The following is a 72,089-nucleotide window of genomic DNA, read 5'->3' as shown; positions in this document are numbered from 1 at the left end:
ATCTTAGCTATTGTAAATTGCACTGCTATGAACATAGATGTGCATATATCCTTTCTGATTGGTGTTATTGTTTTCTTGGGGTATATTCTTAGAAGTGATAATACTGGGTCAAATGGGAGTTCCATTTTTAATTTTTTTAGGAGATGCCATACTGTTTTCCACAGTGGCTGCACCAGTCTGCATTACCACCAGCAGTGAAGAAGAGTTCCTTTTTCTCCACATCTTCTCAGCACTTGTCATTTCTTGATTTGTTGATGATAGCCATTCTGATACATGTGAGATGGCACCCTTCCTGGAGAATCAGGGTCCTGGTCAGCTTGGGGGACTGGGTTGCACAGTATCACTTTGTCACTCCTGCACTACAAAAAACAGACTTCCATGTGCACTTGCCCAGAAATGAATTCAGGTGACACTGCTGCCCTGCATGGGCATGGGGTTTGGTCACCCCATGGCACTGCGGGGAACAGATTCCTAGTATCTGCATGCGTGGCCCCTGCAAGTGGTGGGTCTAGCATGGCACTGCCGGGAGACTGTAGGGATGGGAATGGGCTCTGTGGCTCATAGAAATCTGCAGCCTGGAAGTCTGGATTCTTGTTGTCTGTGGGTCTGCAGCTGTGGTCCCAAGTCTCTGTCCCCAGTAGCTGCAGGGTTCTGGTTTGCATTTGAGACCAGACTGGGTGGTGCTGAGGCCAAGATCCTAGTTTCAAGCAGCTTTGTTTTTCAAGATGGCATGGTCTCTATGCTCACTATGGCCACTCCTGGAATGTTTGTAAGGCAGCCTGGTTTGGCATCCCCTTGAAGACCTGCAGCATCTAGCCATCCCTAGCTCATACACATACACACCACACATGTCCACATACTCCTCTATCACTCCCCCACTCTCTCACATTCTCCCCCTCCCTACTTTTCTGCTGGTCCCCATTTTCAGAATTTCCTATACCTATTATTTTAACCACCACTGCCCAACTCAGTGACTTTCCTTACTCTCTTCTTTCCCCTATCCATAAGCTTTGAATGGAAACTGGAAGCAGTACCTCACTATAAGAGTTAATGATAATGACACTTTCTTGAGAGAAGTAGTTCTCAACTGGCAGATATTTAATCCAATACCTTCCCCTCATCCTGAGGCACATTTGCCAGTGTCTGGAGACATTTTTGTTACAACTTCGAGTGGGAGTGCTTCTGGCATCTACTAGGTAAAAGCCAGGGATGCTGCTGAACATCCTATGATGCAACAAACTTTCTCCCCACAAAAGAGAATCACCTGGCTCAAAATGTCAGTAGTGTTGAGGTTGAAAAACTCAACTTGGGGATAATCATAAATTGCCTTACAGGGCTTGTTGTATGAGCTTATATAGCACAATACCAGTTCTGTAACTAGGATGCTACCTTATAAATTCCTTTAATGTACTCAGGTTGGCTCCTGTGAACAAAACAAATTGTCTCAAATATTGTTTCCAAAGGTTTATAGGATTCTCACACAAGGGGATAATAATTTATTCCAAGTAACAGGAAATAAAAAACTGAAAAGTAAGCCATTCCTTTTAAAAGAAGAGAGAGAGAGAGAGATGATCTGAAAAAAGTTGATTTACACATTGGATTATTTCTGACCTCATATTTTGTAACATATACCTTGACAAAGATAGTCAAACACTGTCCCTAGATATTTGTGTGGAACTCTTTAATGTCAGCCAGAGATACAATGAGGGTGTCTGAGGATTAATATTCTCCCCCAATATTGTAACTAAGAAAATGCACATACCTTCAGGTAGACTAATAGATAACATTAAAATTGGAGTCATTGGATGTAAGCCACTCTGTCTTAAACACCTTTAATGTCCTATACTTTATATAGGTATGTTGTTTTAAGTGGCTGCGTTTAGACTTCTAAGTGCTGTGCAATCAGTTACTGATTCATCTTCAGACTATTCCTGATGTAGTAATAGTGCATTGTAGAAGGTTTTGGCTAGAAATAGACTCATAGTATGAGATATTAGGAAGCTGATGAAAATATTGATTACTAGAGGCCCGGTACAAAAAAATTTGTGAATGGCATGTGTGTCTCTCAGCCCAGCCTGCACCCTTTCCAATCTTGGACCCCTCGAGGGATGTCCAACTGCCCATTTAGGCCTGATCCCTCTAACAATCCAGGACTACTGGCTCCCAACCACTCCCCTGCCAGCCTGATCAATGCCCAATTGCTTCCCTTCCAGCCTGATTGCCCCTAACTGCCCTCCCCTGCCAGCCTTGTCCCCACCTAACTGCCCACCCCTGCAGGCCCGGTCATCCCCAACTGCTCTCTTCTGCTGGTCTAGTCCTTCCCAACTGCCCTCCCTTCAGGCCTTGTCTCCTCAACTGCCCTCCCCTATAGTCCTCATTGCCCCCAACTGCTATCCCCTGCATGCCTGCCCCCACCCTACTGCCCTCCCCTGTAGGCCTGGTACCCCCCAACTACCCTTCCCTATAGGCCTGGGTCCCCCAACTGTCCTCCCCTGCAGGCTTACCCACCCTCAACTGCCCTCCTCTGCTGGCCCAGTCACCCCTAACTACCCTCCCCTGCTGGCCATCTTGTGGTGGCCACCTTTGACCACAAGGGGTTGCCATCTTGTGTGTTGCATTGATGGTCAATTTGCATATTACCTCTTTATTACATAGGATAGACGGTGGTATCTCTTGTTTTGATTTAAATTTTCAGAATTCAATGAAGTGAAGTGTAAAGGGCTCTTTTTAAAAATATTTTTTTCCAGTTTTTATTTTTTAATTACAGTTGGCATATAATATTATATTAGTTTCAGGTGTACACTCCAGTAATTAGACATTGTATAACTTACTAAGTGATCGTCCTAGTAAATCCCATACACATCTGACACCATACATAGTTATTAGAATACTAGAGGCTTGATGCAGGAAATTCCTGCACGGGTGCAGTCCCTAGGCCTGGCTGGCGACCAATGTGTGAGCATCTGGCGTGGGAAGGAAGGTCCTAGCTGACCTCTGGGCCCTGGGCAGCATCTAAGATGCCAGGCCCCCTAATGCCTCCCCCCCGTTGCCCGAGTCACAGGGCCCAATTTCCCATGCAGAGATGCAGTGGGTGCAGCCAGATGCTGTGGGCTGGGCACAGTGTGGGTCTCTGGGACATCCAGTGGTGCCTCACAGAAACCGGGCAGTGCGCTCTCTCCTGGCTGGCCTCACAGACCAGCTCCTGAATCCTATGGGGAGCCCGACGGGTCCTTGCAGTTCTGGAAGCTGCAGCCTGGCTCACCTGGAAGATGTCATACGGGTGCCGGGCAGGCTCCTTGCAGGTGGGTGCCTGGCACCTGAGTGTGGGGACTTTCCTGAAGCACAAGCCCTGGTGTCCCGGAGGAGGGTAGCAAGGGGAATGAGAGCACACTTGGCAGAACACCCCACATTCTCATGCATTGGTGAGAGGTCACAGTGCATTGCCAATGCCTGGTGGCCAGCACACATCATAGTGAGCAGTCGAACTCCTGGTCAAACGGCCACCCAAGGGTCAATTTGCATATTATGCTTTTATTATATAGGATTATTGACTATATGCCCTATGCTGTATTTCACTTCCCAGTGACTATACTGTAACAACCAATTTAAACTTCTTGATATCTTCATCTTTTTCACCCATTTCCCCAAGCTCCATTCCCCTGTCCATGTGGCAACCATCAAAATGTTCTCTGTATCTATGAGTCTGTTTCTGTTCTTATACACTTATTTTTTTTTCTTAAATTCAATTGTTGATTGGTAGGTAATTATTGCCATTTTATTGTTCATATTTTAAATTTTTCTCTTCTTCTTAAAGAAGACCCTTTAATATTTCTTATAATACTGGTTTGGTGATAATGAACTTTAGCTTTTTCTTGTCTGGGAAGTTAAAGCTTATATGTCCTTTGCTTCTAAATGATAGCTTTGCTGGATAGAGTAATCTTGATTGTAGCTCCTTTCTTTTCATCACTGAATATTTCATACCAATCCCTCCTGGCCTGCAAAGTTTCTCTTGAGAAATTAGCTGACAGTAACATGGGAGCTCCTTTTTAGGTAACAGACTGCTTTTTTCTTATTGCTTTAAGGCTCTGTCTTTGTATTTAACCTTTTGCATTTTAGTTATGATGTGTCTTGGTATAGGCCTCATTGGGTTAATTTTGTTTGGGTCTCTCTGCACTTCCTGCACTTTTAGATCTATTTTATTTACTATTTAAGGGAAGTTTTCCATAATTATTTTTTTTTTTCTAATAGGTTTTTAATTTCTTGTTCTCTCTCTTCTCCTTTTGGCAGCCCCATGGTGAAAATGTTGTTATTTTTGAAGTTGTCCTAGAGGAACCTTACACTATCTTCAGATTTTTTGATTCTTTTTGCTTTTTGCTATTCTGATTGGGTGTTTTTTTGCTTCTTTATATTCCAAATAGCTGATTTGAATATTGGCTTCAACTAATCTAATATTGATTACCTGTACATTATTCTTTGTTAGTGTAGACTTCATTTCTCACTGATTCCTTTTTATGGTTTCTATGTTCTTTTTTTTCATGCTGTTGAAGTCCTCACTAAGTTCCTTGAACATCCTTAAAACTATTATTTTTGAACTCTATATTTGGTAGGTTTCTTGCCCCCATTTCATTTAGTGCTTGTTTTCCTGGAGATTTCTCCAATTCTTTTATTTAGCATCTGTTTTTTTGTCTCTTCATTTTGTTGCTTCCCTATGTGTGTTTGTATGTATTAGGTAGAGTTGCTACATTTCCCAGACTTGGTAGAGTGGCCTTGTGTAATAGGTGTCCTGTAGGATCCAGTGGCACAGCCTCGTTAACTCCTGGCACAGCTAGGTGTTCTAAGTGGGCCACCTTGTCTGGGAAGTGTGCACTGTTCAGCTGTAGTTGAGCCTTGGTTGCTTTTGTAGTCACTGGGAGAGATTTACCCTCAGGCCAGTCAGCCGCAAGGACTGGCTTCAACTATAATGGAGGAGCTGCTCTGCAGGAATCAACCCTACAGAGCAGAATTTGCTTTAGTGAGGCTTTGGTGCTCCCTGAGTCCATCCCTTGAGTGTGTCACTCATGAAGAAAGTAGGGTTATAATTTAGCATTGCCTAAAGCTGTTTATGGATGCACTGGTTCTGGGGTCTCCTGGGAAGTGCAAGGCCAGCTACTGCTTTTGCCCTGCCTGGGACCACTCAGCAGAAGCTACAAAGTAATCTTCAGATGGCTGCTGTTTGTGCTGGGCTTGAAGGGGCCAAGAGAGTCCAAGCTGTAAACAAAGACTGGCTAACACTGGGTGGTCTTGGGGCCAGAAAGAAGAAACCAGATACTTCTTGTTTGATAGATTTTATGAAAGTCTGAAGCATGAGGCAAGAGAGGTCATTTATATAGAAAGCCACTAGAAACAGTTTGGGTTGGCCCACCAATTGGGTGGGGCAGGGTCTTAGGGAATTCTCAGGGTGGGGCAAACAGTGTCAGCCAGGTTGATGGAGACTCAGATATGGTACTCACCTGCCAGCTCTGTATGGTACTGGGTTTCTCAGAAAAGGAACAATAACTCCTGTCAGTACTTTGTCTGGCAGAAAGCTGCCTCCTCACCTCTTTTCCTGATGCCAGATAATTCAATTCCTCCCTATAAGTCCCTGGTGCCTTGTGAGCTTCTGCCCAGCACTGGAGCTCAGATGGTATGAGTCCAAGTAAATTAGTGTGTGGGACCTTTAGAGGAATGCCTGGGACTACAGCAACCCTACATCTCACTCAGCCACAATCTCTGCTTGTTTTTACAGCCATAAGTTATGGTGATTTCTTTTCCTGGCTTTGGGACCCTGGGTGAGGAGGCCTGGTGTGGGGCTGGGACCCCTCACTGCTCATGGGGATTTATGCAGCCAAAATCTCTCTCGTGACTTTAAACCCCCACATGTGGGTAAGAGTGTAGTCAATTCCTCTTCTCCTCCCTGCTTACCAGTCTTGGGGTGGCTTCTTTTTAAAAATCCCTAGTCGTAGGACTTCCATTCAATTATATTTCAGGTGGTTATGAATGATGGCTGTTCTGTAGTTTACTTGTAATTTTGATGTGGTAGTGGGAGGATTTGAGTGCCACATTCACTTACACTGCCATCTTGACTAGAAGTCTTAGAAAGATAGATCTGGATCTCAGTTGTGGCTCTGCTATTTTCTTGTGGATTGAGTAGAGTTACAGTACTTAGTTTCTATGCCTCAGTTTCCCCACCAGTAAAACAGCATGCTGAGAATTTTACCTAAGAAACTTGAGAGATGAGATTATACATGTAAAATGACAAGCATACACTGTCTTGCACACGTTAGGTGTTTTAGTCTTCTCCCATATAACTTTCACAAAATTAATAAATGAAGATAATGAAACTTAATATACAAAACAGTATGGAATTATTTTTTATATTTATTTGGTGATGTTTTTGGCCATCTGAAATCACACTAACTGCTAGTAAAGATTTTTTATTATATTCTGGTGATATTCAGGGTTAAGTAGAATTTACAGAAAAATGTAAGCAGGAGATTGATCAGATAACAAAATCACTCATTTGACTTCATCTATAATAATAAAAGCACAATATGCTAAATAGACTGGACATCCTTCTGAACGTCCTCTTGGATGACTTTCTAGATGAAGCCAGGGCTGTGAGGACCCAGGCAGCCACCATAGTTGCAAGGGTTGAGGCAAGCTGCTGCAGTTGTGAGGGCTGAGCTACTTGCACAAATTTCATGCATCAGGTCTCTAGTGCTATCTAATAAAGAGGGAATATGCTAATTGACCCTCATGCTGTCACAAAGTTGACAGTGTCCACAGACAACAAGGAAGGAATATACTAATTGACAGCCCCACCCTCAAAGATGGTGGCACCCACAGCCAATAATGAGGGAATATGTTAATTGACTGCCATGCCTTCAAAGACGTCAGTGCCCACAACGCCTGCTTCTGGAGTCCCCCAGTTCCCTCAGCCCCACCAGTTGCCCAGGGCCAACCTGAGGTTCAGGCAAACCTCAGATGGTGGCTGCCCAGCTACCCAGGGCCGCCTGAGGCTCAGGTAACCAGGACTGGCCAAGACTTGCACTGCCCGCAGTAGCAGCAGCAGAGGTGTGATGGGGAATCGTCTTTCCCTGATTAGTGGGTCACCTCTCGCCTCTGAGGGCTCCTAGACTGTGAGAGGGGGCAGGCCAGGCTAAGGGACCCCCCTCCAGTGGATGAATTTTCATTCACCAGTCCTCTAGTCTTATATTACCTAAAGAGGTAATATGCAAATTGACCATCACTCCAATACACAAGATGGCCACCCTCATGTGGTCAAAGATGGCTGCCCCCATGTGGACACAAGATAGCCATCACAAGATGGCAAGGGGGGGAGGGCAATTGTGAGTGATCAGGTCAGCAGGGAAGGGCAGTTGGGGGTGACTAGGCCTGCAGGGGAGGGCAGCTGGGGGTGACCAGATCAGAAGAGGAGGTGAGTTAGGAGCAACCGGGCCTGCAGGGGAGGGCAGTTGCGGGCAACCAAGCATGCAGGGGAGGGCAGTTAGGGGTGGCTAGGCCTTTAGGGAGGGCAGTTTGGGGTGACCAAGCCTGCAGGGGAGGATGGTTAAGGGCAACCAGGCCAGTAAGGAAAACAGTTAGGGGTGACCAAACTGTCGGGGGAAGGCAATTAGGGGCAATCAGGCTGTCAGGGAAGCAGTTAGTCATCAATCAGGCTGGCAGGGGAGTGGTTAGGCAGTGATCAGGCTGGCAGGCAGAAGAGGTTAGGGGCAATCAGACAGGCAGGCAGGCGAACAGTTGGGAGCCAGCAGTCCTGGATTGTAAGAGGAATGTCCAACTTCCCATTTAGGGCCTATCTCACTAGGATTGAGCTTAAATGGGCAGTCAAACATCCCTCTAGGAGTCCCATATTGGAGAGGGTGAAGGCTGGGTTGAGGGACACTCCCCCTACTGCATGAATTTTGTGCACTGGTCTCTATTTGTTATATAAAAAGTAATTTTTTTCATAAAGATCTATACAGCATCTTTCTGATTATAACTAGTAGATTACAGTAAATGTGTGCTGCAAACATATAGTAAATCTTTTTTTTTCTTCTTTTTTTTTCTGGGACTGGGTCAGGGTTTTTAAACCATACTGTGAAAATACTGGTCCATAGTTATTAGGTACCAAGGATTGCCAATATTCTCTGATATACTTCTGGGGGTAATGCAAGTTGGTACAAATTTGGATAGTGGCAGGATTATTATGATCTCTGACTGCATAATAATCTGGCCACTCAGTGTATATTCTCTATAATAAAAGGTTAATTTGCAAATTGTCCCCTCAATCAGGTGTTCGACCAGCAGGCAGGCTGGCCAACCGCCTATGTCCCCTTCCCCCTGGCCAGGATGTCTGGACCCCACCCATGCACGAAATTCATGCATGGTGGTGTGTGTCCCTCAGCCATGCCTGTATCCTCTCCAATCTAGGACCCCTTTCACAATCCAGGACTGCTGGCTCCCAAATGCTCGCCTGCCTGCCTTCCTGATTGCCCCTAACCTCTTTTGCCTGCCAGCCTGATCACTGCCTAACCACTCCCCTGACAACCTGATTGATGACTAACTGCTCCCCTGCCAATCTGTTTGTTTCTAATTGTCCTCCTCTGCAGGCCTGGTCACCCATAATTGCCCTCCCCTGCAGGACTGGTCCCCCCAACTCCTCTCCCTTGCAGGCCTGGGTCCCCCCTGACTGTCTTTCCCTACAGGCCCAGTCACTTACAACTTCCCTCCTCTGCAGGACTGGTCACCCCTAACTGCCCTCCCCTGCAGGCTTGATTGCCCACAGCTGCCCTTCCTTACAGGCCTGATCCCTCCCAATTGCCCTCCCCTGCTGGCCATCTTTGGGGGAAGCCATCTTTGGGGGAAAGCCATCTTTGACCACATGGGGGCAGCCATCTTTGACCACATGGGGGCAGCCATCTTGTGTGTTGGAGTGATGGTCAATTTGCATATTACTCTTTTATTAGATAGGACAGGGGCCTGGTGCATGGGTGGGGCCAGCTGGTTTGCCCTGAAGGGTGTCCCAGATTAGGGTAGGGGTTCCCTTGGGGTGTGTATCAGACTAAGTGAGGGGCCTTTGGTGGTTTGCAGGCCAGCTATGCCCCCTCAGCAACTCAAGTGGAGGCCCTGGTATCTGGGATTTATTTATCTCCTATAATTGAAACTTTGTAGCCTTGAGTGGAGGCCAAGGCAGGCCAGGGCTGCAGGGAGCTTGGCTTCCTCCATAGCTGGGGGAAACTCAAGCCTCCTGCTCTTTCCAACTTTGTGGCTGCCACCATTTTTGTTGGGATTTTTTTATCTTCTATAATTGAAACTTTGTAGCCTTGAGTGGAGGCCTGGGTTGGCCAGGGTTTGGGGAAAACTTGGCTTTCTCCATTGCCGGGAAACCCAAGCCTCTTGCTCTCTCTGTGGCCGCAACCATCTTGGTTGGGTTAATTTGCATACTGACTCCTGATTGGCTGGTGAGCATGGCTTGTGGGTGTAGCAGAGTGATGGTTAATTTGCATATTGCTCTTTTATTAGATAGGCTACTGAGTGGCCAGATTACTATGCTTTCAGAGAGCATAATAATCTGGCAACCCAGTTTATATATATACTGATAGACACATTTACATATATAAAGTGAATGTCCCAACAACAGTGGTTGCATTTGGGTGGAGGTATTATGAAAGACTTTTATTTTTACTTTATAATTTCATTTTGTGATTTTTAAAAAACAAAATAAATTACTTTTATAATCAGTATGTAAAATAAATACTATATGCTATACAGTTGGAGGATTTACAGAATGTGCAATTTTACTTCAGCTCTGAGGGATGAGCCTGCTGGTCTTTCAGGAAAGAAGAGAGCCAAATTTTTCTTCACAGCCTTGGAGAAAAATCTAGAGCAACAGCCTCTGTAAGAGTCTAATTAACAAGTAAGCTGTGTCTAACTAATTTAAATAATAGGCGTGTGTACCTGCAATTTACCTAATCAGTGTATGGTTTATACATTGAGATTGCCAAGCTGTAAGTATTTTTTTTCTCTCCAATTGGCTGACGGAGCACGTGTGAGCAGTAGACATGATGCAGAGGGGTGTGGCAAGAGAGAAGGGAAGAAGAAATTCTGAAAGCCATAGGGCAAGAGTTCAGACAATATCCTATCTATTTGTGTGTGTGCTTACATTTTTTCTTATTATTCTACAACTAAAATTTTGTTGGTTGATTACTACTATATGTAATACTTTAAACAATAAAAAAATAATAAATAAATAAAATAAAATAAATTTACTTAAACAGTCACAAAAATGTTCATTCAGTGTGTTATCAGTTTTTCTCAACTATGCTAAAATTTTGTTTACATATTTGCTTCCTTGGGCTATATTCCATAAGGAAAACTAGGTCAAAGGGTATGAAAATTCTTTAACTTTTTGATACATGTTGCCAAATTGCCCTCCAGAAATTTATACCGATTTGCAGCTCTATTAACTATGCAATTGATTCACCTTATCTACTTTGAGATATTCTTAAGTAGAATAGGATACAAAATAAAACTTGAAGTGATTTTTAGACTGTTGTACCTCAAAGGAAGGGTGGGGATAAAAGGGAGCGATCAGTCAAAGGACTTATGTGCATACATATGAGCCTAACCAGTGGTCAAGGACAATAGGAGGAGTGGGGGCATGAGTGAGGGGGGTGGGGGATTGGAATGAGGATTGAAGACAAATTGTGATACCTTAATCAATAAAGAAATTTAAAAAATTTGAAGTAATTTTAAAGGCACTTTGGAAAATTCTCAAGTAATTCTGTTCTTGATGATAACTCTGAAAGCTCCCTCTTTCCTATAGTGTGGAATCTAGATTCAAGCATATCTATTCTTCAGTTCAGCAAGCAACAGATATTTATTGAGCCTGCTATGCTCCAGGCCTCCTTCATGACACTGAGCATACACTGGCATACAAGACAAGGTCCCTTGTCCATGAATCTTGTAGACTGGTAACCCCATTGCAATGAGCCAACCATTTCTTCTACACCCTGTTTCCAACACAAAATATTTTGCTCTAATAAGAACTGTATCATTATTTTCTGCTCATTCTTGCCTGATCACAGTTATCTTGTCCCATAAGTCCTAATTGTTTCAGACTTATCCTATGTCCTCTGTGACACTTTCTCTAGTTATTCTAATTATCTGAGCACTTAAATCTATATTCACAATTTAGCACTTGATTATTCATTTTCTTACACAACTTTCTAATACCCTCCTTGGAAAGTTTCCTATAGCACTTAGTGTGTTTATGTGCCAAGTAGCCCTCCCCCCACTTTTTTTTTTTTTTTACAAGAACCTTGCTTTAATACAGTAGAATGAGATTCTAAATAAGGCTTCTTTGTCTTGGACCAACCCTGCCCAAGATCTTATTACAGAGGTCCCAAAGGTTTTCATGTCAGTCTAGTTGCAAGTATAAGGCAGAACCTGAAGTCAATGTTTGAGTGGGGCTACATCAAAGAGCATAGGCTTGGGAATCAGTTTCCTCAAAATGATATAATTGTCACCTATTTCATAGTGTTGTTAAGAGGATCAAATGAGAAGTTATATGTGTGAAGTATAAAATGTTATATGTACAAGTGTTATAGTTTGCTATTTTTTTTTCTTAAAGGGGAAGAGGAGAAGTGCTCCAACACCAATTTTTTGAGGAACCTCTATACTTTCCCCCCACAAATAGTGGACAAATGTTCCCTGTTTCTCCACATGCTTTTCAACACCTGTTAGAATGTCTATTATCCTTTTGATAATAGACATTCTAACAGATGTGAGGTGGTGTTTCATTGTGGTGTATAGAAATACAACATATTTTTGTATATTGATTTTGTATTCTGCAACTTAATGAACTTGTTCATTAGTTCTAACAATTTTGGGGTGAGGAGTGCTTAGGGTTTTGTATATATAATGTGATGTTATGCAAATAGTGTCAGTTTTACTCCTGAGGTATTTTTAACACATTAAGTGCCATCTCAGTCACCGGTGAAATTGGATATCATGGCTAAAGGGAAAGAAACACAAAGCAGGCTTGGTTCTTAACGTGTTAATATTCAGAAAATGGGGATGCACACCATGGTTAAAGGCAGTAATTAGAAAGAAATCAATGTGTATCCACTGTAGTTCAGTAAACTGGACATCTTAGAATAGGTAATAGGACTTAATACCTATATCAGAAAATGTTGCTATTTTCTAGCTCCACAGATTTTTTTTTTCATGACAAAGTTATGAAACAGCAGTGTGAGTGTTTTTCTCTTAGGTACTTAGGAAAATGGGACTAACATGCATTGCCCCTATCTCACAGGGTACACCTCATTGGAATGAGCAATTTAAATTGGTATCTATGATTTAATGGAAAAGTATTATGTAAGAGGTTGTTTTAATTTTCCCTTCATTTAAAAATAATATTTCCCAGTAAGTCTTAATTACATAGCTCTCATTATTTCTAGACACAAAAGATCTAAACAAATGAATCAGTCCATAAATGCACACTGAGGCATTAGCTAGTGTTATGTAATTACAAGAAGGGTGTATCACCACCACTCTTAAACCTGAAAACAATAGTATCCTCAAAACACAGGGTAATGGGAAACATAAAATCTTAAATACCAGTTACTGGTTGCAGCACTCCACCGATGTTAGAAACTGTAAGAATACTGATAATAGAGCTGGACTTAGTTTTATTTATAAGCCCTCCTGACCATGGGTGTTGGTAGAGATCTTGGTACTGGTTTCTGATCTCTGGTTCTAGGAAATCCATATAACTTATCCCAATTGATTTGTACACTGAATCAGCCCTTCTCTTTGCAGTAGTATCTCAAAGTGATTTCTGCATTGGAGAAGCGAGATATCTGGCAGATGTTAAGGTGTTATTTCAGGCTGGTGATGAGTACTAATTATCCTTGGTTTATATTTCAAGAGGAGACTGGCTGAGAGGGAGGGATAGATGGAGGGGGGGATTGTCAAGAAAGGGAAAACAGTTTGATAAGAAAGACTGGGTTATGCATGATATGGGTGAAAGGAAGGAGAAATAGAAGTAAACAACAAAAAGGAGGAATGCTGAAAAGAGGGAATGAACTTATAGAGTAATTAACAAAGGCAAAGGTGAGAAGGAGAAGCTCCATAATATGACTACCAGGAAAAGCTCAGGTTCTTATTGAATTGTGTTTGAGTAACAACCCCTGCATTTTCTAGCCTGATGACCTTGGACAAATCATTTCACTTCTCTGTGTCTATTCATCTGTAAAAAATGGAGATAATAATAGTATACCTATTGGGGGGAGTTGTTGTGAGGATTGAAAATAACATTTATAAAGTACATGTCATATGGCAGCTACTCAAACAAAGGGTAGCTGATATTATTACTTTTATGGTGGTTATTGTTATTGTTAGAGGAAGTAACAGTATTGCTGTTAGTGACCGTATTGTTTGACAGTAATGAAACACAAACATATCAGATAGCCCTCCTTCTAGAAGTCAGTTTTAGCAACAGAAGCTAAAATATCGTTGTACATGGTGAAGAACGAAAGAAATCATTATTTTATTCACATATTAGACATTCTACTGCACAACATCTGTACATTAAAACATGTCAGCCAAACAAACAAAAAAAATAAATAAATGCTATACTACATACCAGCGATTTTCAACTTGCTTGCCACAAGAATATTCAAAACATGTGATGCATGACTATTTAGTCAGCGGCACTGACCTCTTTCCCCTTAGATTGAAAAAGAAAAGAAAAAGAAAACAGCCAACAAAACAATAGTTTTCTGGTGCAAGTGAATTAAAATTATTAAGTTATACCTATTTTTTTCTGTCAGACTGGTAAAAAAATATATTTATTGGTGTGCTGCAGAATTTTAGTTTATGTGCACCATGAGTTGAAAAAGGTTGAAAATTGCTGCTTTATACACATGATTGTTTTTTTCATAGCAATTCTTTTTCCAGTTCTCTAGAATATGTAGTAATGGCAACTCCCAGTTTGATCTTAATTAATTAGAATAATATATTGAAAATTTCTACACATGAACATAGACAATATTAACATAGTCTTTAATTTATTTTATCTTCTCAAAGGACTATAGTAGTTGGATTTCAGTTAGGTCCCATAATGAAAAGATTTTTTAATGCTTGTTTTTATTTAAAAAGATAACAAGAACAATTATTCAATTGATCATATGAAGTAAATAATTTCCTTAGGTGAGAAAGCAAAAAATTAGGCACTGAATTACTGAAGAGATAGAGCACATAGTTCTGATACAAAATGCAAACTGGCAGTAAGCATGCCTTACAACAATGATTTTGAAAGGAGAAATACAAATGGATGAAGGGTGAAGACTAAATATTTCTCTCCTTTAATGCACCATTACAATAGTATCAGACAACTTCACATTAAAATTAAATGTTTATTCAAATTAAAATGTTTATTCACTGTTGCTAACAATTTAAAGAGTACCCATATTGGCTCCATAATCAAAGTTTCAAGGTAATAGAATTAGTATTGATGTACTAAAGAAAGCCCTTAATCTGTCCTGGGAGAGAAAATTTTTAATAGTAATTTGTTTATTTTTAAAAAAATCCACATTAGCTTCATTACCTAGAGTGGTTCTGATATCTTTTATATAAAAGATTGGTTTGGTTAAAAATACTCCAAAAAAAAAAGGAGGGGGAAGCTGCATTACATGGTGGTTAGTTAGTAAAGTATATGTGTTAAGTGGGCTCTAACTCCCATGTGTTTGTTACATACCAGAGAAAAATATGTGTCTATCTTTATTTCTTATCTAGTAATAATTAATGTCGTTTTAAACATTCGTTTAAAATCTTGCTTGGCGTTGACTTGTATTGACATAACCTTCAAACACGTGGTATCTACAGAACGTGTGAAGTGCAATTAACAAGTTTTGCTTGAAAAAGTTTGTGTTTGGTTTGGTTTTTGTTGCAAAACTAGGGCTAAGAAGATGGCGGATGAAGAGCATATTCGGCACTGCATGCTTTACGAGTTCCAATTAGGAAGAAAAGCAAGTGAGGCTGCAAAAAACATCTGTAGTGCTCTTGGTCAAGATGCAGTTAGCGCCAGAAAATGCCAGCGTTGGTTTGAGAAATTTTGCGAGGGAAATTTTTCATTAGATGACAAGAGTGGTCGAGGCCATGTGTCCAATTTTGATCAAGAAGCTCTTCAAGCTCTTTTGGTGCAAAATCCTCAAATTACCCAACAAGAGCTTGCGACAACTTTAAATTGTTCACAAAAAACAATTTCCAATCAATTGCGTGCACTTGGCAAAGTCCAAAAGTTTGGAAAATGGGTTCCTCATGAGTTAACCGACAACAACCTTAATCAAAGAGTCACAATTTGCAGTTCGCTCCTCTCTCGTCAAAACCGTTTGCCGTTTTTAGAGCAAATTGTTACCGGAGATGAACAATGGGTGCTGTATGTTAATTTGAAAAGGCGGCCTCAATGGTTGGACAAAAATGAAGCTCCGCAGCCCACACCAAAACCTGACTTGCATGCGAAAAAAGTGATGTGTGTTTGGTGGAATTTTAAAGGAATTCTTCATTATGAACTTTTATCATCTAACCAAACCATTACAAGTGCAGTGTATAGTGCCCAATTGGAAAGGTTAGCTCAAGCTTTAAGAGAAAAAGAACCCGCGCTGATTAATCGGAAGGGCGTAATTCTTCACCACGATAATGCACGACCGCATACTGCAAGAATCACTGCTGAAAAACTGCGCCAGTTGGAATGGGAAGTTCTCCCTCAACCTGCATATTCTCCTGATATTGCCCCTTCCGATTACCATTTGTTTCGTTCTTTGCAAAACTTTCTTCTTGGAAAAAAATTTAATAATGAAGAATGCCTCAAAAATGCATTGACCGAATTTTTTGCATCAAAATCACAAGAATTTTACAACAGAGGGATTAAAATGCTTCCTGAGCGTTGGGCACAAGTAGTAGAAAACAATGGCAACTATATTGTTGATTAAATTTTGTTGTATTGTTTAAATAAATTCGATTTAAAAAAGTATTAGAAAACGACATTAATTAGTACTAGACCAATATAAGTACTACAATTCAGCCCTCTGAACACCCAATACTGAATGTCTTCAGTATGAATCAGTTGAGTCTAAATCTCTCAGTGGTGAATGACTCTTGCAAATTAACTATGTGAGACACAGCTAGGAAGGAAGCATAAATGCTTTCTGACATGTGACTTCTTCAAGGAGGAAATACAGATTAGCTTAGTCAATATTACTGAAGAAGAGATTAAACAGAGTTTCATCTATGTGTACTGTTCTTTTGGATGGGAGGGTTGAATGATGCTAATTATTTTATGTCATCATTAATGCTGATGGACATACCAAGACCCATGCAGCAAAAATGCTGCAAACAAAGCATTTGTAAACATCTTGTTTTCATGTTTGTATAGTAAAGTGATTTGAGAACATAAACTTTAGTTAGATTATCTGGGTTCAAATATCAGATCTGTCACTTATTAGTGGTATAACTTTGAGCAAGTAACTTCTCAGAACCTTTCTCTTCATTTGTAAAATGAGGATTATAAAAGATCCTACCTCAAATGGGGTTCTATGAGAATAAAATGAAATTATAAATGTATAGCACTTAACACAGTGCCTAACTTGATAAACAACTATATCTTTTCTTTTCCCATGAAGTATTTCCTTCCCTTTCATTTTCCTTCTTTTTGTTTTCCCCCACAGCACATTCCATTCAACATGGTCTTTAAAAATCTATGTAGGAATGTAGCAAGTAGGAATGTAAATTGGAATCACTTTGGAAACCTGTTTGGCAACATCTACCATGATCCAGAAAGTCCACTCTAGATCTACGCCTAAAAGAAATATATACATAAACTTTGCTGTAACACATCCATATATATATGGAGAGAGAGAGAGAGAGAGAGAGAGAGAGAGAGAGAGAGAGAGAGAGAGAGAGAGAGAGATGCTAATTACCGGGATGCCATAATGGGTCTACCGAACAGGAGGAGGTTGCTCATGCAGCATTGGGGGTGGGGCTTCAGGGGACTGTATGCCTGCATTGAAGAGAGCCTGGTCAGCAGCCACTGAGGCTGCTTCTAGGGCCAGAGAGGGAGGCAGGACCAGACCCACAGCTGTGGGGCCCAGGGAGCCAGGCAGGGCCAGACCAGCGATTCCAGGGTGGGCGGCACAGCTGGACTTGCCCCCAGGTGGGTCCAGCCATGCAGCTTGATAGCAGACAGCAGGGCCCGCTTGCCCATCACCACAGTGTAGAGCAGGCAGGCCCCACAGAGAGCAGAGATTCATGGGGAGCAGGCCTAAGCCATCAGTAGTACATCCCCTGAGGGCTCCCGTACACTCACCATGCACGAATTTTGTGCATCAGGCCTCTAGTATAACATAAAAATAGATGAACTACAGATCTATGTTATAATATGAGTTGATCTCCAAAACAGCTCAGACATAAAGTGTACATGCCATAATATTTCATATAAAAAAGTTAAGAAAAGGTACAAATAAATTATTATGTTAAAATTAAAGATAGTGGCTAGCCTTCGGGAGGATAAGGAGGGATCGTCTGAAGTCCTGATACTGTTGTTCCTTAAACTTGGTGGTAGATGCATGTGAGTATCATATTTATGAAACATTTTTAAGTGGTACATCTATGATTTGTATACTCAATACTTTAAAAAAGCTATATGGTATGCTACACTAAAAAATAATCATGGAATTTAACAGATTCACTTTTCCTATTTAGAAAGTATCAGTATGAAGTTATACATCAGTAGCTATAGTTTTCTTTCAAGGTTTTCTGGAGTATATTCTCCTTTAGTATTTTCTAGGAAAATAGTGCATGTTTCCTCAGCCCATCCACTAGCCAATGTAGCTAGAAAATCATTTCTTCCTTGGCTGCCAGAAAGGAAATCATCATATTGTCTTTCCTAAGTAAGTCTTGTTGCCTAGAATTAAAGACAAATTTAAAGAAATAATGTATCAGTGTTTTGACTATGGGTTGAGTCTGATATTTTAATAAAGTGGTTAATGTCTGAAATTATAAACTTTAAAGGGCTATTTAGTATACACATGTTTACTATGATAGGATTTTAAAAAATACATACATACATTTCTTTGTAGATAGACTAATGGGGTTCTTTATTTTAGACTCTCAGTGTTAAAGTTTAATAGGTTTCTTTCAGGATAGGACTAGAAAAAAAATTTGTGCAAAATTTTCACATCCAAATAGCTAGAAAAAAATCTTTAGGTAATGAGCCTGTTTTAATTTTAGTGACTAAAATAAAAATAGAAGGAAATTTTATGGACAATGACATAAATTTAATCTCAGAAAATAAGAGTGTGGACTATAACTATTGGATCCATTTTTATTTTAACATTTTTTTTCCTGAACAAAATCAGAATTATGAATAAACATTTAAATTGCTGTCATTTTTTATACTGAGCAGATTCATGGCTGTGGTAAGTGTGTTCTGGAAGGAAGAGATGGCCCATAGTTAAAAGTCCAGCATTGCACAACTGAGTGCATTTAGGTCATTAATTACAATTTTGAAGTGTTTTTTTTCCCACAACTAGAGTATACTTTGTGACATCCACAAGTTAACAATTACTTGCTATTGCCTATCAGGTCATGACTTAGGTCTGGATTTCAAAGTACACGAATGGCCACATTTTCTCTCTGCAAATATTTCTTAGTATGCCAATAATTAACAGAGTCTCCCCATGTTCTTCTATACCATGCTCATCCATGCCCTTGTGACTGAGTTTACATAGTTTCCTCTGTCCTGTGCCCAATCACTTTTCATACTTTCCAAGTCCCAAATAAATTTAAAAAACAGCAAACACAATTGTTTCTCAGTTAATGAGCCACATTTACCCAAACAAGAGAAAAACATACTTTGGTGTGTTATGATCTCTTGGAGATGCATTCTAGATCAGTTGCCCTTTCTCTATTTGAGCACAAATTAATCCAATGGCTCTTCTGAGTAAAAATTTTTAATAAGTATTTACTGAGTGCATGCTCTGTGTCAGGTTTTGTGCCAGGTGTTGGGAATACAGGAATGATAAAGAACAGTTGTGCAGCCCTGAGAGAACTTGAAGTCCAGAGGACTATAAGCAAATAGTCTTACATAATGTACAATATGTGTTGGGTAGCATAGGATTATAGAGGAGAGGCATCTAAACCCAGTCTGCAGTAATAGAGGTACAACCACTATGGAAAGACCTGAAGGAGGTGACACCTAAGCGGAGTCTTAAAGGATGAGTAGTTGTTAGCCAAATGAGGAGGGCAGGAATTTCCAGAAGAAGAAATAGCATGAGCAAAGGCACAGAAATAAACATGTATGTGCATGCATAGGAAAGGACACAGGAGCTCAAGAGTTTGAGGCAAAGAATGACACAAGATGACACTAAAAAGTTATAAAAGAGTCATGTCATGAAAAGCCATGCCTGGCAATGGGAATAATATCCCCTAAAACAAATAAGTAGACAACAGCACATTCTCTAAAATAACATCGACCTTAAATGTTGTGCCTTTGATGCTCTAAATTCTCATAGTTGCTAGAAATTTTTCTACTGTCTAATAGGCAGGGAAAATAGTTGGTGGTTTCCTGTGCATGCCAAAACCATTGCCTTGATAACCCCATACTTTATATACCCTTAAGATTCCTATTCTCTTCCTATTCCCATGCAAACAGATTTTGATATAGGACTTTGATAGTTTGGTAAATGCTACTAGATTTGCTTTTCAGGTTACCCTTTTATAAAGAGGTTTATAAGTCTCTTCCTCTCCTCTTTTCTATGTTCAAGATAGGCTATAATTCCCTCATCTTAGCCTTTAGGTCATATCAGTAGTATTTCATACTAATAGTCATACATACATACACACACACACACACACACACACACACACACACACACACACAACAACAACAACAACCTGTCTATGTTCAAGATAAATTTAGGTGAAATATCTTGATTCTTTCTCCTTCCCACCTTCCCACTTCCCTCGTAGACTTTCCTCTGCCTTACCTGCCCAGATTCCCCAGGGCATATTTCTATTGCAGACAGTAGAGAACAAAGGCGTTCCACATAGGAAGTCTGGCTCTCTGCTAGTATCTCTGTGTGGCCGATTTGTACTGTTTCAGAGAACTGACATGATCTTTTCCCTGTGCAGATGTCATTTAAATTTTATGAGTTTTCTTATTAAAAGGTGTACACTGGTAAACAGCATAAAATAATTATTTCCTCCCCAACCAAATTATGATGCTTCCTCACAGTTTACTTTCTAGGCCTTACTTTTCTTACAAAGTGGAGTCCTTTGTTAGGGTTAGAATTTCCCATAAACCTGCTCAATAATTTGTTTTTGTTTGACGTCTTTGAAGTACTATACAAAGCAATCCCTGTAAAGGGCAGTGCCTCTTGAAGGCTGAGAAAGGTGCCTGAGACATAGGCTCAAATTTGCTCTTTTCAGGCAGAGCCAGCTGAGTAATAGTATCTAAATTGGCTGCTTTTCAAGGGTCCTAACTCAGGAACTTTTCTTCTGGAAGCAGCGTTTGCCTCAGGGGATCAAGTGCTTTCTAGTGAGGGCAAAACTTTGGGAAATCTCAGGGCCCTGAACAGTATGATCTATTCATAAAAATATTGGGGAACAGAATGGGCCCCAAAGACTAGAGGAGATCAGCACTTGGTCCCAGGACAGAGACTAGAGTAAACCAGGAAGCAAGGGGGAAGCTGGAAACCTGGGAAAGCAGGTGAGATTGTGAAGGCACCTGCTGGGCTCTGAGTCAAAAGCTGTCAGTCTTCTCTCAGTCTGCTCTGCTCTCTCACAGCCCAGCCCTTTTCCTGGGGCTGGGCAGGGGATTGCTACATGCCAGCTTACCTGGGGAAATCCCACGTTGGTCCCTTCCAGTAACTGACACGACAGATTGCTCTGGATGGGGGAGGAGAGAGCTTCCCTTCATAAATGGTCCCACCCCTGGACAAGGTAGCTCACTCTGACAGGTAACAACGGGGGAGTGTTCACCTGCCACCAGTCCAGCTCAGCAGGACTGTGAGACGAGACGGAGCTCAAGCAGAGGGAGTGAGTGAACAATGGACAACTTGAAGTGCCCCAGTTTCTTCAAGTGCAGAGGGAAAGAGGTAGGACTCTGGGAGCTGCAGAGTTGTGGAGGGCCTGGGAAAGAAAATTTTAAAGGGAGGCAAGTCTCAATTTTTGCTTTTCTGTGCTTATTACTTCTCCACATTTTTGTTCAACTGCCATCCAGTGTGCCTGAGATGTCTTCAGAGAGTAGAGGGAAAATAAAACAGATCTTACTCCAGTAGACAGAAGACAGGGGCACCTCATCCTGTGCCTTGAATGTGTCCAGAACACCCTGTTTTCTGTTTCTCTCCAGACTGTGTCCATATGCTGGAGAAAAATGAGGAAACACACTGTTCTTATCTGAGTTGAGGAACCCTCCATAGCCCAGAGCAGCTAACAGGTTGGGAAATAACTCCTCTCCTGTGAAGTGGAGAGAGAGCTGCTCCACCTGGTGGGACAGGAGAAATTGTCTCTGAATATTATCCTGTGGCTTTCAGAAAAGCGCTGATTTTACTCTCCAAGACAGGGGTTAAGTTAAACTTCCCCTAGCCCTGTGGTCTGCAAACTGTGGTTTGGTGGCTCTTTGGCCCCTTAAGTGTGGCTCTTCCACAAAATACCATGGCCTGGGCGAGTCTATTTTGAAGAAGTGGTGTTAGAATAACTTTAAGTTTAAAAAATTAGGCTCTCAAAAGAAATTTCAATTGTTGTACTGTTAATATTTGGCTCTGTTGACTAATGAGTTTGCCGACCACTGCGCCTAGCCAAACATCCAAAACTATCAGCCTATGGGAAAAGGTGTTCCTCTCTCTCTCTCTCTCTCTCTCTCTCTCTCTCTCTCTCTCTCTCTCTCTCTCTCTCTCCTCTCTATCTTTTTCTTTTTCTTTTTCTTTTTCTTTTTTTAGTGGAAGCTATAGCTTATCTTTCTCAAAAATCTTCTACAATCTCAAGAATGTTGATTTTACCTAGCTCATCTTTAAGACTTTTCCATTTGCAAACTCATTTGTCCACCTTTATTTACCCTTCATACTGGGTGCCATATGTAACCTTTCCACCAAAATTTGGATGATCTCACCTGAAGCAGTAGTACAAATATCTGCCTACAGAGCTTTTTCACTTCAAGAGGTAAATGTAAAGTAAAAGCAGTCATTAGCAGAAATTTCTCTAATCTTGGATAGCATTCCCCTTAGCTCAGGCTCTACAGTTTTCAGTCTCTCTCTCTCTCTCTCTCTCTCCCTCTCTCTCTCTCTCTCTCTCTCTCTCTCTCTCTCTCTCTCTCTAGCTCTCTCTCTCTCTCCTCGATTATACTTCTGTGGAATTTTTAATAGTATAAAGACAAACTGTTGATATTTTCCCTTGCCAGAAAGTGACAGCATCATCTGAGAATTTCCATATTGATGAAAATGATGAGAATCAGGAACGTGGCAACTGGTCCAAAAAATCAGATTATCTTCTATCCATGGTTGGATATGCAGTTGGATTGGGAAATGTGTGGAGATTCCCATATTTGACCTACAACAATGGCGGAGGTATTTCCCCTTGCCCCACTTCATTCGCATCCAGCTTTAACTGGGGGTGCTGTAAGGCCCCTAAGGATATTTTAAAAACTGAGGAAAGGTATATGATGTGTTGGGTTAGTGGAAGAATAGGAAATAATCATACTGCATTTATTACTAGACTATAAATTGCTGGCTTATTAGAAAGGTAGCTACACAAAATCCTCACATATAAACATGATAAAAGTTGTATATTTACAACTTCTGTGTTTTGGATTTGAGATTTTGTGTAATCTCCAACTGTGAATTACTATTCTTAATTTATAAATTCCTGTGATAATCTGTTCAGACGTTAGTATTAGCAAAATACAGTGATTTCTAGTTCTAATAAGAAGTTTAAGGAAATTGTGTGCATTCTGGAAAATTAGATGTGGGAACAGTTGATTAAAAAATAATTAAAGATTTAGTATTTTAAGCTACAATATTCAGTTACAGGTATCCCTAATTGAATTGATTATATAGAAGATCCCTTTAAATTGGAATAGAATTCAGTTCAAGAATAAGTGTTTAATTTCTGCAAAATAATGCTGTTTATACCTCAGAAATCATTAAGAGGACTCAATTAGAACAAGAAAGAAATATTTCTCAGATAACACATAAAGGGATACAAAATGAGTTGCATAATTCTCTAATAATGTTGAAATAACTTGTCACTTATGACATATTTTATTCACTAGTAATTACAGGTTCTTTTAGAAGTATAGAGGTGACATGCCCTTATATTTCATAACTGAATACCAGTGAAACTATGCCACTGTAATTATTTTTCTTGGTACAATAGGATATCATGTGGTGCTATTTCAATCTTATATTCTTTGTTAATTGGTTATATTAAAAGATTCACACTGACCTTCAGAGACTTAAGAAAGTTCTGTATATTAAAAACTTTAAGTGTGGTGTGGCAAAAAATTCCCCTAGATAGAGCCTATGTCATTTAGTCATGGGTTTTGTATATGTTTGAGATGGAAAATGGATCAGAAATCACAATCTTTTTGGTGTCTGTGTCCTAAGGCCCAGTGTAGTGAAGAGAAACATTCAAGCTCCTTTCTAGCCTCTTGTATTCAGTTTTAGAATATGAATTTCCCTGTGATTTGACATCATATATAGACCAAATAGTTGCAATTAATTTTTAGGAACTATATGAAAGTAGGTTTAATAGAGTATTTTTAAATGTAACCAAAATAAAATAGTATCATTTAATGTATACCATTATCTCATCATTTCCTCTGAGAATTAATACATTATATGGGCTCTCAGTTTTTAAAGATCACATCATTGGGATAATAGATGATCTAGACTCTCTGAATTGCTCTGTTCTCTTTTTGCCCAGGGGTAGAAGATGAACATAAAATTCAAATTTTTCAAATGTTAATAAAACCAATTTAAAAAATATGGTCAGTTGAATTAAAAATATGCTAAAATCTGGAATCATTTTTATCTATAAATTGTTTTGAACAGTTTATGAAAGAGAAGTATTATACTACCTTAGGGTCTAGGCCAGCAGTGTTACCAATGTGTCATTACTGTACTGTATTAATTTACCTATATGGATATTAATAATGAAAAATATAATGGGTGAAAAGCCATATATAACACTGAGGAAAATAATCCCTTTTCTCCTTCTAAAAAAACTATTTACACTGGGCTAGTAAGGCTTTGATTACTGCTGTATTTAAACAGGGACACTTTTGTTTTACGTTTTCTTCATAAATATCATTGGCAGGATTTAAACTAATAGTCATAATAATGCCGGTATGTTTATTGCAACATATGTAAAAACATATTTGTCCATATGTTCTAGTGACTAGTGACTTATAAATAACAAGTAGTTTATTGACTCATTATTTTTAGTAAAATATATTTTGAAGGTTGCAAAAATGTAATTCCCAGATATGATGTTACAGTATCATAATATAATATATGCGAAAAAATGTAACATGGTAAATAAAATGTACATGATCCAAAAGCCTATTTTTATTCACCAATTCTCACATTTTCTTATTAAATTTTATTCAGATTTCTAGAATACTTGATCAATGAGTTTAGTGTTATGTCCCTGTTCTACCCACAATGTGGTAAATCTTCTAATGAACAATATTATGTCCCAAAAGTAGGCAGAAACAAAGTAAAATAATAAAGGGTGTTTAAAAAAATCAAAAGGGGCCTGGATAATCTAAATGTAAGATAATTAGTCCTCATAAAATTGAAAGTTAATTCTAAATGAATCTCAAAAGTTCAGGCTCTTCTAACAAAACAATGAATTTCTTATTAAATTGAATGAATTATAACTGAAGAATAATGACCTCAACTTCAATGACTTCTACTCTGAATCACATTTAATATTTGCACCCTATGTCTTAAAAAATAGATAATTTATTTTTAAAGGAAAAAGTACAGAAACTAACTTGGAACATATGCTATGTGCCTGCCATTTTGCCAAGTGTTTTCTTATAGTCTCTGTAATTAAACCCTTACCATACACTGATGAGTTGTTAGGTAAATTGCCCTAGGCCAGTGGTTGGCAAACTGTGGCTCTCGAGCCACATGTGGCTCTTTGGCCCCTTGAATTTTTTTTTCTATTAATACAAAGTGACTTTATTAATCACTTCAAAATGACTATAATTGTAATGTAGAAATACATATAGGATTTTGAACAATAAAATATCAATATTAAATGTTATTTATGTTATATTTGCAAAATATGCATGCAAGTAGATGATTGAGAGGTGGCATGTAAGTATTAAAATAGGAGAAAGAGTTAAGAATATTAGTTTTTTTCCAAAATGTGTCTTTAAAGTAATTCTATTTGTTTTTTTTAAATAAACTTTTATTGTTCATATTATTACAAAAGTTCCACATTTTTTCCCCTCCACCAGGTTCCCACCCCACCTTCTGCCCTTTCCCCACTCCCCATTGTCCTCATACTTAGGTGCACAGTTTATGTTCAGTCTCTTCCTGCACCTCCCACTCCGTTTTTCCCTGAGAATCATCAGTCCACCTCCCTTCCATACCTCTGATTCTATTATATTCAACAGTTAATATTGTTCATCAGGTTTTTTAATTTCCTGGGGTTTTTTTTTTTTTTTTTTTTTGTTGTTATTATTTTTTAAATTGGCTTCCAAAGGGGAGTTTAAGGTCAAAAGGACTTTCGGGTGTGCCCAGATCCTATTCATCAAAATCTGGGTAAGCTCCTTATTTTTTGGTACAAGATTTAGCATATGGAGACCCGGGTGAGTCAAGATCTTATTTGTTCCTCATTCCAAGCACATGTATTAAGAAATCAGTACTGATAAGAGGATTCTGCCAGTGCCCTCGGGCTCAGCTGATAAGAATTAAAAGAATGTCCATGTGCCTTCTCAGGTGGCTCTCTACATCTCACCCTTTTTTACTAATTAAAATAAAATTTAAACATCAATAATAGGGCTCTAAAATTAAAAACAATTGCAAACAATGCCAATGCAAAAACTAAACCACATATATGTTATTTTCAAAACTTGAATGTCAAGAGCAAAACTCTGGCTATTAAATAATAACAACAATGCCAATGTAAAACAACAAAATGAGAAATCAGAATTATGGACATATTAATATTTTTAGCTACTAAATGAGTCTCTTTTGTTGCTGGTATAGATTTACTCAAAGTCCTTGGACTTGCTGCACAAGACTTTGCAGAAGACTGGAAGCTAAAAGATGCTAGCATGAGCAGGAACATGATTAAAGAAGTAGCTCCCACTTCAGTCTTTAATTTCTTCAGATGACTCCATGTCACCTCAGTCCCTTGCATAGCCTTCAGTTTTCTTCTCCCACTTTGCTGTTGTTTTTTGGGTGAAGGGACACAGGAGCCTCTCTGAGTCCATTGTGATGACGGACATAACACTCTGGTACCAGAATTGGCTGCATTAATCCTTCTTTCCTTTCATTTTGAACCCAGGGTTCGACCCCACAACACTCCGGGCCTGGCTGCTCCGGGCCTGGCCCCTTGAATTTTTAGCAAAGGCCAGCTTTCTAGTACTCTAATGTACCTACTTAAATAGTTTAAGTTTAGAAAATTTGGCTCTCAAAAGAAATTTCAATCATTGTACTGTTGATAATTGGCTCTGTTGACTAAGGAGTTTGCTGACCAATGCCCCAGGCCAAATAACTAGTGGAACCAGGAAATACACCTGGTTCAGTCTGGCTCTACCATATGATCATTCAGCACCTCAGATTGCTTCTTATGTGCTATTGTTTTTAATAAATACAACTACTTCATGACATTATACAGCCAGTCCTCAAATAATGTCGTTTCACTCACTCAATGTAGGTTTGTTATAACATTGATGAGTTGCTCTAGGAATTTACCTCCTGGTTCTACTAATTCATTTTATTAAAATTGGTTTTTTAAATGTCATTTCACTTAAGTCAGAACCTATCGAGGATGTTAAGTGAGAACTTACTATACTACCATCCTCATTCATAGATTAGGAATGCAAGGTTTAGACTAAAGAATCAAGGATTTTTCACCCAGAAAGTAGTACATTCGGGGCCTAAGCCCAGAAATCTGACTCTACTATATCATATTGCTTCCAAAATGTTATGCTAGTTATTAAGTGCCATCAAAATTTTGGGATATAATAGTGGTTTCTTTTTTGCATTTTCTAGGTGCCTTCTTGATACCTTATGCAATTATGCTAGCATTGGCTGGTTTACCATTGTTCTTCCTAGAGTGTTCACTGGGACAATTTGCTAGCTTAGGTCCAGTTTCAGTTTGGAATATTCTTCCATTGTTTCAAGGTTGGTATTAAAATGTGTTTCCTATTATACTTGTTGGTCTATTCATGCATATTGCTGTCCTCACTATGAGAAATAAAACTGTTTAAAATTTGGACAGTTAAAGACAAAGACCCATACATTTTTTTTCCTGCATATTTGCCACTGTAGAATTTAAAAATCAAATGTTAATTTTTATTTCTGTTTGTTTCAAGCTGCACATATGAATGGTAAGGAAGGATTAGAGAGGGTTGCAAGGGTGTCATTCTTTTCGTAATTTTAACATTTTTAATTCTCTTGGCACATGGTCCTACTGTGCATTCATTTTGTGGCTCTGGCATTTTTCTACTTCAGGTGGTTCTTTGCCTTCTTGCTTTTGCATATCTTTTACAATGCCTCACTCAGAAAAGTTGAAAGACAGGTCACAATTTTTGTGTGTGTGCTTTTAATAGAATAAAACACTGGTAAAGTTTTTAAAAAATACTTTTTTCTTGTTTTCAGAGAGGAAGGGAGAGGGAGAGAGAGATAGAAACCTCAGTGAGAAAGAATCATTGATTGGATGACTCCTGCATGCCCCCTACTGGGGGGGGGGGGATCAAACTCTCAACCCAGGCATGTGCCCTTGGCTGGAATCAAACCTGGGACCCTTCTGTCCACAATCTGACACTTTATCCACTGAGCCAAACCAGCTAGGGCTGGTGAAGATTTATTTTTTTTAATGCCTTGATTGTTATTTTGATATGTGCTAGCAGCTGAAAACTATTTATAAAAGCCTCAATGCTACATCAAAAATAAATTTATAGTTATGTGAACAGTATATATTGCTGGAATTAAAAAAAAAAAAACTTCAGAAGTTTAAATTCAGATTGTTCCTGAGTCATTGAATTTTCTTTACATGTACTGTAGAAATTAACTCATAGGCTTTATCTTTTACTTGTCAAAATGTTGGTTTATGGATGAAGATGTAAGTATTGGCCAGTGAGTCAATAGAATTTGAGCTTCGAATAGTTCTTCTTTTCTTTCTTTTTTATTTTTAAGAATAGTACCCTCTCTTACTAGACTTTATAGACTTCATAAAAATAGTGGACATAGATTTTTTTCCTTCTGTGAGTTTAATGGATTAGTACAGTCTTCTGCCCTTGATCTTAGAACTTTTTTCTAACCAAATAAAAAACTCTCAGAAAGCCAATCATCAAAATAATTTGATATTTGAGAAGAAAACTATTCAGACAATAGTACTGCCTCCCTACCCACCCAAAAAGAAAAAGTTATTTGAGATAGTCTTCTCATTTTGAAATAGATTTTGTGGAAATTGAGATGCAGTTTTTTATGAACTAGCAAAAGAAACTTCATTTGTTGATGTTTTTATTTTATTTTAATTGTTCTCTTTTTCAGGTGTGGGAATTACAATGGTCCTGATATCCATTTTTGTGACCATCTATTACAATGTCATAATTGCCTATAGTCTTTACTACATGTTTGCTTCTTTTCAAAGTGAATTACCATGGAAAAATTGTTCTTATTGGGCAGATCAATACTGTAGCAGATCACCTATCGGTAAAATTCATTTGTTCATTTAAAAAAAATATTGTTAACTCTGCTTTATTCTTTTATATTTTCTAAGAAGCTTAAAGGGTTAAATTACTTTCTAACCAATTTAGGAGAAGTTTTAAGTGAGCCTTAGGTTACTGATTAAAAACGGAATAAAAATGTATAACCTTAAAATTGTACACATGTATATTAATATTACATAATACATTATATGTATAACTGTGCATAAAATTATTTACCTGAATGCAATGTTAATATCTGAGGATAGTCAGTAGTAAGTCTAGATGGCTACTAGAAGAGTTCTTGCAGGCCTTAGCCATGGGCAGGAGAGAAAAAAGGTAATGGGAAAGTGATGAAGAGAGAAAAGCACTATCCATGGTCATTGTAGTATGTTTCAAGAGACAGTCAGTATTGCCCATGTCATATTGCTAATCTTTGGAATAAAGTAGCATTAATATTGTAGACTATTACCACTGAGATGGCCTTTGTATATCAGAGGATAAAATGGTAAAGACAATACTATTACTACTTAAGAACTTAAAGGTGTACTTTTCTATATAGGTTAAATAAATCCACAGACTAAAAGTCCCTTAGAGCACTAAATCCAAACTGAAATTATTGTTAACTTTATAGCTTTTATGACTATAAAGATAATCTTAGTTTAAAAGGGCAAATATTTTCATACTTACTCCTAGCTTAGTAGTAGAGAAGATTTAAGATGCAGAATGTGCATGTCTTATTCCATTTGGATGATTTTTAAACTATGTTCACCAAGTAACAACTTAGACTGTATTTAAATATTTTACCTTAAAACTTGTTTTCTAGGAAAACACTATTTTAAAACTAAGTACGTGTTTGTGTGTACATTCTATTTTTTTTAATAATTTTTAGTAACTCACTGCGATGTGAGTACACAACTAGGAACATTCATCCATGTGAATAAAAGCTGGGTAGACTTCAACAATTTTACCTGCATTAATGGAACTGAAGTTTATCAGCCAGGGCAGCTTCCCAGTGAACAATATTGGAAGTAAGTACCGTAGATGATCCACTTCTTACACATATGTTACTAAAATTTTTTATAAATAACAATGAAATATTAATCAGCTCTTTTCTTAACTCATGTAAGTAGAAAAAAAAGGGAAGCAGAACAAATTTTACTCCATTTGATTCATATATTTACCTATCCAGTGTGAGCAGTAGTAACCAGCAAATTTAGCTCATAGTTTACAAATTATCGTTTATAAATTACGTAAATGGGCAACATATTGTCAGTAATGATTTATTTAGCACTATTAACTATAGATTAGGGTGTTGTTTTGAAGAAAAAATATTCATATTTTAGACTATAATTAGCAAGTTTTTTATTTTTTTAAATTTAATAAATCTTTATTGTTTGGATTATTAGAATTGTTTCTCCCCCCACTCCATAGCTCCTTTCCACCCAGTCCCCACCCTACCCTCTGCCCTTTCTCCCCCCCCCCATCCTCATCCATAGTAATTAGCAAGTTTTAATGATAAACAGTTGTGTGATAAGTAATTTGTGGATAAAATTTCTATTTTAGGCTGCAATTCTTTATTATCCATTTTGCTTATAATGGTCACTATGTGATAGAAAAATATATTTTGAGTTATATTTACTTTTATTAATTTGAAATGTTCTCTTTTTATTTCCTTTACTATACATCTACCCTTTACCCTGACCTAACTTTTTTGACTATTGCTGTTATGCATTTTTCCTCATCTATATGTTAATACTCTTTTGTGACCTTTTTAAAATTTGGATCTTAAAATGTTCCCGAAGACTAAGCTAAGAATTAAAATCCTAGATCCATGTATGTTCCAACTGGAAATCATAGAATTTGTTAGATAGCCTTTGAAAAAATTATAAATAGTGGAACCATTTAGATTTGCTGATAAATATACAGTACAATGAATAAGATAACATTTAATGCAATTTTTAAATTATATATTTATTATTTTAACTTGAGACAAATATTATAATAAATAAAATGATACAATCTAATGTAAGGTTAATTTTTTTGCATAAAAGGAGTTTTGTAATATTAGGGCAAAATCATAGCTAAAGGAATCAGTAAATCTTTATTTAATTCTGGGGTTTGGAACTTTGGATTGGTTGCACTTACTAATAAGCCTAAGTCAAAGCCTGGATTTTCGTTGAACTATTTTTGTCCCTGCAATGTCAATAAAAGGTTCACATGATATTGATGTGTTAATAAAATACTCATGAAGCTTCCCACTGGATAAAATATATAACAAAAGTTAATGTATTAAGACAAGTGATTCTGTGTTTATAAAAGGGCTCATGTGTTTTCAGCAAAGTGGCACTCCGACGCTCAAGTGGAATGGATGAGACTGGAGAAATTGTGTGGTATTTAGCACTTTGTCTTCTTCTGGCTTGGCTCATAGTTGGTGCAGCACTACTTAAAGGAATCAAGTCTTCTGGAAAGGTAATTTGGAAAATGTATTAGTGATGGAGCTGTTTTCCAATATCATCCTAGTTCATTGATGAGCATTATCAAATGCATGTCTTTTTTATAATGTGTGAAAAGCTTTCAAAGTAGGCAGCCTAGTTCTAAAAAATGCATAAGATCACTACTATTATTAAAAATAAAACAAACCAAGCACAAACTAATACTAGTGTTGTGTAGTTACTCAAAACTTGGACCCTTCTAACTGATATAGTATTTTGAAAATTGCAAGTATATTTTTAAATTTTCTGTTCTATTATGTAAATATTCATCTTGAGTATATAAGCATGTCATATATTGAAATGTTTAGTTTCAAAGATCTAGATCCTTGTTCTATAGGGTAATTATGTCAGGATTCCCCTAATTAGAGGAAATAAAAAAACAACTATAATTATTCTCTTATATTTGCTAAAATTGACTCAGAATTCTCTCTCTCTCTCAGCAAAGAATCCTTTTATGAAAAACATTATATTTTCCCCTTCATTGTTTTATTTTTTAAACTTTCCGAAAGCATCATGGCAATTTCAGAGAACAATGTGAAATTTCTCTGTGAGAAGTTGTATAGCATCCATAAAAATAGATGTTTATGTGTTTGTAATTACTACAAAGAAATTTCCTTTAAAATGGAGAAGAATAACTGGATACTATTTTTGCATTCCTGGTACAATATCTAGCACATTCAGTTAATGTTAAATTGTGATGAGACAATCTGTTAGATAACAAAAATATTGTGAATATCACAAAGTCAGTGGAAACTTTACAAACTAATATTCTAATTACACACTTTTGAAATCATTGGTTCCTTTTTTTATGTTAATATGGAAAGAATCCATTAAAGGGCATTTACCAATACATTCATTTTTATTAGTCTCTGGATGACTTTGGGCATATTATTAAACATAGAATGTCCATGTTAATGAAAAGCCAGCCTCAAAGGCAACCTGCTTATCTGGAATCATGTGTTATCTAGGATACAAGCAGTGTGTGCTATCAAACTGTCTTAATGGTAGTTTTAAGGATAATAATGACAAAAGTGTCTTGTATTCAGTTTAATCAACTTCCAAAAATATATTTGTATTTATTTCAGAGAGGAAGGGAGCAGGAGAGAGAGACTGAAACATCAATGATGAGAGAGAATCATCCATCAATTGGCTGCTTCCTTCATGCCCGCTACTGGGGATCCAGCCTGAAATCCAGGCATGCACTCTGACAGGGAATTGAACCATGACCTTCTGGTTCATAGGTCCATGCTAAATTACTGAGCAGCGCCATCGAGGTCATTTTAATCAGCTTTAATGGGATTTGAACATTGACTAGGAAAGATATTTTCCTTCTCTTTGTGGAATGAGTATATACTAAACATTGCAGGGTTTTAAATAATTTCCCTCCCCATTTCAGTACAAAAATTTACCAAGAGGTGCCATTCAGACATTTATAAGAATACTAGAGCCTGGTGCATGAAATTTGTGCCCTGGGGGGTAGGTGTCCCTCAGCCCAGCCTGCACCTTCTCCAGTCTGGGACCCCTCAGGGGATGGTTTAGGACATCCCTCTCACAATCCAGGACTGCTGGCTCCCAACTGCTCACCTGCCTGCCTTTCTGATTGCCCCTAACTGCATCTGCTTGCCAGCCTGATCACCCTCTAACCACTCCACTGCCAGCTTGATTGATGCCTAACTGTTCCTCTGCTGGCCTAATTGCCCCCAACTGCCTTCCCCTGCAAGCCTGGCCCCCCAAACTGCCTTCCCCTGCAAGCCTGGTCACTCCCAACTGCCCTCCTCCCCTGCAGGCCTGGTCAACCCTAACTGCCCTCCCCTGCCAGCCTGGTTGCTCCCAACTGCTCTCCCCTGCCAGCCCAGTCACCCTGAACTGCCCTCCTCTACTGGCCTGATCACCCACAACTGCCCTTCCCTGCCAGCCATCTTGTGTCAGCCATCTTGTGACCACATGGGGGTAGCCATCTTTGACCCCATGCGAGTGGCCAAATTGTGTGAGGGTATGATGGTCAATTTGCATATTGCATTTTTTATTATATAGGATGTTTAGGAAAGCACTCCATTTGGATTCCAACTTATCACTGCTGATATATTGTGTATTTCCAACAAGAACCTAGGAAATACTGTTTCATATATTAGAGTGTTTGAAAAATGGACCATTTGAGAATGGTGAGAACAGGAAAAGGAAATTATTCCAACTTTGCTATTGGTATCATCAGACTTATTAATAACCTTATGAAATTTTTGATACTTATTTTGCTAAGCTTCACTTTCTAATGACTTTATTTCTATACAATTATATACTGTGATTTTTTAAAAAAAAGACATTAACTTTCTATTGTTTTTCTTGATAGGTGGTATATTTTACAGCTCTTTTCCCATATGTTGTCCTACTCATTCTGCTATTACGAGGTGCAACTCTGGAGGGTGCATCAAAGGGCATTTCATATTATATAGGAGCACAGTCAAATTTTACAAAACTTATGGAAGCTGAGGTAAGACAATTTGAATTTAAAATTATCTGAGAAGGTAAACCTTAAAAGCAAATATCAAAAAATCTTTGATTACAGATAAGAGTATCATAATATAGTAGCTTGCAAAAGATATACAGTTAAATTTATTAGTGTTTTTGTCCAGTAGGATGTCTGACTTAGCTAATGCTCTTTTATTGGGAGTGAGATGATCATTTTATTTATTTTTATTTTTTAAATTTTTAAATAAATCTTTATTGTTCATATTATTACAAACATTTCTTATTTTTCCCCCTCAATTGCTCCTCTCCACCAGGTTCCCACCCTACCCTCTGTCCTTTCTTCATCCTCCTATTGTCCTCATCCATAGCTGCACAGTTTATGTTCAGTCTCTTCCCACACCTCCATTCCCCTTTTCCCTGAGAATCATCAGTTCACTCCTCTTCCATACCTCTGATTCTATTATATTCACCAGTTAATATTGTTCATCAGACTTTTTAATTCCCTTGGTTTTTAGATTCACTTGTTGATAGTTACGTATTTGTTGTTCATAATTTTTATCTTTATCTTCTTCCTCTTCCTAAAGAACCTCTTCAGCAATTCATATAATTCTGGTTTGGCGGTGATGAACTCCTTTGGCTTTTTTTTATTAGTGAAGCTCTTTATTTGGCCTTCGATTCTGAGTGATAGCATTGCTGGGTAGAGTATTTTTGGCTGTAGGTTCTTACTATTCATCACCTTGAATATTTCTTGCCATTTCCGTCTGGCCTGCATGTTGAGAGCTTTTATCTCCTTCCAGCTAGGGAACGCCAGCCAGGCACTCAGCCACCCCCTCCTCTCCAGCTCAGTCCTCTCCCCACACATGCACAATGTCTCTGTACCTTAGGCTTTTACAGATCCTTTGATTTTCCTTCTGGTTTTCTCTTTCCTTCTAGTTGTAGAATTTCCAGTCAGTCAACTTTCCTGTAGTTCTGGATAATGTACATTTTGTATTTTAGTTGTATTTTTTGAAATTGTTGTGTGAGGCTGCAGTTAGGCATTTACCTATGCCGCCATCTTGGTTTCTCTTTCCAAAAAATGAGATTATCATTTTAGCAATAGGATTCTAAAAGTCCTTTTATTCATATAAATGATTCTATTTGACCACAAAGATTTGGAGCGTATTAATCTGACTAATATTATTTAAGAAATAATACACATTGTAAGACTATAGGTGTCATTGGTTGGTAGTGGTATCTCTGATGGCTCTGAGCAAAGTCAATAGAAAACCTTCTGGAAAAGATTCACCATTCTAAATACCATTAAGAACATTTGTCATTCATGAGGAAGTCAAAATATCAACATTAAAAATATATATCAACATTAACAGGAATTGACACTAGTTATTACTGATTATTTTGAGGAGTTCAAGACTTCAGTGGAGGGAGTAACTGCAGATGTGGTAGAAATATCAAGAGAACTAGAATTAGAAATGAATCCTAAAGACTGACTGAATTGCTGCAATCTCCTGGTAAAATTTAACAGATGAGGAGTTGCTTCTTATGAATAAACAAATAAAGATGTTTCTTGAGATGGAATCTACACCCGCTGAATATGAGGTGAAGGTTGTTGAAATGACAACATGATATATACAGTTGAATATTGCATTAACTTAGTTGATAAAGCAGCAGCAGGGTTTGGGAGGATTGGCTCCACTTTTGAAGGAAGTTCTACTGTGCGTAAAATGCCATCAAACAGCATCGCATGCTACAGAGAAATTGTTTATGAGAGGAAGAGTCAATCCATGCTGCAAGCTTCATTGTCTTATTTTGAAAAATTGCCACAGACACCCCAACCTTCAGCAGCCACCACCCTGAGCAGTCAGCAGCCATGAACATTGAAGAGAGACCCTCCACCTGCAAAACAATTTCTAATCACTAAAGGCTCAGATGATGGTTAGCAATAAAGTATTTTTTAAGAACCCCCCCAAGTTCATTTTTTAAATTATTATTAGCAATCTTCATTTTTTAGAACAGTTTTATTTTTTTTTCAAAAAAATGGAGCAGATCATATAAAGCGTTCTCATACTCCTATTATGATTATCTTACAATAGTATGGTACATGTTTTATAAGTAACTCTTCAGTGATTTAGCATGGCTCTGAACGTAAAATCCAGAGTCCTTGTAATGGTCTATAAAGTTCTGTATAACCAGTGCCTGCCCATCTCGCCAATGTCTTCTTGCTCATTTTGCCAGAGAGGCCTCCTTTCTCTTCCTCACACATACCAAAATTGTTCCTGCCTCTAAACCTTTGTACATTTATTCTCTTTGCCTGGGATGCTTTTTAGCAGCGAAGTATTTTAAATTAAGGTATATACATTGTTTTTAGATATAATTCCATTGCACACTTAATAGACTACAGTATAGTATAAACATAAAGCCTATATGAACTGGGAAAAAAATTCATTTGACTCACTTTATTGCAATATTCACTTTATTGTATTATTTGCTTTATTGTGGTAGTCTGGAACAGGTATACCTGTACTTACAATTTGGATATTTAATTATTTGCTATAGAAATTTTCTGGTAAGCATGTGCATGAAAATTCATCTTTTATCTTTTTGAAAATTAAGGTGTCTATCTCTGGTCTTTGTTTACCTTTCTTGTGCTTAAATAATTTTCACTCCATAATCAACCATAAGAGCCCTAAATTGGTTTAGACCTATGAAGTTTTATGATTCTAATCTTGAAAATTAATATACTTTGATGTGTTCATAGACCATCTGTTGATTTCTTTGTTTATTTTAGGCCTCTCATCTTTTAACATTGTTTGTTAATCTCTTCCCAACTCAAAGACCATGTTTCATGATGAATAAAAACAAAAAAATATGGAAGTTTAGATCCATTATCTTCTCTGTATTAGGTTATTAAACAACATAAACTGTTAATGCATTTTTGGAATGATAAGTGCTATATAAATATGACCACATGCTTATTTAAATGTTATTATATTATACTACAAGGACAAGCAAAAGTACATTTATAGTTGTAAGTACATATAACAGAGTTCATAAAGCCATTGTAACAATCATAACCTGCATGCCTTTTTCGTACAAACAACTGTGAACCTACTTTTGTCAATCCCTGTATGTTATTATAGATGCAACATTTTCCCTAAGATGTGGAACATTCATTTTTTTTCAACATCATAACTTTGATCATAGTCTGAAATTTCTTTTCCTATTCTTTAAGTGGCATTTATAAGACTCAGATCACTTGGGCTTTACAGTTCCTTGAAACTTTCCTGAACAATTTCTATGAATATTTTATATTGGTCTGTGTTTCTATGTCTGTATTATCTTTATTTTTTATTGTTGATACTATTACAGGTATCCTCATTTCCCCCCATCCTTTACTCTTCTACACCCAGTCCCCACCCCACCCCCTTTTCCTCTACACAGTCCTCTCTGTCAATGGGTTATGCATAAATGTTCTTTAGCTAATCCCTTCACCTCCTTTCATCCAGTCTGCCCTTTGCTCTTCCTTCTGGGGCAGCTTTAAAAGATAAGAACTAAACCTAATGCTCTTTGTGAAACATAAAATGTAATCCCCCCACCTCCACACTGAAGTACCTCCACTTCTTTTTCTTGGGGTTTGCTGGCAACTAGAATTTTTTTCTTAGATTTTTAAAATTTTCTCACTGGCCACATACTAGAGCATGGGATCATAAGTATATATTTTTCCTTATCTTTGAATATGTGATCTCTATTGAGATCTCTAGAAGAGTAGAGAATCATACGAATGTATAGTTAGAGGGGTCTTTAGTGATTATTTTACTAACTCATTTTACAGTGATAATATTGAGACCCAGAAAGATTCAGATTTAGTTAAGTTTAGACAGCCAGTTTCTGCATCTTGAATTAACATTTCCTACTCCCTAAACGTAATGATCCTATATATAGCTATGAGATTGGTAGGCATGGGCATTACAACTATGTTTGGGATTTTGCTTCCTTGTTCTTTACAACCTTAGGTAAACATTATTACTCACACCTGCCACACCATTTCCAGCTCCACCTAACTCACATATCTTACCTAATAAAGGAGAAATATGCAAAATAACCATCACTCCACTATGCCCACAGCCAGAGTGATTATGCAAGTTAACCCAACAAATATGGAGGATAATTTGCATATACAGGCAGAGAGTGAAGTGAAGCCTGCTATGAGGGGAAGGAGGGTAGCGGAGGGAGCTACTAGAATGGTGCCCCAGACAGAAGCGATGACTTGCTGGCTCCCGGGCAGCTGGGAGTGAAGAAAGGAAGGCCTATTCTTGCATGAACATTGTGCAACGGGCCTCTAGTGAATACATAATGTATCAACTAAAAGAAGCTGAGAGCAACATAAGCATGTTATTTATCTTTTAATATATACAACCACCTTAGAAAAAAGAGACTACTTCATAACATATTTTTTATTATATCTAAGTAAAATAACCATGTTCTATCTACTCATTTACTTCCTACTGGCTTCCTGAAAATATAAACAATTATAGTGTAATAATAATCTAACATCAAGCTATATATCATAAAGACCTAGGAATATTTATTTAACTGTCTAAAAGCTTTATTTCTATTGTAATTGGAAATAGATTATATACCTTTTAGGGAGAAAATTATTGTTTTTAACTTCATAAACGACAAGTATCAATTCATTATTTTTTCATAATAATAATAATAATAATAATAATAATAATAGCTACTATTGAGCATCTACTAATTGCTTTGCATTTGCCTCACATCATTCCTAGGATGCATAAAAATTGTTATTTTTGCCATTTCCATTTTATAGATGAAATAACAGGTTTAAAGATGTTAAATACATTGAAGTCAAAATAAAAGAGAATTATTGAATATAAACTTCATTATTTTGACTCCAGAGCTATAACTCCTAGTCATCATATTATATTGCCTGCTTTCACTGTTTTCAGATGAACTAAAAATTAATTTTGCCCAATACAGGATGTCCCAAAAATATATACCCACTTTAACAGCTGATAGCACAATTGAGGTTTCTTTCTTTTCAGATTTAACCCATTGGAATTAATAATGGGTTAAATGTGGGTATACATTTTTTGGGGACACCCTGTATATGCCAATTCTATTCTTTAAATCTGCACAATTAGATTTTTTTCCCCTTGGAGTAATGTTACAGCTACAGAGTTTCATTGTTAAATAGATTTATCTAGATTAGTTCTTAAGATTAATTACTGTCCCTTAGCAAAGACATAGGATGGGTAATTGTGAAATAATGGGTAGAATTAGATGAAGAATGGGGATGCTACTTAAAGTGATGAGACTAGCTATATGAGGCTCTAATCAAAACATGGAATGAGGGCCCTAGCCAGTTAGACTCAGTGAATAGAGCACTGGCCTGCAGATTGAGGGATCCCAGATTTGATACTCGTCAAGGGCATCTACCTTGGTTGCAGGCTTGATAACTGGCCCTGGTTGAGGCATGTGCAGGAGGCAACCAATTGATGTGTTTCTCTCACATTGATGTTTCTCTCTCTTTGCCTACACCCCTCCCATTCCACTTTCCCTAAAAATAAATGGAAAAGTACACAGATAATAATTTAATTAAAAAAAAAAGAAAAGAAAAATATCCTCAGGTGAGGACTAACAATAACAACAACAAAAAAACCCACATGGAATGAGAGAAAGGCATGATTTAAGGGCTATCTAAATGTATCATCATTGTTCAAAAATTGCCTAGTACTATCTTAGTTAAGAATTATATTTTTATTGTCCCCAAATTGATATGTAAGAATTCCAATACATTTCCAGCACAGTTTTTTGGTGGAACCTGAAAATTGATTTTTAAATTTATGTGAAAGAAGAAAAGGCAAAACAAAAAACAAAACAAGGTTTCTGAGGAAGTGAGGCACACTTGTCTTACCATATATGAAAATAATGCTATAGTTATTAAAATAGTATGGCATTAACATAGATATAGACATATAAACCAGTGGGAAAGATTAGTAGTCTCAGAAATATTAATGAATATATAGAACTTGATATTTGGCAGAGGTGGCAATGAAAGTCAATGGGGAAAATGATGAACTATTCATTTGTCCAACTGATGTGCAATTGATATAATTGATAACATCAATTATCTTTGGGACATTGATATTCCATTTGGATTAAAATGAATTGAGATTTCCAATTTAATATGCACAATATCAATTTCAGGTGAACTTTAAAGATTATTACTTTTAAGAGTTATTTTTTAAGTTAGAGAAATAAAACACAATACAAACAGGCAAGGATGAACAATCTTAGCTATATTAAAAACAACAACAAAATCTTTGTTTCATTTAAGAACACAATGTTAAGAGGTGAAAAAATAAACCAGAGTATCAGAGAAAAATTTAACATATATAATAGACAAAGGTTAGAATTCAAATTATATTATATATTTGTAGAGATCCAATAATGCAAATAAGACACAAAAATGGCAAATACATGAACAGGAATTTCACAGAAAAAAACAACAACTCTGACACATGTGTCAAACACAAGGCCCGCGGGCCAAATCCATCCCGCCAGGCCTTGCAATGTGGCCCGCACCGCGCTGTCATCACTGCACTCCGCTGCGTTTCCATCACAATGACAGTTTATGACTGTTCAGTAAACCATTCGGCCCGCGATTTAGGCTGGATTTTAGATTTTGGCCCCTTCTCTGATTGAGTTCGACACCCCTACGAGTGTAGCAGAACACATAAAAACATGACAAAACATATGTCATTACAGCAATCAACTTTCACTTCACAGTCACTAGATTAGACTGTATTAAAATTTTTTTACCAATGTTATAAATAATGTACAGGAATGGGTACAACCACTTTGAAGGATAATTTGGCAATATTTAGGAAAGGGAAGATCCATATACCCTATGACCGTGGTGGGCAAACTGCAGTTCATGAGCCACATGTGGCTCTTTGGCCCCTTGAGTGTGGCTCTTCCACAAAATATCACAGTCTAGGCGAGTCTATTTTGAAGAAGTAGCATTAGAAGAAGGTTAAGTTTAAAAAATTTGTCTTTCAAAAGAAATTTCAATCATACTGTTGATATTTGGCTCTGTTGACTAATGAGTTTGCTGATCACTGCCTTATGACATCACAGTTCCAAAACTAGGTATGAGGACATACACAAGAATATTCATAGCTACATTGTTTCTAATAGCAAAATACTGAAGAAACTGAATGTCCATCAGCAGGATAAAGGATAAATTGTGGCATACACAGTGGGCAATATAGCAATAAAAATGTTCAAAAATATACATATATATATTATATTATATTATATATATAACTGAACCATATAAATTTGCTTATATTCACTCATTTTTGACTTACAAAATTGAAATACCTTTTGGTTCAAATTGATAAGGGATAAATTTTATATAATACTGACTGTAAAAGGAACTTGTATAAGTTAATATGTATTACAAAAACTTTTCTATAAACTCAAAAACATGCAAAGCTAAATGCCATTGTGTTTACGTTTACATATTTATGTAGTAAAAATACAAAGAAAAACAAAAACATGATAAACACAAATCAGGATAGAAGTTACCACTGGAGGTTGGAAGGGTGATAGGATTAAGAAGGGGGAAACTGGGTCTTCAAAAGACCACTAACATTTTATTTAGTGATCTGAGTAGTGGGTACTTGGATGTTGATTTCATTATATTCATTCTTTTGTATATATAAAATATTTTATGCAAATTAAAATGAAGAGTGTATGTTTTAAAATATCAACTTATTTTCTCATAGGTTTGGAAAGATGCTGCTACACAGATATTTTACTCCCTTTCAGTGGCTTGGGGTGGCTTAGTTGCTCTATCATCTTACAACAAGTTCAATAACAACTGCTTCTCAGATGCCATTGTGGTATGTTTGACAAACTGCCTCACTAGTGTGTTTGCTGGATTTGCTATTTTTTCTATATTGGGACACATGGCTCACATCTCTGGACAGGAAGTTTCTCAAGTTGTAAAATCAGGTATGGAATGCTATATATTATTAATTTTTATTAACTCAATGTAGCTCATTTAAGTAATACCAATATATTTTAGAGCAATTTACTTAAAGCACTCAAGATTTAGGGTATTGCATTTCTTTCTCATTTCATCTTATATATTATACTTTGGCTTTAAGGATGAAATAATTATTAGATGATTTGAGAAAATAAGACTATACTAGGAAACAATTTAAGATTTTTTTCCTGAATTTTATTTAGTTTTTAATATGAATTATATCCTGCATAATTATAAATATTAGAAATCATAATAAGCACTTTACTGAATTGTGTTTATTTGTGTATGCATATATAAAAGCAAGGATGTGTGTGTGTGTGTGTGTGTGTGTGTGTGTGTGTGTTTACAGTATTGGTCTGCATTTTAAAAACACATTAATATCATATAGATAGAAACCCAAGTGACTTTGCCCATCTGTGTCCAGCCTGAACATCATTTGGTTAATTGATTCTTTTAAAATTTCTAGGGTAAGATAATTTAAGTTTCTGGAGTTTAAGAAAGATATTATTCTTCATCAATTTAAAAAAAAAGTCAAACTCAATGAAATAATTAAGATTTTTAATGTGAGAAATGTACCATTTATAAAATTGATCTCTTTAGCTTAATTCACATCATGGGTTCAGATCATAACCAAGTCAAATATTTTTAAAAGTGAAAGTGAAATAGTTGCTAAAAATATATTTCATAGATTGTGTTACCAAATTAAAATGAGGTTTTTCTAGTACTTTATTTTGAAAATGTCCAAATATGGGAATTTTCTTGGCAACTAATTTAAATTAAAATGTTATGCATTTTTCTTAGGTTTTGATTTGGCATTCATTGCTTATCCAGAAGCTCTAGCCCAGCTCCCAGGTGGACCATTCTGGTCCATATTATTTTTCTTCATGCTTTTGACTTTGGGTCTCGACTCTCAGTTTGCTTCTATCGGTAAGTAATACTCCCACTGTTAGCCTATCTATTTTGTATTGTACTTATGTTTCTTCTACTAAAATTATTCTTTTCTTAACCCTTGTTGCCCCCCTAGTTTTTCTCTCAGAAAAATCTTTCTGAAAATATTTTTAACTTAAATTAAAAGTATTCATGAATCAAAACACCCAAAAGGAACAAACATTAATGTTATATTTGCTTCAGATGTTTTAAAAATAAACTGTTAAAGATGAATTTGAAGTGCCCCATGTTCCTCTCTCTGATACAATTCACATTTCTTCCTTCCCTGGAATAAATGTCACCATGAATATTGTGACATATACAATCCATGTTTGTATTCATTTTATATGTATCCATAAATAACAAAATTTTAAATGTTCACATAAATGTGAAGTTTCATTCCATACATATTCTGACAGTTGTATTTTACATATATTATCAACCCATGTTGATGCATAGACATATGGAACTATTATAGCTAATTATTTCCAATTTTTAAAACTCACACAAACTACTGCAATGGTTATTTTTGCACATGGCTCTATGTATAGATAAGTATTTTCCTTAGAGTATACATCAAGAAATTCTGAGTTTTTATTATATAGTCCTCTTATATAAAACATTTTAATAGTTTACTGTCTATGGGGCAAAGTCCAGCATCCTTTAATTAACTTTCAAAACCCTCAAAAATTTCAAATATATTGCTTAATTCTTTTACTCAAGCACCCTTCTACTTTTAGCCAGTACTCTTTTTAATGAACTCTTTCTTTCTTTCTTTCTTCTTTCTTTCTTTCTTTCTTTCTTTCTTTCTTTCTTTCTTTTTCTTTCTTTCTTGTCTTTCTTCTTTCTTTCTTTCTCTCTCTCTCTCTCTCTCTCTCTCTCTCTCTCTCCTCTCTCTCTCTCTCTCCCTCCCCCCTCCCTCCCTCCCTCCCTCCCTCTCTCCTTCCCTCCTCCTTCCCTCCCTCCCTTCCTTCCTTCCTTCCTTCATTTCTTTTCTCTTTTTTTTTTTGTAACTCAACAAGAACTTTCTGAGCAATCGTTTGTGTTAGGCTGTCTTCTGAGCTTTGAGAAAATGGCAGTGATTGGAGCAGAAAAAGCGTCCTGTTCTCATGGAGCTTCCATTCCTATTGGGGAGGCAACACAAAATCCAAACAAATATTCCACACAATTTTTGTTCATTTAAAAAAGTTAGGATATTCTGATTTGTCTAGACAATCTTGACTCTGCAGAGTCCAGGGTTCTTCACTGGCCTGGGCAAAGAGAAGCACAGAGATAAATGGGCCAGAGGGCCAAGCCTCAAAGCTTTGAACTATTTGGATTCTTGTCCAGCACTCTTTCCATTTAGCACAAATTAAAAGACAGTCTGATCTGCCTGTGTTCTTTTGGCATAAGAGTGATGTCAATCCAGAGAGTGACCTGGCTCATTGCTTTTGACCAGAGCCCAGGCTTTTCCCCTCTTAGTGTGGGTACAGAATTTAGTGTGGGTGCTGCTTGTCAGTATTTGCAGGTGCTGACCATGCCCATACCACATGCACAGCCAGCTTCTTCTTCCCAGCTTTACCAGCTGGTTTCCAGGGACCTGATCACACTGGCTTCCGCCAGCCTTTGTGTGACCATTACCTGATTACTGGCACTTAAAAATTAGTTCTAAAATGCCTGAGTCCAGTCAACACATTTCAATCTATTTTTAGAATGACATCTTCCTTCTTTGGCTTCCTGAGAACCTTCTCTTTTGATTCCTTACTCCTTAATGCCTTACTACTTCCTTCCTTCTTCATTCCTTCCTTCCTTCCTTACTTCCTCTCCTCCCTCCCTCCCTCCCTCCCTCCCTCCTCCCTCCCTCCCTCCCTCCCTCTTTCTTTCTTTCTTTCTTTCTTTCTTTCTTTCTTTCTTTCTTTCTTTCTTTCTTTCTTTCTTTCTTTCTTTCTTTCTTTCTTTCTTTCGTCTTCTCTCCTTCTTTTCAATATATTTTTATTGAATTCAGAGATGAAGGGAGAGAGAGAGATAGAAACATCAACAGTGAGAGAGAATCATCAATCAGCTGCCTCCTACACGCCCCACATTGGGGATCAAACCCGCAACCCAGACATGTGCCTTTGACTGGAATCAAACCCAGGACCCTTCAGTCCTCAGGCTGATACTCTATCCACTGAGCCAATCTGGCTAGGACTTCTTTTCTGTTTCTAAAATGTTTCCATTCTCAGTTCAGGCAGAGGTCTCACCTGGGAGTGCAAAACTTGTATATACACAAATATGACAAATATTAAAAAATCTTTTTTGGGCCTAGCCAGTGTAGCTCAGTGGTTGAACATTGGCCTGTGAAACAAGAGGTCACAATTTGGTTCCTGATCAGGGCACATGCCATGTTTTGAGCTTGATCCTAGCAGAGGGCATGCAGGAGGCAGCCAATCAATGTAGATGTTTCCCTCTCATCAATGTTTCCATCTCTTTCTCTCCCTTCCTCTCTCTAAATCAACAAAAACATATCTTTTTAAAAAATATCTTTTGTTGTTATTTTGTTAATCCTCACCCAATGATATTTTTTTCATTGATTTTTAGAGAGTGGAAGAGAGAAAGGGAGGGAGGAAGAGAGAAAGAGACACACAGAGAAAAACATAAATGTGAGAGAGACATACTGATTGGTTACCTGCCAAATGCACCTGGATCTGAGCTCGGTTTTGAATCTGCAACCCAGATACGTGCCCTTGCCTGGGAGTCAAACTCAAGATCCTTCAGTTCCAGGCCGATGATCTAACCATCGGCAAGGGCAGGTTTTTATACCAATCATGAAGGTAACACAAGCTTATAACAGGAACATTAGAAAGTGTAGAACAAATAATTTACATTTTAATATATTATTTTCCTTTTTAATATGTTCTCATGTTCACAAGTTTGTTTTTACTGGTTAAACATATTACTCATACATGGAAGACAAAATTCAAAAAATAAAATCTCATTGTTCCCCTGCCATCTAGTTCCTCTCCCAAAAGCAAATACTGTTCATAGTATTCTCTTATGCTCCTTTTTATTTCTATAAAATATATAGTAATGTCCTACTTTCTTTTCTGATTTTAGTAATTTGATTTTTCTCACTTTATATCTTAGTCAATCTAATCAAAGATTTGTCACTTTTTATTTTTTTATTTAATAAATTTTTATTGCTTAGATTATTACAATTGTTTCTCTTCCTCTCCCATAGCTCCCCTCCATCCAGTTCTCACTCCACCCTCTGTCCTTACCTCCCCCCTACACTGTCCTCATCCATAGGTGTATGATTTTTGTCCAGTCTCTTCCCGTACCCCCACACAGACACCCCTTTGCCCCTGAGAATTATCAATCCCCTCCCATTCTATGCCCCTGATTCTATTAGATTCACCAGTTTATTCTGTTCCTCAGATTTTTAATTCACTTGATTTTTAGATTCACTTGTTGATAGCTATGTATTTGTTGTTCATAGTTTTTATCTTTACTTTTTTCTTTTTCTTTCTCTTCTTAAAGAACACCTTTTAGCATTTCATATAGTGCTGGACTGGTGGTAATGAACTTCTTTAGCTTTTTCTTATCTGTAAAGCTCTTTATCTGACCTTCAATTCTGAATGATAACTTTGCTGGGTAGAGTAATCTTGGTTGTAGGTTCTGACTATTCATCACTTTGAATATTTCTTGCCACTCCTGTCTGGCCTGCATAGTTTCTGTTGAAAAATCAGCTGACTTTCATATGGGTGCTCCCTTGTAGGTAATTAACTGGTTTTCTTTCGCTGCTTTTAATATTCTTTGTCTTTTGCCCTTGGCATTTTAATTATGATGTGTGTCGGTTGGTCCTCTTTGGATTCCTTTTGTTTGGAGTTCTGTGTGCTTCCTGGACTTGTAAGTCTATTTCTTTCACCAGATAAGGGAAGTTCTCTGTTATTATTTCTTCAAATGGGTTTCAGTATCTTGCTCTCTCTCTTCTTCTGGCAACCCAATAATTCTGATGTTGGTATACTTGAAGTTGTTCTTACACCATCTTCAACTTTTTGGATTCTTTTTTCTTTTCAGGTTGAGTGTTTGTTGCTTCTTTGTATTTCGAATCTTTGACTCGATTCTTCCATTCCTCTAGTCTGCTGTTGGGTCTCTGTATAATATTCTTTATTTCAGTCAGTGTATGTTTAATTTCTACCCAGTTGTTTGTTTTCCTCCATTTCTTTCATTTGTGATCTGTTTCCTTGTCTCCTCATTTTTTCTGCCTCCCTGAGTTGGTAGGGTGGCTTTGTTTGCTAGGTGTCCAATGGGTAGGCCTCCTAGTTACCTGAGGTGGACACTCTTGGTGCACTCCTTTGTGGGCTGTGTGTACAGCCTTATTGTAGTTAAGTCTTGATTGCTATTGGTACACTGGGAGGAAGTGACCTCCAGGACAATTGGCTGTGGGGATCTGCTGTGTCTATAATGAAAGAATTGCTGTGCTGGAGACACACTTATTGGGCAGGATTTGTTTTAGTGGGGCTTTGGTGCTCACTGAGTCTGCCTCTTGAATGTGTCCCTTGTGAGAGTAATTGAAATCTGGTGTCATCTCACAAAGACTACTAGATACACTAGCTTCTGGATCTCCAATGGGGTGCAGGTCAGCTACTGTCTGAGGCCACCCAGCAAGAGCTACAGCAAGAACTACAGTTTTCTCCTTTTTGCTTGGGGTTTGGAGGTTTTGGAGCTGTCTGAGTGGAGTTGCAGTTTGTTTGGTTAAGCTACAATAGGGCAGGCCATTTATATGCAAAAGCTGCTTTGTGGAGCTTGGGAGGGTTTGTAGATTGTGCAGAGTGAAGTCTCAGGGAGTCATTAGACTAGGGCATGGCAAGCAGCAGTGGCTGCCTGTCAGCCTTCTCTGTGTTTCCATGTTTCCAAGTCCCTGCTTCCTGAATTGCAGTAAACAATGATTGCTGGGCTCACCTCTTAAAAAAAGTCACCCAAACTTTCCAACCCGATGGCAGACAATGCAGCTCTCCCCGAGTTTGGGTCCCAGCATCTCCCCAGAAACTGGATTTCAGTGTAATCCGGAGTTTGTCTTCCTTTGAGTTAAAAAAAAAAGAAAAGCAGACACCCAGTCGCCTGCCACCAGCCCTATTCCTACACCTCTGTACCTTAGCTTTTCAGTGCTTGTGCCTGTTTCAATGCTCTTTTGTCTTTCCTTCTAGTTGTAGAACTTCCACTCAGCCAGCTTTCCCATTGTTCTGGGTGATAGACGTTTTGCCTTTTAGATGTAGTTTTGAAATTGTTGTGCAAGGCAACTGTTTAAGTTTCTCCTTGGTTTCTCCTCCTTTTTCTTTTTAAAAGGTTTTAATTTCTTAATATACTGATATCAAGTTTTAATTCTTCTATATGATTTTTAGATTATTATAATTATTTGTATAAAATAATCAATGATTTGGTTTGGTGGCTTATGGGAATACATTTATTTCTTAACCTGGAAAGCCTTTCTGTATCCATGTTATTTATTGAAATACTGGTATTCACCTTTAGACTTCTTCCTTCCCTATAACCCTTTCAAACTACTTCATCCCCCAGGGACCTGTTAATTTAAGTTGCTACCAATGAAAAAACCTTATAAAACAGACTACATAGGACAATGGAACTGCCTTTGATTTTTATCAGAACCAAAAAGTGGTGACAGCCAAGAGAAAGGATCTTACAGGTTTTTAAAAGCTATGATTAAGGCTAGACTGTTTTCTCAATATATATTTGTAAATTTCATGAATAGAAGTTGAATTATGTGATTGGCAAATGAGTTGACAATATAACATGCCATTTTTTCCCCTACTGAAGAAACAATTACAACAACAATTCAAGATTTATTTCCCAAAGTGATGAAGAAAATGAGAATTCCCATAACTTTGGGTTGCTGCCTGGTTTTGTTTCTCCTTGGTCTCGTCTGTGTAACTCAGGTATATTATAGATTTTTTTCCATAGACAAAATATTACTAGGAACATACTTTATAATCTCAATGAGAAAACCATGGTTTAAGAGAATGTTTAATGACAAGTCCAAGTCTGACTTGGATCAAAGTTTTCTGAATTTTAGCCCAGATTGTTTGCCATTATAGCACAATTTCTATAAGTATATTTTGCAGAGGGGCAGGAGGCCCACTAATGAACAATTTCCCCAATTACAATAAAGTTAGAGACTTTAAACATACACTATATTTCTTGGCCACTACTACAGAATGCACAGATACTGCATACATTTTAATAATTATTCTAAATGCTTTTTTCCAAGTGACTTCTTGTAAAAAAAAAAAAAGGACATAATTTTTGAGATTTAAATCCACATTTGTGTTCACATTTGAAAATATTCCTTTTCACATTTTTGGCAGAGGTGAAATCAAGGAGCATATGCTAAAATAAAATGAATAAATTCAATTTGAATGCTTAATAAATCATAAAAATAATTATAACTATACTCTGAAAATTAATTTTTTGATAGGCTGGAATTTACTGGGTTAATCTGATTGACCACTTCTGTGCTGGATGGGGCATTTTGATTGCAGCTATACTGGAAATAGTAGGAATCATCTGGATTTATGGTAAGTGGTGACTCTTATAATTATCTACTCTTTTTATTAAAGTAATTTAGTTTGATTCTTTTTCATTATGTGTACTATAATAGTAAAGTATAATATAATTGGTCAAATATAAATAAAATGTAAATGTGTATCCTTCATTGCTGTAGTATAGAAAAATGTTTAGACAAAATTTGAGGCCACAATAATTAATGGAGGAAAATATAAGCAAGGACTAAATATACTCTGTTGGTTGTTTTCTTAGGAGGGAACAGATTCATTGAAGACATAGAAATGATGATTGGAGCAAAAAGGTGGATATTCTGGCTATGGTGGAGAGCTTGCTGGTTTGTCATTACACCTATTCTTTTGATTGTAAGTATTAATAGTCTATGAATTTAGTGTAAATAATATATATGTAAACATATCTGAGATAAAATTGAAGAATAACTCACATTGAAGACAAAAAGGCAAATGTCATAAATTAATGATTTTTCAACTTTTGCTTTATGACTGGTACCTCCGAGTTGCCTAAATTAAAATGTCTTTGCAGTATTATTTTGAGTGCATAGGTTTTATTGATTTTAGAGAGGAAGTAAGAGATAGAGAGAGGGGGAAACATTAATGTGAAAGAGAAACATGGATTGGTTGCCTCTTGTACACACCCTGACCCAGGTCAAATTGTAAACCTTGGTAGGTGCCCTAACTGGGAATCAAAGTCACAACCTTTTGGTGTACAGGATAATGCTCCAACCGACGGAGTCACCAGGTCAAGGTGACAACTGAGTTTACTTATGAATGCAAAGGTATTAACTATTAAATGACATACATCATCAGCCATTTGTATAAGGTTATGCATATTAGACTCCACTACCCCTCCTTTATTCTCTTTTAGCTATGTAAAATTATGGTAATTATAAAATATATTTAAATTTCTGTAATTAAATTAATCTATTAAATTGTAAAATGAAATTTGAATATCTACTTTAAAAAGATTCTTGTGTTCTAAATACATTTAAACTAAATTTAGAGGAACTACTAGGTGATTTTTGGTTTTAATTTGTTTTACAGATTTCTAAATATGTAATTAGTTTTAATGCTGCAACATGTTTTTTAAAGACATTTTTTTAAAATGCGGCCTTAACATGCTTTAAGATTCAGATTTCAATGTTTTAATAAACACATTTTTTGCTTGTTTTTTTCTCAAGAGGCTGGAAGTGATGTGTGCTTTGGTAAACATGTATGTATATTAGTAAGTGAATGTGTGTGAGTTTGGGTATGGAGTAAGGGATGCTCTGTGCAATTAATAGAAATAATTGCTAAGTAAGAATCAAAGCATGTTCACTAAAGTATATTTTGCATTCTCATTAAATTAATTTATATGCTTGCTAGCTAATGGCTTAGAATAAAATCATGCTATTATAAACAAAAGTTATAAGTTCAATAACAGAATATCTCAGTTATTATTTTACTTACAGTATGCTATATTTTATGGGAAAGTTTTTTATTGAAATACATGTTGGACAAGTATTTGTATTTTTTATAAATAGATGGACATGCTAATTTTGAAAGAATCTATTAAAAGCCAAATATAAGTCATTTAGATTGGTCCACTTAGAATTGTTATCTTTTGACTAGTTATCTGATTATCTTAGTTGATTGAATGCATTTTCATTGTAATTTCTTTTGATAAATTATTTCTAATAGATGGAATAAAATTTCTAATAATTAGTGCAATTGAAATCATTAGTGCAATAAAGTCTGATCTTTTGCACTGTACTTTCATATGTTAACTTTCACAGGCAATTTTTATCTGGTCACTGGTGAAATTTAATAAACCAACTTATGGTGGAATTCCAGACTGGGGAGTTGCTATAGGCTGGTGTTTGATTATTTTCTGCATTATTTGGATTCCAATTATGGCTATTATAAAAATAATTCAAGCTAAAGGAAACATCATTCAAGTAAGCACATTAAATTATTTGTTCACTACCCCAAATCTAGTGTCTTTCCATCACCATTTGTCCCCCTTTTATCCCTTTTCCCCCCTTTTACCCTTTCTTACTTTTCCCCACCTCCTTTCATTCTGATAATCATCATACTGTTGTTTATTAGTTGTTTTTTTTTTGGTGGGGTGTTGTTTAATTTTTTCACTCTTTTCACCCAGTACCCCAACCCTCTCCCTCTGATAGCTGCCAGTCTGTTCTCTTTATCTATAAGTCTGTTTTTATTTTATTAGTTTACATACAGATGATATATTATAGAATTGTACCCCTGAAAGCTGTGTAATTTTATTAACCAATGTCACCCCAATAAATTCAATTAAAAATTAATATTATTTCTACTTCATATAAAGCACTATGATCAAACTAAAGATTAACTTACCAAAATGTTGGTAATATGAGCTTATGACTGTGAGATCAAATTAATCACTCTTCCCTTTAGGCTACTTCTGCATCTGAGACAAACATCCATTATTAGGTGCATAGCACTGTATTACACTATACGTATATTTGTGTGTCTCCTTGTACTAGACTATAAGGTCCATTAAGAAGTCTTATCTTGCTTGTTGCTGTAGCCTCGGGTGGTATTAGAGTGCTTAGCACATATGTTATCATATCTATACTTTTTTTGTGTTATATCTATAATCTTCACTTGAAAAACCTGGTCTGAAAGAAAAAAAACCCGCTCTGTTTATATTTTATATCCTAATAGAATGTTTAGACTGGGAAAATCCTTATAAATTATCTTGATCCAAAACTAGGTCGTGAGTCATCCCTCTTTCTTGGAGGCCTAGAGGGATGGAGTTGATTATGACACATCATTAGGGCATAGGGCAATAATAAGGTAAGCTCAGTAATCAGACTATATATATATATATATATATATATATATATATATTTCAGAGAGGAAGAAACAGAGACAGAAAGAGATAGAAACATCAGTGATGAGAGATAATAATTATTCGCTCCCTCTTGCATGCCCTCCACTGGGATCGAATGTAACCTCCTGGTTCATAGGTTGACACTCAACCACTGAGCCTTACCAGCTGGGCTCAGTAGTTAGATTTAAAATAAATGCCTAACCCCATTCAAGAATGGATCTAGATTGCTTTATCATGAAACTACCTTTCTTTGGTTCTTGAAACTTCTCAGGTATACACTGGTTTATATCCTCACCAGTCACCCTAAGGCTAGGGCAAAGAAATTTAACATTCTAAAAAAGTGTACATTGATATTTATCTACAGATTGTAGCACTTAAGTTCTAAGACAGCTTTTTCCCCCTCCTTATTTCAGCGTATTGTAAGCTGCTGTAGACCAGCTTCTAACTGGGGTCCATACCTGGAACGACACCGTGGGGAGAGATATAAAGACATGGTGGATCCTAAGAAAGAGATTGACCATGAAATACCTACTGTCAGTAGCAGTGTAAAACCAGAATAACTTCTAAATTAAAAAAAATATGTGCATGTGTAATGTGATTATTTTAGAGAAAATTTTTATTTATTTGTATGTTAATTGAATAAAATGTATATATTATGTTCATAATAGTATAACAGTTATTTTTTCTCACTTAAGCAGGAATGCAATATAAAAATGTGAATCTAGTAATGTTTAGCAATGTGCCTATTATATATATTTTTAAATGATCCATCCGTATTAACACACACATAGCTGTCTCTAATTCATAATAACGTTTTTGTACATATTACCATAACATATTGAAGGCTTTAATTTGAGAAGGTTATTTAGAAAATAGTTATATTTTCTATTGTACAAGTTTTATAATATTAGTTGTTTATATTTTCTTGTTATACAATATTTTATTCCCCATAATGCTGGGGAAAATAAATCAGTGTATTTAAAGTATTAAAACTGAAGGCCTCACTTAATTAGAAATGCTATAGATATATGGAATAAATGGACTATATATATAACATGTGGATATAGTTTAATACTTTTGATCCAAATATGTCTAAAAACTTTAGGTATTAATGGCTAATGTTTTCTATGTGAATTTAGTAGTTATGTCCTTTATTTACAAACTAGAGGCCTGCTACACAAAACTCCTGCACTGGAGGGATATCCCTTAGCCCAGCCTGCACCATCTCTAATCTGGAACCTCTTAGGGGATGTCAGACTACTGGTTCAGTCACAATCTGGGACTGCTGGCTCCTAACCACTTGCCTGCCTGGCTGCCTGATTGCCCCTAACTACTCTGCCTGCCAGCACGATCACCCTCAACTACCTTCCTCTGTAGACCTGGTTGCCCACAACTGTCCTCCCCTGCTGACAATCTTGTGACAATGTAGGGGCGGCCATCTTGTGATGCAAGGGTGTGAGGGTCAATTTGCATATTATCTCTTTATTAAATAGGATCATAAAATAAGACAGAAAAATAAGGATCCTGTGTACTGTAAGTGATATATCTATATAGAAAATAGAAACCAGAATCTTTAAGTACTCCCTTTCCCATATAATCTCTTCCTTAGGTTATATTTGGAAGAAAAACATGAACCATCTAATTTCTACTATTTTAGAAAATTAAGAGTAGTCCATTGTATTCTCTGAAATCTAGGTGTAATTTCTTTTCTTTCTTTTTTTTTTTTTTTTTTTTTTTTTTTTTTTACATATTTTATTGATTTTTTTACAGAGAGGAAGGGAGAGAGATAGAGAGTTAGAAACATCGACGAGAGAGGGTCATTGATCAGCTGCCTCTTGCACGCCTCCCCCCCCCCACTGGGGATGTGCCCGCAATCAAGGTACATGCCTTTGACTGGAATCAAACCCGGGACCTTTCAGTTCGCAGGCCGACGCTCTATCCACTGAGCCAAAATGGTCTCGGCAATCTAGGTGTAATTTCAAATAGAACATAGAACAAAATATGAATGAGGAAATGGATTCAATCAAATTTAAAAACATGTTGCAATATACTGTTAGTAGATCAAGTAGAATGATTTTGTCTTATTTGAATAAGTTATTACTTACGAGTGATAACTTGTTTACATCCTTATAGGAGATAAATTTGGTAAACTTGCCAATAATGAAAGAAACCAAATTAGAAAGTCCTATGTCCCAGTTTCCTTACAGAAGATAATGAAAACATATTACATGATTCATAGTTGTTGTTTTTTTTACAGTGATTACATATTATTGACAATTGGTTGAAACATCACAGCCTAGCATGATGAACATTGCCTAAATATGTAAGAAATTTTTCAACTATTCTTAAAGTTTTGAACCTGGGCTTCAGAGATCATAGAGAACATATGGAAGGCAGCTGGAAAAACACCAGGTGTTAGATTGGTGGGGGTCATGCTGGACTTGGATTTAGCAACCTTGGCACCTGAGTTCTGGCTAGGACAGAAATCAGAGCCAACACTTATTTATTTATTTATAAAATCACAGAGGTGGAAGAAGTAATTTGTAGGAGAAATGGGCTTATGAAACAAGTTATAAAGGTAAAGGAAGGGCCCTTGGAGTTTGGGAGTGAGGGAACTAATGGTAAGTGCCTGGGGACAGCGAAAGGAGAGGGGAAGGCAGGGAGTCCTCCTGGGAGGGAAAGTGCACTGGGTCCTCATTCTAAAGGTTTTAAGGGTGGAGATTTTAGGGGAGGTCCCAAGGTAAGATCTTAACAGAATAATTAGCAGTTTTCCAGGTATGACTTTTCAGGGTCTAGGTCTTCACTGATTGACTGGTTGGCACCAGGGCAAGCAGTCATTATCCAATGCAGCTGATTCTCAGGTCAGCCATGGGGCCACTTGTCTAGTTTTGCTGCTTTTCTGGGCCTGGAGCTGAAATGCAACTGAGGCCTAGATGTTACCTCTAGGGAGAAAAGGTCAGGGGATCCAAACTGTAAGACCAGTGATATGTTAGGGGAAGAAAGGTCATCCAGGGGGTGAGGTCCCACTCTACCATTGTCCTTTGATAGGCACCTGGGGCTTTCCACCCTGGTGCCCTTCTGTATCTGTCCTATCGTCCTTGCTCTGCTCATGTCTGTCTAACTGCCTATCATCTAAGTAAAATTATATGCAATATTTTTCTATGTGTATGTATGCATGCATTTTTCTAAGAAAAGTATCCATAATCTTCAACAGAATATCAAAGGAATTTGTGTCTCAAAAGAACCACACATACCACTGCTAGCTTTTCTTCTTGGCAAGTTAAAAAATAAAAGGAATAATTTTAAACTTTAAGTTCTTATACATTTTAAATTCATTTTCTTTCTTTAGATTGAAGATTATAGGAGTAAGGAATTAAAGCATTTTAAAATTTATACTAATAATTTATTTTGAGTGGGCATGAAGGTAGGTAAGTAGGTAGGCCTGTAATTGAATGAGTCAATGAGTTATGTACATACATATAAGATAAACTCATCTTAGATATTTTGAGGATTTTCTTTGAGGATAGGTAGGTCAAATTCTATTAGTGAATTTCCATAGATTGTTAGCTCTTAGTTACTCCAGATTTTGTAAAGTATTATATGAAATAGATGGGTAACTAGAGCTTAAAAGTACTTTTTTCCTTAATTTTAATCCATATTATACCACAGGCATTCTGCCATTATATTTTGACTAGATGCCCAATGCATGAAGATTCTAGCAAGAATGGGCCTTCCTTCCCCTGGCTGCCAGCACCGCCTTCGCTCTGATTGGAGCTACCTTTCTGCTTTCCCACACTGCAGAGAGGCCTGGAGTGGCTTGTGTGGTGCAGAATGCCTGTGTCATCACCACGGTGACAACAAAAGCAAGCGTCCTGCCCCAGCAGCTTGGTGCCTATGTATGCAAATTAACCCATCATGTTTATTGGGTTAATTTGCATACTCACTCCTTATTGGCTGGTGGGTATCACGAAGGTACAGCCAATTTGCTTCTTTTTCTTTTATTAGTGTGGATTTTTTTTAAATCAAATATAAAATGCATATTATTTTCTATAGGTTATTCTTGCAATTCAGGAAAGATTTAGGTACATTTCTAAGGAAATAATATATAATTGGCAGTGGGAAAAGGATAATGGGGAAGAAACCCCTTTAAGAACTTACTACAAAGAGTAACTAAGAGTGTGTCTGATTTTTTTCACAAACGTGTAAAGTAATGATCTTAACAGAGTGCCTGCGTGCTCAGTGACAGATTATTATTATTATTACACAGATTTCACAAAAAATAACATTATGCATTAATAAAAAGTGTTCCATCAAATTCATTTACTATAATGCAAACTTGGAGACATGTGTGGGGCTATATTGTAAACTATTAGAGAAAACCATTTTTCACATGAGTGAAATTTAAAATCACTATATCTTAACTAGATAACTTTCTCTATTGTGCTTTTATTACTTCCCCAGTTAAATATGCGGATATTAGCAACTTCTAATCAATTATTTACATGTGAGTAAGCAAATTGATAAATATCTTGATTTTGTACCTTATTTGGCATCTCCTCCTCTTTTAAAAATAAACTATTTGGTATAAACTCACAAAATCAAATGAATCCACTCAAAGTGCCTTTAATGATTGACTTCATAGTCAATACATTCCATACACATGCCAGTGGAATTAGGGTTAACTAATGCACCATTTACATCCTTAGTAACTGGGGAATGTTCCAATTCAACAAGCTTGTACTCCACCATCCTGAGATTTACCAGGATTTGTTTCTGGATGATGACTGATTGTGGGGAATTAATTAACATATCCTGAGAAAGGCTGCTGACTGTAAGAGTGTTAACAGTATTGTGCTTATATGACCAAGTAGAAGAGGATGATCTTACTAGTACAAAAACAGTCGAATCTGATGATGACATTTCACTAATGTTTCTCTGTAAGAGGAGGAAATCATACATATGTAGTTTACTAAGTTTAGCAATTTACAAATACTACCAAATAACAACTTGCTTAGTCTTGGTTACTAAAATCAACTGCCTGTGCTACCCTAACAATTGGAAATTAAGAACCTGTTGAATTATTACATTGATTTGGAAATATGCTATTACCAAACGCAGACCGATGGGGGAAATATATAAAAGTGCCCCTTTAATGCTAAAATGGCATATCCTTGCTTTACACTTCTTGGGCCCTCCAGCAGGTCCATATTTGGACTCAGTCTGACTCTTACCTAAAAGTACTTCATTTGCAACTTTAAATATCACCAAGAATATCACATTTTGGCTTGAATTATTTGTGAATGCCCCTAAAGTTCTCATAAATATGGCTGAAAAGGAAAATACAGAAGAGGAAGAGGAAAACAGGAACATAGGGGCAGTAAAAACCAAAGAGAGAAGGTACAGATTCTTAAAACAGGAGGCAGTGGTGGAGAATGGGCACTTCAAGCTGTACTTTTCAAGTGGGTAAAAAGCTGACCATATCACTTAGTGACCTTTTTTTTTTTTTTTTTTTTTTTTTTTTTTTTTTTTTTAACAACAGATCGCAGTTGTCAAATCACTGGTCAAGATGAGACAAGTGGGGGGGCGGTAAAGAATAAACATCTGGGGCTCTATCAAGAGAACAAGGGGAATGAGGCGGCCTTCCCTTACGCTTATTGTACCATTTTACTATATTCCTACTTTCTTGTACAATTCCCACCCCCACCCACCGCATCAATGTATTTACCTAGTTTCATCTTTTTACAATCTCTCTTACACACTTTACCTGAAGCTGTTTTTTTCAAGAAAGAAACACATAGGTGAACAAAACTCCACCAATTAGGAGCAACAGGATATTCATGGCTCCTCTTCCTCCTCTTCTCTCTCTCTCTCAGGCACTCGAGGGAACTCCAGAAGCCTCCGGCCAGTGTACTGGTCTTCCTACACTGCCTGGTGCTACTGGGTTACTTGTCAACGCCCCGCCTTATATTCTGGAGGGCACATGACCTCACAATTGAGCATGTACGTCACAATTTGATGACGCATAATCCCACGTGGGGGAAACCAGACCACGTGTAAGAGCTAGATGGGGTGAGTTTAGGATTTCCAGGAAGCTGAAATATGGTAGAGAAGTACAGACACCGAATTGGCTGATTAAATGCAGTATTTGAAAAGTGCTATTCCCTCTTCTCTTTCTTCTTTTTAAAGACATGTTTGTCTGTACTGCAACTACTACTCCATTATTCATTTAAAAAACAAGTTAAAAAACAATATAGAAATGTACCATAAAAAGTAGTTACCCACAAATTATAAGACTTTGTCAGAGACCTCCTCCATGCTCCCATTCCTATTTTAGGATTCACTCCAACTCTATAGAATTTAGATAATCATGTAAATTTGTGTTACTGTACAGTTTAAAAAATAATTCAACAGACATTTCACCAAAATAATTCTCACAATATTTTGGGCTTTAGGTGTTTCTAATACTTTTGGAAGTGCAGAAATAGATTCAGGCGTTAAGTAAACTCATTTGAAACTAATACCTAAAATCCACAGTGTGAGTCCTAAGAGAAACAATTGCATTCCCTCACCTTCATCCCCAACCTTGCAATCTTTTTACCTCCACTGGTTGACTTATGAACATAAAGTATTTCATATTTTCCAACCAAGGAATTGAACACTGTGTTTGGAATAGTATTCATGAAAACTAACAGATACAGAAAACATTGTTCTATACAAGTTAGAAATGTTCAAGAAATTCGGGTAAATGTACAAGATGACACTGAACTAAAAAAGAAAAAGCTAGGATAATCTCCAGATGAGTGTCAAACTGCAGCTCACTAACTTCTTGGGGAGTAACTCATCTTCATATACTAGTGGATAGTATGGAGAGGAATTACATGTATAAACTTTTCATACCAAACTTCCCAATTATGAGTTCAAAGCTTAGATTTATTTATCCAATAAGTATTTATTATATATCCAAACAAAGGCTAGGCACTCTGATGTATTCCGGGAGCATTATTATGTGCAAAAAAAATAAAGTCTCTGCTCACCTGCAATATGCATTCAAGAATGGGATACAGATATTAATCAAATGCCCACAGAAATTAATGTAAAAGTGCTAAGATAAGCATGTATCATGCTTGTAGTTCTCTGAGCTTTCTGGATCTTGAATTCGTGTATAACATTAAGTTGGAGAAAATTATTAGTTCTTATTGCTGCAAATATTTCTCCTTCTCCCCCTTCTCCCCTCATCTCTTACTCCTCCTCCTCTCATTCTGGTAATCCCATTATGAATGTTACACTTTTTGTAGTTGTCTCTGAGTCTTTGGTACTCTATTCTGGTCTTTTTATCAGGTTTTTTCTCTTTATATTTAATATCTCTTTATTTTTTTCAGTTACATTTAGTGTAAAATATTAGTTTCAGGTGTACAACCTCATTATTATATATAAATATATAATTTATGAAGTGATCACCCCAGTAAATCTAGAATTCCATCTGACATCATACCTAGTTATCACAGTATTGTTGACTATATTCCCTATGCTGTACTTTACAAGCCTGTGACTATTTTATAACTACCAATTTGTACTTATTAATCCTGTCACCTTTTTACCCACCCACCCCAAATCTGGCAATTGTCAAAATGTTCTCTATGTACGAGTCTGTTTCTGTTTGTTTACTTTATTTTTTAGATTCCATATATAAGTGAAATCATCTGGCATTTGTCTTTCTATCTAACTTATTTCACCCAGCACAATACCTTCTTATCCTCTAGGTTTCTCCATGTTATTGCTGATGGCAACATTTTATTATTTATTGTAACTGAATCATATTCTATTGTATATATGAACACTTCTTTAACCATTCATCTATTGATGAGAACTTGGGTTGCTTCCATATTTTGGCTATTGTAAACAATGCTGCAACAAACATAGAGATGTATATGTCTTTAATTTAGTGTTTTCTTTGATAAATACCCAGAAATGTAATTTCTGGAATGCTCTTTGTCTTTATATAGTCATTGTTTTGAAGTCTATTTTGTCTGGTATAAGTATTGCTACCCTAGTTTTTTTTTTTGTTTCCATTTTCATAAAATATCTTTTCCATTCCTTTACTTTCAGCCTCCGTGTCTTTTGATGTGAAATGAGTCGCTTGTAGATAGCATATGTAAGGGTTTTATTTTGTTATCCATTAAGCTAATGTATACCTCTTGATTGGAACATTTAACCCATTTGAATTTAACATAGTTACTGATAAAAATTTATTTATTGCCACTTTATTATTCATGTCTCTTTTTTTTTTCTTAAAAAAGTCCCTTTAACATTTCCTGTAATACTGATTTGGTGGTGATGAGAAGCTCTTTATCTATCTTCTGGGAAGCTCTTTATCTATCCTTCAATTCTAAACAGTAACTTGGCTGGGTGTGTAGAGTAATCTTGGTTGTAGGTCCTTACTTTTCATCACTTTGAATATTTCATGTCACTTCCTCTGGCCTGCAAAGTTTCTATTGAGAAATTTGCTGATAGTCTTATGGGAGCTCCCTCATCAGTAATTAGCTGCTTTTCTCTTGCTGCTTTTAAGATAATTTATCTTTAACTTTTTGCATTTTAATTATAATGTGTCCTGGTGTCAGCCTCTTTGGGTTTATCTTGTTTGGGACTCAGCGCTTCCTGGACTTAAATGTTTATTTCCCTCACCAGGTTACAGAAGTTTTCCATCATTATTTCTTTAAAGAGGTCTCAAATTTCTTACTCTCTCTTTTCTTCTTCTGGCACCCTCATGATGCAAATGTTGGTACACTTTAAGTTGTCCGAAAGGCTCCTTAAACTATCCTCATTTTTTGGACTCTTTTTTTTTTTTTTCTGTTCTGATTGGGTATTTACTGCTTCATTATCTAAAAAAAAATCTCTTATTTGCTGGGACCAGTTTGGCTCAGTGGATAGAGTGTCGGCCTGTGGACTGAAAGGTCCCGGGTTCGATTCTGGGCAAGGGCATGCACCTTGGTTGTGGGCACATCCCCAGTAGGGGGTGTGCAAGAGGCAGCTGATCGATGATTCTCTCTCATCGATGTTTCTAACTCTCTATCCCTCTCTCTTCCTCTCTGTGAAAAATCAATAAAATATATATTTTTAAAAAATCTCTTATTTGATATTCTGCTTCATCTATTGCACTGTTGATAGCCTGTAATGTAGTCTTCATATCAGTTCATGCACTCTTCATTTATGACTGATTCTTTTTAATGTTTCCTATTTCTTTCTTGAAGTTTTAAGTTCCTCTACTTTTCCCCTAAGTTCATCAAGCATCATTATAACCAGTGTTTTGAACTCTGCATCTTGTACATTGCTTGTCTCCATTTTGTTTAGTTCTTTTTCTGGAGTTTTGTTCTGTTATTTCATGTAGGACATGTTTCTTTCTCTCCTCATTTTGGCTGCCTCCCTGTGCTTGCTTCTGTATACTAGGTAGAGCTACTATGTCTCCCAGCAGAATGGACTTATATAGTAGTGGCATAGTCTCCTTGGTCACCTGAGCTGGGCATTCCAGGTGCACACCCTTTGCCCATGTGCATGCTCCCTTCTGTTGTAGTTGAGCCTTGATTGTTATTGGTACATGATTGGCTGACCCTCCAGCCAATCAGCTTTGAGGATGGGCTACAATCATAATGGAGGAGCTGCTGTTCAGGGCCCACTCCATGGAATAGGTGTCACTTCAACAAGGTTCCAATGCTCAACAAGTTAGCCTCTTGAGTGTAATTTGTGAAGGTGGTTGGATGGTGCTTCAATGTGGTCCGAAGTTGTGTACTGGGGGCACTGACTCTGGGGTCTCTCATAGGTGTAGGCCAAGGTCAGCTGCCACCTGTGCCTTTTCGTAGGCCTGGCAGCCTGAGCTACAAAGAGATCTTCAGATGATTGATACTTGTGCTGGGCTTGAAGGTGCCCAGAAGAGGACAAGCTGTGAAACAAGGCTGGCTATCACTAGTGCCAGGCTAGGGCCATGTAGTATTTCCAAGACAGATGCTGCTTATTTTAGAGATGTTAGGACATTTTTAGCATGAGACAAGACAGTCCATTTGTATGGAAAAGACTACTAGAAACAGCGTGGTTGAGTTCACAAGTTGAGTGGGACTATTACTGGACAGGGGCCAGCCAGAACAGGCCTTCCTCAGGCTGAACTGTAATGTGTGAGTCCTTTACTTCATGTAGGAAATATTTTGCAACATGAATACAGATAGGTTTGAGAGTATGTTTATTAATGTTGGGGACAATGAAACAAAGAAATAAATTAGGATAGAAGAAAGAACAAGGGAAACTGAGGGCAGTGTTCTGCTTTGGCTCTCTAGAAATGTTATAGGAGAGAAGTGAGCCAAGGTGAAGATGCTGTTAGCTAAGAGAAAAAGGGGCCTTTGGAGACAGGATCAGGGGGTGAGCCCTGATCAAGCTACCACTGCCCACCACTCCTATGGCTGCAAGTCTTATGGGGACCCTTAGAATTCAGGAAGAAATAAAAAGTTCATGCCCAGGAAGGGATGTGGGCATGCTCTAGACTAGAGCAAATCCCCATTGAGTCTTTGCCTGAGGTCTTTTTATACATTTTTTTCCCCTGCAGGCAAGAGTTTTAGGGGAGGGTTTCACTAGAATATCCATCAGCTTTCCAGGTGCATTTTTAATATGCTGAAGCATTAAATTGAGTGTATAGGGAAGTTTTGGGTTATTCTTTGGTCCATTTTACTCTCTTACTTTTACCTTAAGTCTGGCATTAATGAGGTTTTTGTTATTTGTTCCCCAACTTCATCTGTCCTTGTTTAGCTGGCACAAATGGCATTAACTGGGCCATTGTTCTCTATTTCCTCAGGCCAGAGTGATTTAAACTATGCATTTTCTGGTTAGGGAGGAGGGTATAAATCATTTGCTCTTAAGTTTTCTTGGTTAAGGAAGATAAGGCCTTGAAGTTCATAAACTGGCTGCAAACTGCCCAAATTGTTTAGATTTTCTTAGCCTCTTACTCTCCTTTTTCAGGGTGAGGTCTCAGGGAACCATTAGGGCAGGGTGAATAGTGTGAGCCAGGTTGACAGTGCCTATTGCCAGCTCTGTAGAGGGAGCTTAGCAAGGGAACAATGACTTCTGCCACCACTTCTCTCTTGGAGAAAGCTGCCTCTCCAGATTTTACCCTGAGGCCAGTATGTCCCTGGCACCTTTTGAGCTGCTGCCCCAGTGCTGGAGCTCAGAGTGTGTGAGTCTGAGTAGGTCAGAGGACCAGCTTTTTAAGAGGACCACCTGGGACTTCAGCAGCCCATTGTCTCACTAAACCACAGTCCCTGCTGGTTTTTAGAGCTTGAAGTTATGGGGGACTTCTCTTCCCGACATTAGAGCCCTGGCTGGTGTGGGGCTGGGATCATTGCTCCTCAGGGGGAACCCCTGCAACTGAGATATCTCTCATTTCATCTGCCACATATGGATATGTGACCAGCCTGTTCAGTGTCTCTCCCCCTCCTTCCAGTTTCAATGTTACTTCTGTATATCCTTCATTATAGAACTTCTGTTCAGCCAGATTTCAGAAAGTTCTGAATGATGGTTGTTCTGAAGTTGTAATTTTCGTGAGGTTGTGGGAGGTTGCAATTACTACATTTACCTACTCTACCATCTTGACTGAAAGCCCACCTTTTAGTTTTGGAGATTTCTATTGACAAATCTCAGAGATTCTTTCCTCAGCCATGTCCTCTCTTTGATATCCCATCAAAGACATCTTTTATTTCCATTATAGTGTTTTTGACCTCTAGTGTTTTTTTCTTATACTTTCCATTTCTCTGCTTATATTACTCATCTCTTCTTGCATGCTGTCTACTTTTTGCATTAGAGCCTTAAGTATATCAATCATAGTTTTTTCAACTTCACAGTCGTATAATTCTATCATATATATATATTTCTATTTATTTTTTAGAGAGAGTGGAAGGAAGGGGGAGAGAGAGAGAAGCATTGATGTGTGAGAGACACATTGATTGGTTGCCTTCTGCACTCTCCCAACCAAAGCCAGAGAGAGATCGAATCTGCAACCGAAGTACTGTATGTGCCCTTGACTGCAATTGAACCCAAAACATTCAGTCTGTGGGCCAACGCTCTAATCACTGAGCACCAGCTAGGGCAATAAAGTTCTGTTTAGGTCTTAGTGTTTTAGTGAGCTTGTACCTGTAGATTGTAAACTTTATATGTGCTTCTTAGTCTTCTCACCACTACCTTAGGTGGGACTGGAGGGCTGGAGTGGTTGGAGTTCACTATTTCCTTTCTCTTATATGAAAAGCTAAATCAGGCTAGAGCTTAGTATTTGCTTTCTTTCATGGAAGGCCAAAGCCTGCTTGAATTTGGTATTTCTACTCTCCCATGTTATTTAACCTATGAAAAAAAACCAAGCAGGTTACTCACTGATGAAATAATTTAGACTGTGAGCAAACCTTGATAAGAATTATAGAACTCTCTAGCATTTTTCATGATTCTTTTTTTTTATTCCCTTGCCAGAAGCACTAAAGGATTTTTCTCCAGTATTCAGTGTGATAACCTGGTAGAACACTAGGTAGTAAAACTCTCAGGAGTTGGGGGCTGCTAATGCCTTGCTACCCCTGAAGTTCTTATCTCTCAGTCATGTCCACACTGAATCGCCAACAATTTATCAATTACAGTTCATGTTTTCTTACCCCAGCACTTTTCCAACAGATCTTGCCATTTGATGATTTCTGTGCTGGTAACTGGTGATTTGTTGTTTTGTTTTTTTAAATATATTTTTATTGATTTCAGCAAGAAAGGGAAAGGGAGAGAGAGATAAAAACAGCAATAAAGAGAGAGAATTATCGATTGGCTGTCTCCTGCATGTCCCTACTGGGGATGAAGCCCAAAACCCTGGCATCTGCCCTGACTGGGAATCAAACTTGACCTCTTGGTTCATAGGTTATCACTCAACCATTGAGCCACACAGGGGAAATGTTTGGATGTGAACTTCCTATTGATTTTGAAGTTTGTTCAGCTTTTACTGTTGTAAGGATGGGGTGGCAACTTTCAAGCTTCTTACATGGTGAACTGGAAACCTGAAATCTCCAAGATTTTTATATCAATATTCATAAAGGATATTAGTCTGTAACCTCCCTCCCTCCTTCTTTCCCTCCCTCCCTCCCTCTCTCCTTCCCTCCTTCCTTCCTTTCTTTTATAGTGCCTTTGACTGACTTTGGTATTAGGGTTATGCTGGCTACATAGAAGGCACAGAAAGTCTTCTATCCTCTTAAAATTTTTCAAAGAGTTTGAAGAACGCTGTTAATAATTCTTTAAATAATTGGTAGAATTAATCAGTGTAGCCATCTGCTCCTGTACTTCCTTTTGAAGGTTTTTGATTATAGTTTAAATCTCCTTACTAGTTATAGGTGCATTTATATTTTCTGTTTTTTCATATCTTTGCAGATTGTGTGTCTCCAGGAATTTAAACATTTTGTCTAGGTTATTCAATTTGTTGGGTTATGGCTGTTCATAGTAATCTTTTACAATCCATTTTATTTATGTAAAATCAGAAGTAATGTTCACTATTTTCTTTCTGATTTTTGTTATTTGTATCTTATTTCTTTTTTTCTTAGTGAATCCAGCTTTTTCTTGTTTTGATATTCTTTATTTCCCTTATTTCTGCTCTAATATTTATTATTTCCATCTTTGTGATGACACTGGGTTTAGTATGTTCTTCTTTTTCTAGCTCCTTAAGGTATAAAGATAGGATGCTGATTCAAAGGTGTTTTCTTTTAATATAACATTTAAAGCTATACATTTCCTGCTCAGTACTGACATTGCTATGCCCCATAAATTTTAGTATGTTGTGTTTTCACATCAATCTGCCTGAAGATATTATCTAATTTTCTTTGTGAAAAATCCAAATATTTGTGAAACTATGAACCATTGGTTGTTTAAAAGTATATCATTTAATTGCCATATATTGGTGAATTTATCAGTTTTCCTTCTACTAATTTCTAGTTTTATCCATTGTGATCAGAAAATATACTTTGTATGATTCAACCTTTATATATTTATTAAGACATATTTTATGGCCTAACCTATGGTCTATCATGGAGAATGTTTCATGTGCACCTGAGAAAAATATGCATTCAGCTATTGTTGAGTGGAGTTTTCTGTATATGTCTGGTGGGTTCAATTAATCTATAATGTTGTTCAAATCCTCTATTTCCTCATTGATTTTGTCCTAGTTTTAAGAGAGGTATTTAAGTTTCCTACTATTATTACAGGACTCTATTTTTGCCTTTAATTCTATTAATGATTGCTTCATATATTTAGGAATTCTGGTGTTTGGTGCATACATGTGTATATTTGTGATATCTTCTTTCTGTTTTGACCATTTTATCCTACATAATAAAAGCCTAATATGCAAATTGTCCCCTCAGGCAGTTGTTCGACTGCTTGCTATGATGTGCGCTGACCACCAGGGGGAGGAATGGAACATGGCAGCATCGGCAACTTGGTGCTGGCAGTGGGTGGCAGTGGAGGTTCTGCCAGCACCAATGGGCCCTGATGAGAGCAGGACTGTGGCAGGATGGTGGAGCAGGTTGAGTGGGCAGTGCCAGGCCAAGGTGAATGCTAACAAGGCCCTGATCACCCCGCTGATTGCCCCACAGACAGCAACCAGCAGCCAGAAGGCCCTGATCTCCAGATCGATCAGGACCAGGCCCTGGGCTGGGACAGGGAACTAGAGGTGGGTGGTAACTACCAACCTTCCATGGCACCCAGGTGGGGGGCTGTGACCTCTCACTGGCTACCTGGGAGTGGGGGTGATGGGGATGGAGGTGAGAATGTGCAGTGTCTACCTAGCTCACTCTCATTCCACCTGCTAACCTCCCCTAGGATGCCAGGGCACAAGCACCAGGGAAGTCCCCATGTTCAGGTGCCAGGTGCCCATGAGGAGCCTACCCTGCACCCGCATGGCATCTTCTGGGTGAGCCAGGCCACAGCCGTCAGAACTGCAGGAGCTGGTCTGCAAGACTGGTAGGAGAGAGAGTGCTACCCACCTTGCTTTTATGCAGCACCACTGAGCAGCCCAGAGGCCCATGCTGCACCCTGGCCCATGGCATCCTGCTGTGTTCACGCATCTCTGCACGGGGACTTGGGCTCCGTTACTCAGGCAGAGGGGTGCAGGTGGGATCCCAGGGATCCAGCTGCTGCCCAGGGCCCAGAGGTCAGCTGGGACCTTCCCTTCCAAGCCAGATACTCATGCTTCAGTCGCCCACCAGGCCTAGGAATGACACCTGTGCATGAATTTTGTGCACCCAGCCTCTATTGATTATATAATGTCTTTCTTTCTTTCTAGGAACAATTTTTGACTAAAGGTTTCTTTTGACTGATATTAGTATATCCAACAATGCTCTTTTTTATTATTTGCATAAAATATCTTCTTATATCTTTTTGATGTCAACCTCAGCATGAACTTATATCTAAAATTACATTTTTAGACAACATATACTTGTATTCTGTTTATTAATACATTCTGCCATTCTATGTCTTTTGAATAGGGTATTTAATTCATTTATAGTTGAAGCAATTAGTAGATGTACGACAGGTATTTAATCCACTCATTCGCTGATGGGCACTTAGGCTATTTCCAAATCTTAGCTATGGTAAATTGTGCCGCTATGAACATAGGGGTGCATATATCCTTTCTGATTGGTGCTTCTAGTTTCTTGGGATATATTCATAGAAGTGGGATCACTGGGTCAAATGAGAGTTCCATTTTTAGTTTTTTTGAGGAAACTCCATACTGTTCTCCACAGTGGCTGCACCAGTCTGCATTTCCACTAGCAATGCACAAAGGTTCCCTTTTCTCCGCATCCTCACCAGCACTTGTCATTTGTTGATTTCTTTATGATAACCATGACAGGTGTGAGATGGTACCACATTGTCATTTTAATTTGCATCTCTCCAATGATTTGAACATGTTTTCATATATCTCTTGGCCTTCCTTATGTCTGTCCTTCGAAAATTATCTATTTAGTTCATTTGCCCATTTTTTAAATTGGGTTGTTTATCTTCCTTTTGTTAAGTTATATGAGTTCCTTGTAAATGTTGGAGATAAACCATTATCGGTGATAACATTGGCAATTATGTTCTCCCATGCAGTGGGCTTTCTTGTTGTTTTATTGATGGTTTCTTTGCTTTTACAGTTTTCAATGTGATCACTTGGTTGTCGTAGATCTTTGACTGGCTTATAGATTTCCTATGAAGTAATTTTAGTGAATATCTAGTTGCTAATTTGATATTTCCATAGGAAAGTGTGGGATTTTCAGTCCACCATCTTGTTATCATCTACCATCTAATGATTTTTAAACTATGGCATGACAACTGGTAGCAATAATTGAAAGTATAGAATCTTCCAACCTGTGAGAGACATAAATAAATAAAGTAAATAAAATGGACAGTACACACTTTATTTTCTCAACTTTCAATTTTGTTACCTTCTGTTGATTAGATGTCATTTTTTCCTTTTTTCTTCTCTTCTCTTCTCTTCTCTTCTCTTCTCTTCTCTTCTCTTCTCTTCTCATTTTCTTTTCCACTTAACACTAACAACTGAAGAACCTCCTCCTTTGTTTCCATACTTCAGGGAACAATAGGCATCTTTCCAACATATAACCTTAGAATTGTCACACATCTGATTTATTGGTTTTTTAAAATATATATTTTATTGATTTTTTACAGAGAGGAAGGAAGAGGGATAGAGAGTTAGAAACATCGATGAGAGAGAATCATTGACCAGCTGCCTCTTGCACACCCACTTCTGGGGATGTGCCCACAACCAAGGTACATGCCCTTGACTGGAATCGAACCCAGGACCTTTCAGTCCACAGGCTGACACTCTATCCACTGAGCCAAACCGGTTTCGGCTGATTTATTGTCTAAATTAGCTGTAGTCACACCCTGGCCTGTTTGGTTCAGTAGATAGTCAGCCTGTGGACCAAAGTATCTTGAGTTCAATTCTGGTCAAAGGCATGCGTGCAGAAGGCAACCAATCGACGTGCTTTTCTCACGTTGATGTTTCTTTCTGTTTTTTCCTCTCTCCCTAAAAATCAATAGAAAAATATCCTTGGTTGAGGATTAACCCCCTCCACCACCTCCAATCAATCAATCAATCAATCACTCAGCTGTAGTCACATTTTTGTATGTATGTGTGAAACTGAGGTTTACTGCCTCTATACCACCTCCCAAATTTCTAGAGGAAATATACTTAGCATTCTTTGGTGATAATCTTATACATATCTGGGGCTGGCTTTTGCTCACTTCTCTTTCTCTTTTTACCCCCTCTTCCTCTCTTCTATCTTTTGGAAATGCTAATGTTTAATTGCTCAGTTTTTTTTTGTTATTATGTAAAAACTCTAGGAATATGTTCATTCCTGATAAATGTTAATGGTATGTGTTTTGTGGCATCAAATATGCTGGTGCTCAAAGTTTCTTCTTCACTAAAACTGTATATTGGGTGAAAAATTTTAACTGTGACTGCAAACAGTGGCCTAAGTTGGTAGGTAAAAACAAAGAAGAAAAATGAGACTCAGAGTTTGGGGGATGATTTTAGAAGTAGAGAGTTTTATGAATTGTATTATAAAACATGAAAAATATTCCAAAGAAACAGATGACACTTTGAAAAATTTTACTGATTTATTTTTAGTGTGATAACAATTTTTTGTCTTCTTACTGATTTTAACACCATGTAAAAGTAATACCATAGATATAACATTCTAATTAGTATAAGACTTAAAATTAATTGATCAAAGTTTAAAATATTCAAATTTTCTACTTTTTAAAAATAGATAAAATAAATTGTCATTATTGTTTCCACAAATAGTTTTAAATTATTAAAATAAAAATTTTGTTGAACTAAATGAATTTGCAACAATGAGTATATTTTATAGAATTTAGTCTTGTAATGTTTATAATGTTCCAAATTGGCTTATATTTTAAGTTCCACATGCTTAGTTAATTTTGTGTCCTTAAATTCATATTAAATTTAGTTAATTAGTAAATCTTTTTTTGTTATCTGGACAATTTCAGGAAAATGTTCAAAGCTTTGGTCACTACACACAGTTTTCATTCACCCTTGTTCCATATATATATATATCCGCTATAAATTAACAAGTTTAAAAGTATTGGGTAGTATTAATATATGGGTTTATTGTTACTTTAAAATTGTATACATATCCACTGTGAATACCCCCAGGAGGTCCTTCTCCCTTGGGCTCTGTTTAGGGGCTCTCTCCAGGTGGGATAAGGTGGGCTCTGTTTATGGCTGTGCCTGTTGATGTACACTCTCCTTCCACAATGTTGTATAGAAAATCAGGACTTGATATACCTACAGCTTCTCAGAGTCCTGAAGACAATGACTGAGGAGACAAGCAATGCAGGAAACATCTGGTAAAAAAAATTATAAAATAAATTTAAACAGTAAAAATAATTATATGTAACATGAAATATGTGGTATTGACAATTATTGATTTCTTGGCTTCTAGTTTTTCTCTGGAAAAAAAAAACACCCAAGTTTTAATTGTTTGGTTGGTTCTTTAGTAAAGATAAATGATATATGTAATAGTTACAGAGAGAAATGAACATATAGGAGATAATGGATATAACTTAAGTTTTTGTTTATTAGAGGAAAACATTTATTAAGATAATAAATTCAGTATGACATATACATTGTTTTATTTAAATAAGTTGGAAAGCTTCACATTATCATATAACCTTTACATTTATATATACACTGAGTGGCCTGATTATTATGATCTATGAAAGCATAATAATCTGGCCACTCAGTGTATCTACACTAATAAAAGAGAAACATGTAAATTGACCATATCTCCACCAGCCAATCAGGAGGGAATATGCAAATTAGCAGGACAAAGATAGCAGTGGCCCTGCCCCTCCAGCTGCTCCAGGTGCAGAGCAGCTGGGTGGGGCAGGACACCTGCTATGAGGGTTAGGGTGGTGGGTGGAGGGAGCTACAGGAGTGGTGCTCAGGCCTGAGAGAAACAAAGACTCCAGCCAGAGTGAAGCCTGCAGACTTCAACCGGAGTGAAGGCCTGGGTCCCAGGTGCTGGAGGTAAACTAATGCCAGCAGTCAGGTGAAGGAAGGCCTATTGCATAAATCTTCATGCAATGGGCCTCTAATATGCATGGGTGGGGCCCGGCCAGCCTGGCCAGGATAAGGGACAGTTGATCTGCCTGCTGGTCAACTTCTGGTTGAGGGGACAATTTGCATATTATCCTTTTATTATATAGGACATACATTGAGTGGCCGAATTATTATGTGTTCAGAGATCATAATAATCTGGCCACTCAGTGTAAATCTAAACACATATAAAGCTAAGTTAAGGTTAGAAATAAAGGTGGCATATTAATTCTTTACTGGAAACTATTACATGAATACTATACAGATAATAAAATAAGAATTTGAGATTTCTTTCTGTTCAAGACCAAATTATGCTGTACACAGAAAACAGGCAGTTTATTTTCATTGAAATATTTTATAAACTATCTGCATTTCAGGCATATACTTAAATCATCTTTCAAAAATAGTTCCTTATTTTTTGGGAAAAAATGAAGCTCCTATTAATCATTGTTGCTTATCACTATGTTTTCAAAATATTAGTTGTAAATATTTCATAATTTGTATATCTTGGTCATTGCCAGGAGAGTGCTCATTCAATTATAGAATGCTATTTCAACTGTCTCTGCTGCAAAT

At 37.2% G+C, this 72,089-nt stretch overlaps 2 protein-coding genes, 1 long non-coding RNA gene and 1 other non-coding gene across 7 annotated transcripts; 3 read left to right on the top strand and 1 right to left on the bottom strand.

Annotated features, from left to right (window-relative positions):
- Window positions 1–20,961: 20,961 nt before the first annotated feature.
- SLC6A14 (solute carrier family 6 member 14) lies at window positions 20,962–53,185 on the top strand. 4 transcript variants are annotated; one of them, XM_036434618.2, is made up of 14 exons: window positions 20,964–21,179; window positions 22,481–22,646; window positions 27,315–27,446; window positions 28,818–28,979; window positions 29,865–30,003; window positions 31,312–31,444; window positions 33,815–33,955; window positions 41,748–41,976; window positions 42,812–42,937; window positions 48,734–48,852; window positions 49,392–49,491; window positions 49,733–49,842; window positions 51,270–51,431; window positions 52,765–53,185. In XM_036434618.2, exons 1-14 carry the CDS (start codon window positions 21,132–21,134, stop codon window positions 52,909–52,911), a joined length of 1,914 nt encoding a protein of 637 aa, XP_036290511.1. In that variant the 5' UTR covers window positions 20,964–21,131; the 3' UTR covers window positions 52,912–53,185. The 4 variants fall into 4 exon arrangements, with proteins under 4 accessions (XP_036290515.1, XP_036290514.1, XP_036290512.1 ...); XM_036434622.2 differs by lacking the exon at window positions 51,270–51,431 and having other exon boundaries at window positions 20,962–21,179; XM_036434621.2 differs by lacking the exon at window positions 28,818–28,979 and having other exon boundaries at window positions 20,963–21,179.
- A 665-nt stretch (window positions 53,186–53,850) lies between these two features.
- LOC118717039 lies at window positions 53,851–55,664 on the top strand. Its single transcript, XR_004987318.1, has 2 exons — window positions 53,851–54,046; window positions 54,322–55,664. It is a non-coding gene; the product is annotated as an uncharacterized LOC118717039 (long non-coding RNA).
- Window positions 55,665–56,958: 1,294 nt separating this feature from the next.
- Window positions 56,959–58,351, bottom strand: CT83 (cancer/testis antigen 83). The gene is given in 2 exon segments (XM_036434623.2): window positions 56,959–57,286; window positions 58,116–58,351. Coding segments are annotated over 2 exon segments (387 nt in total). The 5' UTR covers window positions 58,191–58,351; the 3' UTR covers window positions 56,959–56,974.
- Window positions 58,352–70,563: 12,212 nt separating this feature from the next.
- LOC118717041 lies at window positions 70,564–70,764 on the top strand. The gene has a single exon (XR_004987319.1). It is a non-coding gene; the product is annotated as a small nucleolar RNA SNORA73 family (small nucleolar RNA).
- Window positions 70,765–72,089: the final 1,325 nt, after the last annotated feature.

Source organism: Pipistrellus kuhlii, unplaced genomic scaffold (assembly GCF_014108245.1).
Source record: "Pipistrellus kuhlii isolate mPipKuh1 unplaced genomic scaffold, mPipKuh1.p scaffold_m20_p_129, whole genome shotgun sequence".
NCBI classification, from domain to species: domain Eukaryota; kingdom Metazoa; phylum Chordata; class Mammalia; order Chiroptera; family Vespertilionidae; genus Pipistrellus; species Pipistrellus kuhlii.
This window is presented reverse-complemented; position numbering and strand designations above follow the sequence as displayed.

Coding starts and splice junctions, on each gene's coding strand:
- SLC6A14 (XM_036434618.2), top strand. CDS start 21,132: ATGGACAACTTGAAGTGCCCCAGTTTCTTCAAGTGCAGAGGGAAAGAG. Junction 28,980..29,864: donor CTGTAGCAGATCACCTATCG/GTAAAATTCATT, acceptor AATAATTTTTAG/TAACTCACTGCGATGTGAGT. Junction 42,938..48,733: donor CTCTCAGTTTGCTTCTATCG/GTAAGTAATACT, acceptor CCCCTACTGAAG/AAACAATTACAACAACAATT.